The 69,375-nt window shown below is 49.6% G+C and overlaps 1 protein-coding gene and 19 non-coding genes across 21 annotated transcripts; all 20 read left to right on the top strand.

Moving 5' to 3' along the window:
* Positions 1-10,371: 10,371 nt before the first annotated feature.
* Positions 10,372-10,453, top strand: Trnar-gcg (transfer RNA arginine (anticodon GCG)). Its single transcript has one exon. It is a non-coding gene; the product is annotated as a tRNA-Arg (tRNA).
* A 388-nt stretch (positions 10,454-10,841) lies between these two features.
* Trnas-gcu (transfer RNA serine (anticodon GCU)) lies at positions 10,842-10,923 on the top strand. The gene has a single exon. It is a non-coding gene; the product is annotated as a tRNA-Ser (tRNA).
* Positions 10,924-11,312: 389 nt separating this feature from the next.
* Positions 11,313-11,394, top strand: Trnas-gcu (transfer RNA serine (anticodon GCU)). The gene has a single exon. It is a non-coding gene; the product is annotated as a tRNA-Ser (tRNA).
* A 389-nt stretch (positions 11,395-11,783) lies between these two features.
* On the top strand, positions 11,784-11,865 carry Trnas-gcu (transfer RNA serine (anticodon GCU)). Its single transcript has one exon. It is a non-coding gene; the product is annotated as a tRNA-Ser (tRNA).
* A 389-nt stretch (positions 11,866-12,254) lies between these two features.
* Trnas-gcu (transfer RNA serine (anticodon GCU)) lies at positions 12,255-12,336 on the top strand. The gene has a single exon. It is a non-coding gene; the product is annotated as a tRNA-Ser (tRNA).
* Positions 12,337-12,705: 369 nt separating this feature from the next.
* On the top strand, positions 12,706-12,787 carry Trnas-gcu (transfer RNA serine (anticodon GCU)). The gene has a single exon. It is a non-coding gene; the product is annotated as a tRNA-Ser (tRNA).
* A 390-nt stretch (positions 12,788-13,177) lies between these two features.
* Trnas-gcu (transfer RNA serine (anticodon GCU)) lies at positions 13,178-13,259 on the top strand. Its single transcript has one exon. It is a non-coding gene; the product is annotated as a tRNA-Ser (tRNA).
* Positions 13,260-18,622: 5,363 nt separating this feature from the next.
* Trnas-gcu (transfer RNA serine (anticodon GCU)) lies at positions 18,623-18,704 on the top strand. Its single transcript has one exon. It is a non-coding gene; the product is annotated as a tRNA-Ser (tRNA).
* Positions 18,705-19,094: 390 nt separating this feature from the next.
* On the top strand, positions 19,095-19,176 carry Trnas-gcu (transfer RNA serine (anticodon GCU)). Its single transcript has one exon. It is a non-coding gene; the product is annotated as a tRNA-Ser (tRNA).
* Positions 19,177-19,565: 389 nt separating this feature from the next.
* Trnas-gcu (transfer RNA serine (anticodon GCU)) lies at positions 19,566-19,647 on the top strand. The gene has a single exon. It is a non-coding gene; the product is annotated as a tRNA-Ser (tRNA).
* Positions 19,648-20,548: 901 nt separating this feature from the next.
* Trnas-gcu (transfer RNA serine (anticodon GCU)) lies at positions 20,549-20,630 on the top strand. Its single transcript has one exon. It is a non-coding gene; the product is annotated as a tRNA-Ser (tRNA).
* A 390-nt stretch (positions 20,631-21,020) lies between these two features.
* Positions 21,021-21,102, top strand: Trnas-gcu (transfer RNA serine (anticodon GCU)). The gene has a single exon. It is a non-coding gene; the product is annotated as a tRNA-Ser (tRNA).
* Positions 21,103-22,001: 899 nt separating this feature from the next.
* On the top strand, positions 22,002-22,083 carry Trnas-gcu (transfer RNA serine (anticodon GCU)). The gene has a single exon. It is a non-coding gene; the product is annotated as a tRNA-Ser (tRNA).
* A 389-nt stretch (positions 22,084-22,472) lies between these two features.
* Positions 22,473-22,554, top strand: Trnas-gcu (transfer RNA serine (anticodon GCU)). The gene has a single exon. It is a non-coding gene; the product is annotated as a tRNA-Ser (tRNA).
* A 1,501-nt stretch (positions 22,555-24,055) lies between these two features.
* Trnas-gcu (transfer RNA serine (anticodon GCU)) lies at positions 24,056-24,137 on the top strand. Its single transcript has one exon. It is a non-coding gene; the product is annotated as a tRNA-Ser (tRNA).
* An 898-nt stretch (positions 24,138-25,035) lies between these two features.
* Positions 25,036-25,117, top strand: Trnas-gcu (transfer RNA serine (anticodon GCU)). Its single transcript has one exon. It is a non-coding gene; the product is annotated as a tRNA-Ser (tRNA).
* Positions 25,118-25,506: 389 nt separating this feature from the next.
* On the top strand, positions 25,507-25,588 carry Trnas-gcu (transfer RNA serine (anticodon GCU)). Its single transcript has one exon. It is a non-coding gene; the product is annotated as a tRNA-Ser (tRNA).
* Positions 25,589-26,450: 862 nt separating this feature from the next.
* Trnas-gcu (transfer RNA serine (anticodon GCU)) lies at positions 26,451-26,532 on the top strand. Its single transcript has one exon. It is a non-coding gene; the product is annotated as a tRNA-Ser (tRNA).
* Positions 26,533-26,921: 389 nt separating this feature from the next.
* On the top strand, positions 26,922-27,003 carry Trnas-gcu (transfer RNA serine (anticodon GCU)). The gene has a single exon. It is a non-coding gene; the product is annotated as a tRNA-Ser (tRNA).
* A 14,354-nt stretch (positions 27,004-41,357) lies between these two features.
* LOC144136950 (uncharacterized) lies at positions 41,358-54,084 on the top strand. 2 transcript variants are annotated; one of them, XR_013315673.1, is made up of 4 exons: positions 41,358-41,973; positions 45,633-46,120; positions 46,785-46,985; positions 48,355-54,084. XR_013315673.1 is itself a non-coding variant. In XM_077669436.1 (3 exons), the coding sequence occupies exons 1-2, from the start codon at positions 45,811-45,813 to the stop codon at positions 46,982-46,984; spliced, it is 510 nt and encodes a 169-aa protein (XP_077525562.1). In that variant the 5' UTR covers positions 45,797-45,810; the 3' UTR covers position 46,985; positions 48,355-54,084. The 2 variants fall into 2 exon arrangements, 1 of the variants encoding a protein (XP_077525562.1); XM_077669436.1 differs by lacking the exon at positions 41,358-41,973 and having other exon boundaries at positions 45,797-46,120.
* Positions 54,085-69,375: the final 15,291 nt, after the last annotated feature.

Consider the following 69,375-nt stretch of genomic DNA (forward strand, 5'->3'; position numbering starts at 1 on the left):
GAGTAAGATGAAGATTACGGAGCCTTGCGGTGCGCCTTTGACAGGGGTGTGGAAGGTAGAGGATTGGAAAGGGCCGAGCCGGGGGGTGGCAGGGCGGTTCCGCAGGAACGCGGAGACGAATTGGCAGGGGCGGTGGCCGCAACCGGTGCGGTTGAGGTTATCGAGGATGGCTTGGTGCGTAACGTTGTCGAAGGCCCCTTTGGCATCGAGGGTGAGGAGTATTTTGGGTGTGTCACGGCTGAGGTGGTCGAGGAGCTGTTCTTTGATTTGAATAAGGACGTCTTGAGTGCAGAGGTGTTGGCGGAAACCGAACATGGTAAGGGGGTACAGGTTATGGTCTTCGAGGTAGGCGGAGAGGCACTAGTGAACTAGGTGTTTATAGGCCTTGCCGAGGCAGGAGGTGAGGACGATGGGTGGGAGGGTGGTGGCGGAGATGGGTTTGTTGGGCTTGAGGATAACGGTTATGTCTGAGTGGCGTCACTGCGAGGGGTACGTGCCGGCTTCCCAGTGGTTGTAGTAAATGCGGATGTCTTCAAGGGTATCGCCCGGGAGGTTGCGGGCAGTTCGATAGGTAATGTGGTCTCTGCCCTGGGTGGTGTTGCGGGTGGGGCGGGCGAGGATGGTGTGGAGTCCGGTCATGGTGAAGGGGAGGTACATGTCGGCGTTGGGGGGTCCGGTGCGGGGAGATGGGGGACCGGATCACCAAAGAGATGCAGTCTGATGGTGCCGAGAAGCTCGCGAGGGTGTTGCGAATGGTTGCGGATGAGTTGATTGATGCGGTGCGTTGACGGACGTTGAATGGAGTAGTTGCCAAGGAGGGAGCGGGGGAGGTGCCAAGTCTTGAGGGTGTGGAGGGCACCTTGTAGGCGGGTGCAGAAATCCCACCAGTTTTGGTTGTGAAGCTGGCTGGAGTACGTTTGGATCTGTTGGTTCAGGCGGGCTATAGATTCCTGAGGGGGTGATTGTGGTGCTGGCGTTTCCATCTTTTAGAAAGGCTCCGACGGGGATCCCACATGTGGAGGAGGTGTGGATCGGCCGCCGGCGTGGCGTCTGTCAGGGCTATCGATTGGGCGTGTGCGAAAACCCGCTGTTCTAGAGCCTGCAGCATGTGTCCAGTCGTCCAGAAGCAGGGTGGAAAGCCGAGCTAGTTTAAAATGGTTCATGACTGGAACTGCGCGCACACACACACAAAAACAGGAACTGTGCAAAAAAAAAAAAAAAAACGCGACATGGTCCTGTTTTTTTTTGTGCGCAGCTCCAGTCATCCAGGTTGGGGCCAATGGGTGGTAGGGGTAGGATACTTGCGAAAGTTCGTGAGGCGTGCGGTGCCTCTGCGGAGGGGTTTTCGAACGAAGGGTATGCGGAGAGGGATGAGGTAGCGATCGCTGCCGAGGTTTTCGTGAAGGCGGTGCCACTGGGCTGTGGGGCAGTGTCTGGTCAAAGTAAGATCGGGTATGGTGTCACGGCTAACGCTATTTCCGGTTCTAGTCGGGACAGCTTGGTCGTTTTAGAGGATGAGGTGATGATTTTGGATGGCCCGGAACAGGGCGGTACCCTTCTTCAAGGTGTAGCGGTAGCCCCAAGTGAAGTGGTGGGTGTTGAAATGACCAAGGATCAGGAGGGGGTGGTATCCAGCTATCTGCACCGCTTCTTGAAAGAGGGGTTCTATGGTCTTGAGGTGGTCGTTTGGGGGGCTATAGATGTTGAGGATGTATGCGCTGTTGCGACGTTGTCATCCCACCGCTGACAACCCGTTTCTGCGTACGGGAAGGCCGACCCGAGCCGAGCTCCGTCGCCTCCGACATACGTGTGGTAGCGTGGTTTGAAGCGAGCGGCCAGCGAACGTTGCAGCCGGAAGAAGTCCAGAAGCTGTAGGCAAAACGTATCTCGTTTACTTCATAGCGAGAAATGAGCCGAAGCCAAAGAACAATGCCCCGACGGGCGAGGTTACAGTACAGGACTCGAGCAGAGTGACAGCATTGATTCACTGCTCAAACAGGAATGAACTACAGCGCTTGGAGGGGTCTTATTTATACCCAAAGCGGTAACGGTCGAAACAAGCATTCCCTCTAGATTGTGCACACGTCACGAACGGCACAGACACACACACCACTCTTTCCAGAGTTCGTGAGCAGTCGGTAGTAGCGGCGCACGCTGAGCCCGAGAGAGAGGAGAGAGGAGGTCTCCGCGGCGGCTTCTCCGACCTTCGGACACGTTGAAGCCTGCCTCGTCTGCAAGCGCCGAAGTTTTGAAACACGCCAATAGCGAGGCGCCAATGACCCAGACATGTAGAGACGTGCAAGCGTGAGTCACCGACAAAGGGGGCCTGCTTGAAAAGCGCACGTAGTGGAGGCTTCGCCGCACAGCCCAGGAGTGTTGAGCGGGCTCATTCGTGACAGCGCTCGGACGTTTGATTTTGACGAAGGTGTGGGGGATGGTTTGGCTGAGGCGGTGCGGTTGTGCAGGGTGGGAGTTATGAACGAGGATGGCCGTGCGGGATTGGGGATCCTGCGTGAAGGCGTTGTATTGTGACAGGCGGGGGGTGGAAGTGTTGGTTTCCTGCAGGGCGATGGCATCAGGGTGGGGGGTCGCTTTGGGTGAAGAGGAAGAGCTGGGGACGCTTACTGTTGAACGAGCGGATGTTTCAATGATAGACAGTTACGGTGTCAATCGGGGTGGTAGGTGTGATGCGGGGGGTGTTTGGGTTTCTGGGGGTGACTAGGAAAGGGAGAGGCTGTCCGGGATGCGTGGGAGGGCGAGTTCGAATTTGGCTTGGCGTTCTGTGACAAGCTGGAAGCTTTTAACGGGGGCATATATTTGGGTTTGTGCGTCTAAAACATTGGCTACGGCATCTTCGATTTGGAAGGCCATGCGTGCACTTTCTCGGTGACACGTTGGATGATGCGGTCCTCGGAGAAGGGGAGGGGTGGGCTAGGAAGGAAGTAGTCGCATGAGGGCGTCAACTTGTTTTTTAAGTTCGTCAAGTTGTTGCTGGAACTGTTGGAATTTTTCAAGGGTGGTGGTGAGTGGGTCGGGGGATGAGGAGGGGGAGATGGGTTAGGGAGTGGCGGTGTAGGAGCAGTGGGTGGAGCGAGTGATTTAGCTGACCAGCTCACCTGTGTTAGGTGGGGGGGGGGGGGCAGGTAGGGTGCTAGGTGGGCGATGCCTGTGGTGGCGAGAGCGGCGGGAAATTGCGGGCATCGGTGCTTAGCCGGCTGGAGCGCTTGGTCAAGTCAAGTGGGCGCTTCTTGGATGGTGAAGGAGTAGGTCGGTAGCGCTTGAGGCAGTCGCGGTGGGCCGTTGGGCGGGGTCGGTCGCACAGCTTGATGCGAGGAGCGCAGGCGCGTTGCGATGTGGGATCGGGAGTGCCATGGCTTATTGGGATGCGAGCAGACGTTTTTGCGGTGCCCGATATTGCCGCAACATGGGCAGGTTTGGAGGGCGTGATGGTAAGGTCGACAGCGGATCATTTCACACTCCAACTTGATATAGTAAGGAATGCTGGTTCCGGCGACGGTGAGGAGTGTTGATAGCGTTTTGCCCATAATGCGGGCGTGGATGAGGTAGGGGCGGTTGGTAGCTGTGTATTGTAGAAGTTGCTCTTGAGTGAGGCCTTCAGAGATTCTATGAATCACGCCACGTCCAGTGCCTGCTGGAGGTTTCATGCAGGTGTTGACGGCGTAGGTGGTCCGGCGGAGGGTTACTTCGGTTATTCTGGAGAGCCCGCCTGAGTCTCCTCGGGCTCTTAATCTTTCGCTCCATTTTTTGAGCCCTGTTCTAGCTTGCTTGAAGAGGGCAAGTTCACTTCGCTTCAGATTTCGCCGATGGGCGAATAACAACAAACGTGTGCGCGTAGACATTTCGGTGCGAGAATCGAAGATACCCGTCTGGTCAAATGAACCTCTAGCCCCAGCAATACGGCCCGCCTCATTAGCCCAGGTTTTACTTCAGAAAGGAAAACACCAAAATTAAAGAAAAATCGCTGATAAACAAGAGCCACGCTTTTCTCTTTTCTGTGAGCAAACTTATATTGATTATTCATGTGTGTTGGCCGCTTCAAAGGTTGGAGAAAAGTAAGAAAAATACACAGGAGCAAACTTCGGCAACTGGGGTCCTGCAACGATGAAATTTCGTTTTTTGGGGAGATGGGAGATTTTAACTGCGTGCAAAGTGCCAGCGACAGGGCGGGGAGCCGTGGCCTGTCTTACGAGAGAGGGACTTAATTGATGTGGCACGGGACCCCGACTGGGGCGCGGCACGCGGTGGCGTGCACTTCTCAGACACAGCTGGATCGCTTCTACGTGAACAGCGATGTTCAACAGCGGGTAGTCAGCTGCAACATCATTACTCTCGCCTTTTCCCACCAGGGGCTGGTGTCCTGCTCCACCGAGCTCGTTCACAAACAAAGACCAGCAGCCGCTAGATAATGAATTCCGATTGCCTCCAAAATCTCGCATTTGCCGAAAGGGTAAGGAAGGCCTTGGAAAGCCCATAAGCCAACACAGTTGCGAGGCCGCATGGGAAAACTTTAAAACAAAGCTTAATGAAGTGACCACGGAGAGTGGTAGGCAGGAGGTGGCCGAGTATTCGTCCCAAGATCGAATACACTCGGTACCTGGAGCGGTGGGACGAACCGCTCCTAGTGTGGATGACGCTTTCGCGCCGTCTGCTCGTTCATGTTGCGCGCGGCGCAAGGCGCGTGCTGCACACGATAAAAAAACGAATATCAGCACTTGTTTGGTACTAAGCAGTGGCATAGTTACATCTGCATGCGGATTTCGTCTAGAAACGCAATAATCAGCGGCTGTTGCGGAGTACTACGCCAGTTTATCGCCGTGGTCACCGCTCGAGCGTGAAACGTGCTATACTCGGTTACAACTCAAGAACGGCACCACCTCATGTAGTGTATCACTCCGCCAAAGCGCCGGACCCATGACGTCAGTGCGCGCGCGTTTTGAAAGGGGTTTGCTATGAATGCATGATATCGTCTGCCTTGTCTCACGCAGCTTGTTTGTCGTCAGTGGAGTCTTTTATAAGCATATAAAGTCCAAAAAATCACGGGAACGGCTCACGCCATGTTCAAAATATTCCCAGTAACGCCCTACTTGCGCCGCGCGGAGAAACATCCGGCTACGGTGATAAGGCACAGAGGCAACTTCCGGTGCCGTTCTTAAGTTGTCACCGAGTATAGTAACGTTGCTATAAACAGTTTCGACGCATTGCACTTTTCGTATTGATGAGTGCAGTCGTCTGCCGTTTTGGGAACGTCAAAGTGTGCTTTTTAAAGGTGGCGTGCTGGTTATTTAAAGGATAAAAGTTACTACACGAAACGGGTAAGAAATGACAAGACCCGTGCGTACCCGTGCATTTGCCACACCCTTATGGGGATTTACACCCTTGTAAATCCCTAAAGAAGGCAAGCGTTGCAGGGGGCGGCAGGAAGTTTGCGGAGATAAATTGGTCGCAGCTAGCACAGGGCCGGGGTAATTGGAGATTAATGGGACAGGTCTTTGCCCTGCAGTGGGCGTAGAGAGGCTGGTGATGATGATGATGATGTAAAATTGCGCTGTGTCCTTTTAGAAATAAGAAACAAACAATAACAATTACACTGCACACGACCCGTGCATTATCACCCATACATTAACGGGGACGTATTTTACACGCGCAAGCGCCTGTGTGATAGAATTTTTCACGTACCTTTTCGAAAATAAATGTCATTGTTGGACAGTCTTTGCTTATACTGTGCTGCTAATTTTATGTATTATTTAAAATACGTTTCTGTGGATACGCAAGAGTATTTCAGTGGGATTTCTCAGTAAAATGAAGCAGTTGTGAGTTTGCGTCTGTCCTGTGGCATTTCGTGTGTCAGTTTTATATAGCCCATTTTAAAATCCCGACATGAATCACCTCGCCCAAAAACGGGTTTTACTCAGCATAACCAAATGCCTAATGTGGTCAGGTCTTAACCTATTAAGGTGGACCTAAGGTTAAGGAAGTAAAAATCGTGTAATTTAATGCACGTTGTTGCTCACATGTGTGGAGAGAGTGTGCCACGCTGGATTTTTTTTTTATTTTCCCCTGAAGGCTGCTTTTAAATACTATTTTGAAAAAGGCGAGCCACAATTCCTGGACAATCCGGGACCCAAAGGGGAATAAATCAGTTTTCAAAATACTGGCATTTGCTTGTTGAAGTACTGCCTTTTCACTGCTACGGAACACGACGCCTAACGTACTTCTATTTCCGAGTAATACATATTGCCAATGTTTGGTTTTTCCTGTTACTCATGGTTTCTCTTCTGGTTGCGTTTAGATTTTTAACAGAACCCCCCCTCTCCCCCCCCCCCCAAAAAAAAAAAAAACGAGAAGCACAAAACTTTTATCGGATCCTTTTTTGACCAATCATCAAGAATTAAATGCCAAGACAAAAGCGAGGTTCAGTTTACAAGCCATACTGGGGAAAGATAGAGCTTGCACCAAGCCACGGCGTACAAGTTCATTGTCATTATTTCGTCCGTTCTGAGATTTCCGATGGGTCGCCGCTTTTCCGGCGTAGTTATGAAACCTTATTGCCGCTTTCATGCAATACATTGAACGTTGAGGAACCGAACTACAGCATACCACTCTTTTCTGCACCTTTCATGCTCACTTGCGACGCGAAAAAGGCACGAAGCGCGCCTGCAGTGTGCATTCCCCGCTAGCGCTCAGCGGAGCATCCACACATCTCGCGGCGAATAGGGCAAGCGAGCACTGCCTCATGGAGATCCTTCGTGGCCTCAATGAGGCGGGCGAGGAACGTCCGGGAGAGTTCCGGAACTACATCTGCCTACTAAAGAAGAGCTTCGGAGAGAACTGGAGCGGCGATAGAGGGGCGACCTAGTCCGCAGCCGCGGTCGAGTACGAGGCACAGCCGTCTAAAATCTTCCGTGCCTTTTAGCGAGAACGCGTCGTCCGCAAAAACATCAACGAGGTCAACCACAGCGGTGGCATCGCGCAAGGGCAGAAGGAAGTGGCGGCGGCCTCTTGCGACTACTTCAAAGAACTTTTCCGGTCCATGAACCGACGCCAGAATGCACCCCCCCCCCCTTCTCTGAGGTTCACTTTTCTTCTTTTCCCACGGTACCCGACGACAGGAAAGACCAAACTAACTCGCCTATAACCGCCTGGGAGGTAGATCGCGAAAAAAAAAAAAAAAAAAAAACTCCCAAGTCTCCTCCGCAGCGGGATCATCGCTGAATTCTACCAGGTGTTTCGCAAAGAGATTTGGCTCCATTTTAGCGACCGTTTTCGAAAAAAAATCAGGTACGAAGAGCGGTACGCTCGTTCCTCGCGGGAAAGTCATCTCGTTCTAATCCCCAAAAAGACCAATTCCAAAACTCTACTGGCAGTAACAGACTTCCGCCCAGCCACACTCATATCTACCGACTACAATATTCTCGCTAAAATCCTAGCTCGACGCCTCGAGATGGCCCTCCGAGGTGTGATTGGTGATCATCCAACCTGCGGCTTCAAAGGTCGCTCAATAAACACAAATTTAGATTGGATGAGGACCGTCTCTGAGGCCGCAAAGATGGACGCGATGCCTATTGTGGCACTCCAACTATCGTGTATTTCAAAAGCTGAATGCAGCACTGTAGAGGCTGCACACTGAACACGCCTAACACACCATGAAGGGGGCCTTTAAAGGACATTTCCGTCTCCCTTCTCGGCAGGTGGAACCGCAAGGGCCAGCGCCAACTGTCGCTTTCCTTCACGGCGAGTTAGGCGCCCTCAGTGAGCGGACTGTTGACAACAATTCAGCCTCCACAGGGCTGCACGCAGCTTCTGAAATGAGCTATAGGCCCCAGAAAAGCTTTCAATCTGGTCGATAGCACCTTTCTCTTCACCCTACTTCGGCAGTGTGGGATTAGGGAAACAATGGCGTAATGGATGGAAAAGAGTTACGCCGACATCACAACAAGAGTGATGCTGGGGGCAGCAGTCGGGCCACCCATGTATGAGCAGGTCGGTCCGCCAGGGATCTCATATGTCTCCTGTCTCGTTCGCGCTCTATCTGGAACCGCAATGTCGGATGATCGCCACTTCCAACTCGATAAGGGGAGTCGCGCTCGGGAACGGAGAACGCCGCGTTCTAGCGTATGCGGACGACATCACCGTCGTCTGCACATCACAGTCCCAGGTGAGCGGGGTCGCGGAGCTGGCACCTCGCTTCTTCCGTTTCTCCGGAACGGAACTAAACCTCACCAAGTCAGAGGGCTGTTAGCTGGGTAAGTGGGAATCCAAGCCCACCCCCCCCAAGTTTTTGCGGCGTACGCTGGATGGATGCAATATACCCCTCTTTGAGTGTAAACAGCGCCCTAGAGGTAGCCAGTGCAGCCAGATGGCGACCTAGGCTATCGGCCGCGGAGGCCAAGCTGCAACCCTCGAGAACGCGTCACATCGCCTTGGTCGCTAGAGCTCACGTTTGCAACGCTGTAGTTTACCCTGTTGCTCTATAATCGGCGCGAGTTACCTCCATCGACACGAAAACAGTGAAAAAGTCTCACCGACAATGGTCGGTCTTCATACGGCGGTCCTCGTACGACCCCATGAGGCGCACAAATATCTTTTTTGGGTCTAGATGGCGGCGACCCGTTTCTTGTTCGCCTAGAGATCAAGCTTACAGCCCAGCGATTTATATACTTCAGAGAACAGCCAGACCCTTTTTTCCGTGGAGCACTCCAGTACATCGGCTCTGCCCACATAGCAAAGTGGCTGTTCACAACTTTACAACTGCACTACGGCGTTCGAGTCCCCCTTTCTATAGGGAAATCGCTAGCGCTGCCGCCCTACTACAACAGCAGTTCTCGTGGGTCTACCTTCTTACGGTTAAGGCATTACCACGACCTTCTTGCAAAGCTCCTCACCACAACCCTCTACCGACAAGCACCAGTCGAGGCGGCTCAGCGGGGCGTACTGAAACGGATCACGTGTCTTCGTTCCTGCCGATTCCGACTGGGTGAAAAAACTTTTTTCCTCCAGTTCCGCGCTGGGGTGCTACCGGTGGGATCACGGAAGGAGGTACGTGGCTTCTTTCTGCCGGGCGGTACGGGTTGCTCCTTGTGTGGGAGCCTGGAGCCGGCGGAGCCCGTGTTCCTAGAATGCAACACCGGGCGTTACTTCTGGGACGAGGTGCCGTGTTTTCTCGGTGTCCGCTGGGTCACTGACTGGTCGAGCCTCCGCTACGTAGACGTCCCGACTGAGAACTGGGTGCTCTGCTAATGTGTGCTACAGTAGGCCTACACTTATTATGGCAAGCGCGAGTGGATGCGGTGGAGTGTTCTCCCACCCCAAAGCCAGCGTGGAATCACTTCGTCCAGAAGTGACGGAGTGGACTGTGAGTGCCCTCGGGGCACCCGACCCGGACACTCATCTGTGCCAGGCCCTCGCGCTCTGCTGCCGTGCTGCGGTAGCCTTCAAAACAAAGGAAGCAGAACGCTGGCTGGGAAGCCAGTGACCGGCCAGGTTACAACGTCAAACTGCCCTCTATATTGTCTGAGTATGATTTCCCTTAACTAGGCAGACACACCATTCCGGAATGTGTCGGAAACATCCCATTTTTAGGGTCATGTGTTAGTGCGTACCCTAATGGCTAATTTCACCATTGAGATTTCTTCCTCACCCCTCTGCCTTTCTTTGGACGCAAACTGAAGCAGCAGAAATAAAGAATAAGGAACTAAGATAAAGAAAAGATGCTGCAGCAAGCGGCATCCTCACCTGGGCCTGTCTACATGGAATGTACAGTCTTGTGTCCTTTCTCTGTTTACTGTATATACTGTATATCCTGTAAATGTATATCCTCTTACTGTATATACTGTATATCCTCTATACTGTGTATACTGTATATCTCTGTATACTGTATATCCTTTGTCTGTTTTATGCAAATAAACACGTTTTTGGCGATAAAAAAACTTGTTCACTTGAGCATGTATTCGTCGATTGTTGGGATGCTGCATCTGTTCCTGAGGGAAAACACTTCTTCAGGGTCCAACGGACCATGAAAAAGTAGAGAGGATGGAATGCATTGCGACCTAATCGTTCTTGTTGGATTGAGCTGTATTTGGAAGACAAGAATGGCCGCGAGCTAGGTACTCAGACATCGATGCGCGAAGTGCGAGACCGTATTTCAGAGAGGCAATAAGTGCACACGTTGAAAATCAAAAATTTCTGTCGAATCCTCCCGAATGTCTTGTAGACATGGAATCCTTGGTGCGCCTAAGGGACTTTTAAACGTACGGCGTCAGCCAAAGTCAGGTTGACGGCTTTTATGAATGTGTGACTGTTTCTTTCCCATGACCTCAGTCTTTTGTGGGTGCCAAAGCAGGCAATGAAAAAGGCGAGATGGCCGAGAGGTTAAGGCGATGGACTGCGAATCCATTGGGCTCTGCCCGCGTGGGTTCGAATCCCATCCTCGTCGTGGGTGTTTTGCGTCTTTTTATTTTGACCCGTTTATAGAATAAACCTTCTGCGGGCTGATCACGGAGGCAAGTAGTCGGCATTCACTTTCTATTACGCCACTGCCGAAAGAAATAGAAGCACCTGTTTGTAGGCATTTCGGCGCCGGTTGATGATCCCCTGGTGATCAAAACTATGCCACAGCTCTCCACTATGGCTCATTTAAACTCCGGCGCGTAAAAGTTCCGAAATTGAAAGAAAAAAGCATGGATGGCGAAGAGCCGGCCTTTCCTCTGAATCTTTAACCTACATCGAATTATTCTGTGGTTCGGCGCTGCAACGGGTGGAAGTAAATACGAAGGCGCAAACTTATGTGACTGGTGACCGCAACGAAAACACCTGTCGTCCCGGACGAGGTGGCCGAGAGGTTAAGGCGATGGACTGCTAATCCATTGGGCTCTGCCCGCGTGGGTTCGAATCCCATCCTCGTCGTGGGTGTTTTGCGTCTTTTTATTTTGACCCATTTATAGAATAAACCTTCAGCGGGCTGATCACGAAGGCAAGTAGTCGGCATTCGATTTCTATTACGTCACTGCCGAAAGAAATAGAAGCACCTGGTTGTAGGTATTTCAGCGCCGGTTGATGATCCCCTGGTGGTCAAAACTATGCCGCAGCTCTCCACTATGGCTCATTTAAACTCCGGAGCGTAAAAGTTCCGAAATTGAAAAAAGAAAATCATGGATGGCGAAGAGCCGGCCTTTCCTCCGAATCTTTAACCTACATCGAATTATTGTGTGGTTCGGCGCTGCAACGGAAGGAAGTAAATACGAAGGAGCAAACTTATGTGACTGGTGACCGCAACGAAAACACCTGTCGTCCCGGACGAGGTGGCCGAGAGGTAAAGGCGATGGACTGCTAAACCATTGGGCTCTGCCCGCGTGGGTTCGAATCCCATCCTCGTCGTGGGTGTTTTGCGTCTTTTTATTTTGACCCATTTATAGAATAAACCTTCTGCGGGCTGATCACGGAGGCAAGTAGTCGGCATTCGATTTCTATTACGCCACTGCCGAAAGAAATAGAAGCACCTGTTTGTAGGCATTTCGGCGTCGGTTGATGATACCCTGGTGGTCAAAACTATGCCGCAGCTCTCCACTATGGCTCATTTAAACTCCGGCGCGTAAAAGTTCCGAAATTGAAAGAAAAAAAGCATGGATGGCGAAGAGCCGGCCTTTCCTCTGAATCTTTAACCTACATCGAATTATTGTCTGGTTCGGCGCTGCAATGGGTGGAAGTAAATACGAAGGAGCAAACTTATGTGACTGGTGACCGCAACGAAAACACCTGTCGTCCCGGACGAGGTGGCCGAGAGGTTAAGGCGATGGACTGCTAATCCATTGGGCTCTGCCCGCGTGGGTTCGAATCCCATCCTCGTCGCGGGTGTTTTGCGACTTTTTATTTTGACCCATTTATAGAATAAACCTTCTGCGGGCTGATCACGGAGGCAAGTAGTCGGCATTCAATTTCTATTACGTCACTGCCGAAAGAAATAGAAGCACCTGTTTGTAGGCATTTCGGCGCCGGTTGATGATCCCCTGGTGGTCAAAACTATGCCGCAGCTCTCCACTATGGCTCATTTAAACTCCGGCGCGTAAACGTTCCGAAATTGAAAGAAGAAAATCATGGATGGCGAAGAGCCGGCCATTCCTCCGAATCTTTAACCTACATCGAATTATTGTGTGGTTCGGCGCTGCAACGGGTGGAAGTAAATACAAAGGAGCAAACTTATGTGACTGGTGACCGCAACGAAAACACCTGCCGTCCCGGACGAGGTGGCCGAGAGGTTAAGGCGATGGACTGCTAATCCATTGGGCTCTGCCCGCGTGGGTTCGAATCCCATCCTCGTCGTGGGTGCTTTGCGTCTTTTTATTTTGACCCATTTATAGAATAAACCTTCTGCGGGCTGATCACGGAGGCAAGTAGTCGGCATTCAATTTCTATTACGTCACTGCCAAAAAAAATAGAAGCACCTGTTTGTAGGCATTTCGGCGCCGGTTGATGATCCCCTGGTGGTCAAAACTATGCCGCAGCTCTCCACTATGGCTCATTTAAACTCCGGCGCGTAAAAGTTCCGAAATTGAAAGAAGAAAATCAATTCCTCCGAATCTTTAACCTACATCGAATTATTGTGTGGTTCGGCGCTGCAACGGAAGGAAGTAAATACGAAGGAGCAAACTTATGTGACTGGTGACCGCAAAGAAAACACCTGTCGTCCCGGACGAGGTGGCCGAGAGGTTAAGGCGATGGACTGCTAATCCATTGGGCTCTGCCCGCGTGGGTTCGAATCCCATCCTCGTCGTGGGTGTTTTGCGTCTTTTTATTTTGACCCATTTATAGAATAAACCTTCTGCGGGCTGATCACGAAGGCAAGTAGTCGGCGTTCAATTTCTATTACGTCACTGCCGAAAGAAATAGAAGCACCTGGTTGTAGGCATTTCAGCGCCGGTTGATGATCCCCTGGTGGTCAAAACTATGCCGCAGCTCTCCACTATGGCTCATTTAAACTCCGGAGCGTAAAAGTTCGGAAATTGAAAGAAAAAAAATCATGGATGGCGAAGAGCCGGCCTTTCCTCCGAATCTTTAAACTACATCGAATTATTGTGTGGTTCGGCGCTGCAACGGAAGGAAGTAAATACGAAGGAGCAAACTTACGTGACTGGTGACCGCAACGAAGACACCTGTCGTCCCGGACGAGGTGGCCGAGAGGTTAAGGCGATGGACTGCTAATCCATTGGGCTCTGCCCGCGTGGGTTCGAATCCCATCCTCGTCGTGGGTGTTTTGCGTCTTTTTATTTTGACCCGTTTATAGAATAAACCTTCTGCGGGCTGATCACGGAGGCAAGTAGTCGGCATTCACTTTCTATTACGCCACTGCCGAAAGAAATAGAAGCACCTGTTTGTAGGCATTTCGGCGCCGGTTGATGATCCCCTGGTGATCAAAACTATGCCACAGCTCTCCACTATGGCTCATTTAAAGTTCGGCGCGTAAAAGTTCCGAAATTGAAAGAAAAAAAGCATGGATGGCGAAGAGCCGGCCTTTCCTCTGAATCTTTAACCTACATCGAATTATTCTGTGGTTCGGCGCTGCAACGGGTGGAAGTAAATACGAAGGCGCAAACTTATGTGACTGGTGACCGCAACGAAAACACCTGTCGTCCCGGACGAGGTGGCCGGGATTCTACTTCCGGCTTCCGAGCGGAGCGGTCGCAGAATGTCTGGCTCCAGCAATGGGGCGTTCTCAGCGAGCCTTTCGGGCCGCGGCAACAGGTTTGAAGATGACTCTCAGGAATATGCTATCGTTTTGCCACCACTGCCAACAGGACCAGTTGTTTTAAACACAGTTTTTTTTCATGCCGATATGAGGGGACGGCCTTATCACGTCGAACATTTCCGAGACGCGCTAGTGGAAAGACGCCTGCTTGGCGAAGTGCTCGCGCTCGGCCCGTATCAGATGAACCACATCTGGGCCGCAACTTTCAAGACTCCGGACGCCTCACAAAAAATGCTCACCGAGACAGAAATTGTTGTGAAAGGACGAAAGTGTGTTGTTATCAACCCGTGCAACCGTGACGTCCGCGTGAAGCTTCACTGGTTGCTTCACCACGTACGAGACGACGACATCAGAGTGGCTTTCTCCCCGTACGGCAGCATCATCGAGGTGAGCAGGGAAAAGTGGCGCGCGGAGGGTTGTGGCAGCCAGTGCAGCATGACACGTGTAGGCGTGCTCAGGCTCAAGGCTGGTGTGTCGCCCGAGGACATCCCTCATGAACTACGTATCGCCGGTGCCAAGGCGCTTGTGGTGGTGCCAGGCAGGGCCCCGCTCTGCCTTCGGTGCCAACGCACAGGCCACATCAGGCGTGAGTGCCGCGTTCCGCGGTGCACCTCATGCCGCCGCTTTGGGCACGAAATGGCTGAATGTGTGAAAACCTATGCGACTGCTGCCTCCCGGACGTACAATGAAAACAAGCGTGAGCTCGTGATGGACGAGGCCGAAGCGGAGGAAATGTCTGGTGAGGAAACCAAGGATACGCCCCCTGAGCCAACGCCCACTAAGCAAGTCAAGGACCATCACACTGCTCCCAAAGAAGATCCAAGCACCGAAAATAATCAGCTTGAAGCTGCACATGCATCGCAAGCTGACGACGTTGGAAAAGGACAGCGCGATGCCACCACGACAGGAGCGGTTTCAACTACTGAGCAGCCAGAGCCCATGGACAACCAGGAATCCGGCGCCAGCAACACCACGGCCAAGCGTCAGCGAGAGGGAAACAATGGCGACGGCGTGAGCACGGAGGTCACGGTTCCCGATGAACCGCCACCGAAGTCGGCGCCAGGACGACGCTCATCATTTAAGCCGAAACCAACGATACCACCAGACCGAAGGACCGCTTCGACACCGTGGGCGACGAAGCCACCATAACTGAAAATGCTGTGCGCACCCGGACAATCGGCACGACACACGCGGGATGCCACGCACCGGGATCGTGGTGTCGAGGTATGTGAAGCAGCCGCCTCCAATAAGCGAACAATACTTTCGGAAAGACAATACGTAGCTCTGAGTGCGCTGTCACATGCTTCGACTGAAAGGTGAGCACTGTCTGTGAGGTCCACTTGCACCATTTTTTCCCATGGCGCCAAATGTAAAGGCTAACCTTCGCGTAGGCACGTTGAACGTGCGCGGATTGTCGGCGAAAAGGCGGCAGCATCAAGTCAAACGCCTCCTCATAGAGAACAGCCTAGACATTCTTGCAGTGCAAGAAACTAAAATTGAAAGCGAAGAGCAAACGGATCGCATGGTGCTTGTTTACGGTGCATTGTTCAATGTTTGCGTTTCCCATGCGGTAGGCACGTCTGGTGGATGCGCATTGTTTCTCAGTAAGGCTATCGGCATTGATGTTGAGCATGTTGTCGCATGTAGTGAAGGCCGCATGATTGTGTGTGATTTTCGCTTTAGCGGTTCAAACTGGCGGGTTGTATGTGTGTATGCCCCTACCCGGTCGAATGACAGACAGAAATTTTTTGAGAAAATTGAGCCCTACCTTAACTGCGAGAGAAATGTTTTTCTGCTAGGCGATTTCAATTGCGTCTGTAACCCACCCGATAGAGTTGCAAATTTGCCCATCCGCGATACGAGCGCTTTGTACCTCAATTCGGTGGTGCAAGAACTAAACTTTGAAGATGTGGGCTGCCTACTATCGGGCGGGAAACCCACCGAGTATACACATTTTCAAGGACATAGCCATTCCAGGCTTGACAGGATATACGTATCCGCGGGTCTGGTGCCTTTATGCTGCGATTATGAGGTCAAACACATAAGTTTCAGCGATCACAGCTTAGTGACGTTAGACCTGGGATATGGCAAAAGAAAACATAAATTCAACTGGTCTTTGTGGAAGTTTAATGCAAAGCTTCTCCAAGACGACGCTTTCGTCGACAAAGTAAGTCAAAAACTGAAAGCGCTGTTGGACGCAGAGCAAACGGACTTCACACCAAAGTGGGAAAACTTTAAACATGAAGTTAAAATGGACGCTATTGAAAGGTCTTCCACACTACGGCATGAGGAGAGGAAAAAAGAAAAAGAACTACAGCTACAACTCGAATTTCTTTTAAGCGTCGAAACAACACAGCCGGGGAAGTTCACAGAAGCTATTAGAGAGGTGAAGGCGCAACTTGAACTGATAGATGCAGATAGATACAGAGGGGCTGCAATACGCGCCCGGGCAGAAAAATTATGGTTAGGAGAAGCGCCAACAAAGCGCTCGCTAGGCGAAGAAAAAAGATACGCAAGGCAGAATGAAATCACGGCAATAGACTACAGCGGACAAGTTACGCAAGACAGCGATACGATCTGCCAAGCGTTCGTACAGCACTATCACGAACTGCTAGGGAAGGGGGGGGCCTTGAAGACGGGTTTAAAAGCTGCTTCTTATCGACGATGCCTAAGTTAGACAACAAAGTAACAGAATACCTGGAAGGGCCAATAAGTGTATCCGAAATTGAGAAGGCCATTGACGAACTGAGTACGGGAAAATCCCCTGGACCGGATGGCTTAGGGGCCAGTTTCTACAAAGCGTTTAAGGGTGAACTGGGACTGATCCTTTACGCCGTGTTAAAGGAATCATATCAGAAAAAAATGTTGCCAAAATCGTTTAGACACTCGCATGTCGTTCTAATTCCAAAGAGCAACGACCCGATTAAGTTATTGTCAGTTAAGGGCTTTCGCCCTATTAGTCTCACCAACGTCGATTATAAAATTTTTATGAAGGTTTTAGCGAGTAGGTTGCAAGCAGTAATAACATATATTGTGGGGCCACACCAAACGTGTGGAATAAAAGGGCGCTCTATTCAGACCAACATTCATGTGGCCAGGAGCATCCTAGAGTGCGTGGACTCGCTGGGTGGGCACGTCGCTGTTCTCCAGCTTGACTTAGAAAAGGCGTTCGATCGCGTTTCACACAAAATTCTTTTTGATATTCTGGAGCACGTGAATGTCGGTTCCGTCATTTTAGAAGGCGTCAGAATGAGCTACTCGGACTGCTCAGCCAGTCTTATTATAAACAAGAAAATAACCAGTAGCTTCCAAATCCTGTCATCCGTTAAACAAGGATGCCCTCTGGCACCTTTACTCTTTGCCCTCTACCTTGAGCCTTTTTGTTTGAAGGTAATTTGCAATGACAGCGTGCGCGGTTTTAGACTTCATGAAAGTGAGGTCAAAATTCTCGCCTATGCTGACGACGTGGCCCTTATGTGTGCTGACAAAGAAAGCGTTCTCGAAGCAGTGAATGATGCGGTCATGTTTTGCAAACAGACCGGTAGTGAGATCAACTGGGATAAAACCACAGGGTTTTGGCACGGTGCGTGGGACAGCACTCCAGCCTCTTTTGCAAATGCACAGTGGACCACTATACCCTCACGATACCTGGGAGTGCCGCTTGACCAGTATCGTGACACGAACGAATACTGGGCAGCAGAGACAGAACGGGTGAGGGGGAAAACAGGTAAATGGGGCGGTCGGGATTTATCAATGTTTGGCCGTGCAAATGTGTGCAATTTGTTTCTGGTGGCCAAAATTTGGTATGTACTGCAAGTGCTATACATGACAAGGCTTCATGTGCAAAAGTTGCATAGAGTCTTTGCCGTATTCGTCTGGGGCTCCACGTGGGAGCGCACAAGTCGCACAAACCTATTCCGTTCCGTGAGAAGTGGCGGCTTGGGTTTGGTACACTTATTCTTAAGACAAGTTGTTTCACGTTTTGTTTTTCTACGCGACCAAAGAGATGTCTTTTTGCGCAGTGTAATTCAACTCAGGCTGCGTGATGTTTTGCCAGACTTTGTCGTGTCGTCTTATGTTGTGGAGGGATCGACTGCACGGGGCTATTTAAGAGAAGTTGTTCTGGCATACCAGTTCTTAAAGGCGCGGTTTTCAATAGAATACCTCAGTACTGTACACCGAAGACGACTGTACAAAGATTTGATTGACGTGACACTGCCGGTGCCTTTGTACCCGTCCCTACATTGCGCAGGCCCAGGACAAGACGTTCTAAAAAGAGTTAAAAAAATGCCAGTCCGGTCCTCAACGAAGTCCTTTTTCTTTCAACTGCACAGCGGTACTTTGCCAGTGAAACCTTGGCTTCAAGAGAAAGGGCTTTATGTTCCCTGGGGCATCGACTGCATTATCTGTCGTAAACCGGAGACAATCGAGCACATATTTCTTGACTGCAGCGATGCCGTATTTCACTGGGACATCCTGCAAAGAACTTTAAAAAAAGATCTACCAATAAGCCCTTATGGCATACGGTTTTTGCCAACCGAAAACGACGAAGGTGTGCCTTATGACATGTTCCTTGTCCTCAGCCTGCACAGTATATGGAAAACGCGTATGGCAGTGCGTCACGCTGATGTCAACGCACGCCCGGCGAGGGAATACTTCAAGGAAAGCGTCGCTTTTGTAAGAGATGTTTTCGAGGCCCAGAGTGAACCACCAGCGTGGATGAACGTATTGAACGAACTGGTATCCCTCAAGCAGTTTTAACCCACACGCACTTGCCAGAGGTCGGCAAGTGCTTTTAAGCTTGTGTTGTGCAAAAGTTGTATTGCATGTTGTGTACCAAGCCGGTAATAAAGAAAAAAAAAAGACGAGGTGGCCGAGAGGTTAAGGCGATGGACTGCTAATCCATTGGGCTCTGCCCGCGTGGGTTCGAATCCCATCCTCGTCGTGGGTGTTTTGCGTCTTTTTATTTTGACCCATTTATAGAATAAACCTTCAGCGGGCTGATCACGAAGGCAAGTAGTCGGCATTCAATTTCTATTACGTCACTGCCGAAAGAAATAGAAGCACCTGGTTGTAGGCATTTCAGCGCCGGTTGATGATCCCCTGGTGGTCAAAACTATGCCGCAGCTCTCCACTATGGCTCATTTAAACTCCGGAGCGTAAAAGTTCCGAAATTGAAAGAAAAAAAATCATGGATGGCGAAGAGCCGGCCTTTCCTCCGAATCTTTAACCTACATCGAATTATTGTGTGGTTCGGCGCTGCAACGGAAGGAAGTAAATACGAAGGAGCAAACTTATGTGACTGGTGACCGCAACGAAAACACCTGTCGTCCCGGACGAGGTGGCCGAGAGGTAAAGGCGATGGACTGCTAAACCATTGGGCTCTGCCCGCGTGGGTTCGAATCCCATCCTCGTCGTGGGTGTTTTGCGTCTTTTTATTTTGACCCATTTATAGAATAAACCTTCTGCGGGCTGATCACGGAGGCAAGTAGTCGGCATTCAATTTCTATTACGCCACTGCCGAAAGAAATAGAAGCACCTGTTTGTAGGCATTTCGGCGCCGGTTGATGATCCCCTGGTGGTCAAAACTATGGCGCAGCTCTCCACTATGGCTCATTTAAACTCCGGCGCGTAAACGTTCCGAAATTGAAAGAAGAAAATCATGGATGGCGAAGAGCCGGCCATTCCTCCGAATCTTTAACCTACATCGAATTATTGTGTGGTTCGGCGCTGCAACGGGTGGAAGTAAATACAAAGGAGCAAACTTATGTGACTGGTGACCGCAACGAAAACACCTGTCGTCCCGGACGAGGTGGCCGAGAGGTTAAGGCGATGGACTGCTAATCCATTGGGCTCTGCCCGCGTGGGTTCGAATCCCATCCTCGTCGTGGGTGTTTTGCGTCTTTTTATTTTGACCCATTTATAGAATAAACCTTCTGCGGGCTGATCACGGAGGCAAGTAGTCGGCATTCGATTTCTATTACGCCACTGCCGAAAGAAATAGAAGCACCTGTTTGTAGGCATTTCGGCGCCGCGGTTGATGATCCCCTGGTGGTCAAAACTATGCCGCAGCTCTCCACTATGGCTCATTTAAACTCCGGCCCGTAAACGTTCCGAAATTGAAAGAAGAAAATCATGGATGGCGAAGAGCCGGCCATTCCTTCGAATCTTTAAAGGAGCCATGAAGAGAAAATGCAACTTCGTTTAATTTGACAGAACTAGGATTCAGTAGCTCACTCAGCTCCATTAGAGCCACAAAAGATGTTTGTTGACGAAAAAAAAGCAAAAAGTATTTAAAAACTTTCAAATTTTGCGCCACAGTGACGTGTTATGAGCAAGAATGACGTCATGCGGGCCAACAATAAAACATAATTTTCAGTGCGTTAACTGCACGTTAGCATTCAAGTGATGCAGTCAAATGGAACTAGAGGCTACATTACAGACGTCCAGTCATGTGTCGTCGCGACAGGTCAGTTAGGCGGCCGCTAATCGCACAAACAAGGTTCCGTGACGTCATAGAAAAGTTGCGGGAAATTGGCTAGGGGGTCGCCACGGCTTCACACGTTTTCTTTAATATCTCCGTTATTTGTTCGAAGATTGCGATGATATTGGTATCATTGTTATCGAGAGTAAGCAGTCTTTCTAATAAACCCAACTTGTATTTTGTCTTCATGGCTCCTTTAACCTACATCGAATTATTGTGTGGTTCGGCGCTGCAACGGGTGGAAGTAAATACAAAGGAGCAAACTTATGTGACTGGTGACCGCAACGAAAACACCTGTCGTCCCGGACGAGGTGGCCGAGAGGTTAAGGTGATGGACTGCTAATCCATTGGGATCTGCCCGCGTGGGTTCGAATCCCATCCTCGTCGTGGGTGTTTTGCGTCTTTTTATTTTGACCCATTTATATAATAAACCTTCTGCGGGCTGATCACGAAGGCAAGTAGTCGGCATTCAATTTCTATTACGTCACTGCCGAAAGAAATAGAAGCACCTGGTTGTAGGCATTTCAGCGCCGGTTGATGATCCCCTGGTGGTCAAAACTATGCCGCAGCTCTCCACTATGGCTCATTTAAACTCCGGAGCGTAAAAGTTCCGAAATTGAAAGAAAAAAAATCATGGATGGCGAAGAGCCGGCCTTTCCTCCGAATCTTTAAACTACATCGAATTATTGTGTGGTTCGGCGCTGCAACGGAAGGAAGTAAATACGAAGGAGCAAACTTATGTGACTGGTGACCGCAACGAAGACACCTGTCGTCCCGGACGAGGTGGCCGAGAGGTTAAGGCGATGGACTGCTAATCCATTGGGCTCTGCCCGCGTGGGTTCGAATCCCATCCTCGTCGTGGGTGTTTTGCGTCTTTTTATTTTGACCCATTTATAGAATAAACCTTCTGCGGGCTGATCACGAAGGCAAGTAGTCGGCATTCGATTTCTATTACGCCACTGCCGAAAGAAATAGAAGCACCTGTTTGTAGGCATTTCAGCGCCGGTTGATGATCCCCTGGTGGTCAAAACTATGCCGCAGCTCTCCACTATGGCTCATTTAAACTCCGGCGCGTAAAAGTTCCGAAATTGAAAGAAGAAAATCATGGATGGCGAAGAGCCGGCCATTCCTCCGAATCTTTAAAGGAGCCATGAAGAGAAAATGCAACTTCGTTTAATTTGACAGAACTAGGATTCAGTAGCTCACTCAGCTCCATTAGAGCCACAAAAGATGTTTGTTGACGAAAAAAAAGCAAAAAGTATTTAAAAACTTTCAAATTTTGCGCCACAGTGACGTGTTATGAGCAAGAATGACGTCATACGGGCCAACAATAAAACATAATTTTCAGTGCGTGAACTGCACGTTAGCATTCAAATGATGCAGTCAAATGGAACTAGAGGCTACATTACAGACGTCCAGTCATGTGTCGTCGCGACAGGTCAGTTAGGCGGCCGCTAATCGCACAAACAAGGTTCCGTGACGTCATAGAAAAGTTGCGGGAAATTGGCTAGGGGGTCGCCACGGCTTCACACGTTTTCTTTAATATCTCCGTTATTTGTTCGAAGATTGCGATGATATTGGTATCATTGTTATCGAGAGTAAGCAGTCTTTCTAATAAACCCAACTTGTATTTTGTCTTCATGGCTCCTTTAACCTACATCGAATTATTGTGTGGTTCGGCGCTGCAACGGGTGGAAGTAAATACAAAGGAGCAAACTTATGTGACTGGTGACCGCAACGAAAACACCTGTCGTCCCGGACGAGGTGGCCGAGAGGTTAAGGCGATGGACTGCTAATCCATTGGGCTCTGCCCGCGTGGGTTCGAATCCCATCCTCGTCGTGGGTGTTTTGCGTCTTTTTATTTTGACCCGTTTATAGAATAAACCTTCTGCGGGCTGATCACGGAGGCAAGTAGTCGGCATTCACTTTCTATTACGCCACTGCCGAAAGAAATAGAAGCACCTGTTTGTAGGCATTTCGGCGCCGGTTGATGATCCCCTGGTGATCAAAACTATGCCACAGCTCTCCACTATGGCTCATTTAAACTCCGGCGCGTAAAAGTTCCGAAATTGAAAGAAAAAAAGCATGGATGGCGAAGAGCCGGCCTTTCCTCTGAATCTTTAACCTACATCGAATTATTCTGTGGTTCCGCGCTGCAACGGGTGGAAGTAAATACGAAGGCGCAAACTTATGTGACTGGTGACCGCAACGAAAACACCTGTCGTCCCGGACGAGGTGGCCGAGAGGTTAAGGCGATGGACTGCTAATCCATTGGGCTCTGCCCGCGTGGGTTCGAATCCCATCCTCGTCGTGGGTGTTTTGCGTCTTTTTATTTTGACCCATTTATAGAATAAACCTTCAGCGGGCTGATCACGAAGGCAAGTAGTCGGCATTCGATTTCTATTACGCCACTGCCGAAAGAAATGGAAGCACCTGTTTGTAGGCATTTCGGCGCCGGTTGATGATCCCCTGGTGGTCAAAACTATGCCGCAGCTCTCCACTATGGCTCATTTAAAGGAGCCATGAAGAGAAAACACAAGTTTGGTTCATTCAAAAGATTGTCTCGTTAGAATCATACTGACACCACTTTTAACGTAAACTTCGCTCAAATAAGCTACATAATTAGGAAAAACGGGAATGGTCATGCGACCCACCAGCTCATTTCCCGCAACAGAACCTGTGATGTCACATGGGCTAAGCTCTGCGATTGGCGGAGGCTGGCAGAAGCAGACGCAAATTAGGTAGAACTTACAAACTAGACGAACGAGCGATTTGCGCTTAAATTTAGGGCACATTCTTTACAAAGCAATAAGAATGATGGGACAAACAGTGGAAGTTACGAAAGCACATGTAAACATAGAAGTACTGATGCGTTCTGCTGTTCGTTCTGCGCACAGCATGCTTGGTTTCGCTGCACAGCACTACGGGGCTTGGGGTTGTCTCAGACGACACTGGCCGATTGACGCAAGCAACGGTGTCTTACGTGACCCCATTTGTCGAGCGAGCACTGTTTCAGGGAACGAATATTTTCTCCCAGAACAAAAACAAGACAGGTTTAAATGCGGGCAAAAACAAACCAAACGCTTGCCACGGTATGGTGGCGCCATCTAGGTTACGGAACGTAAAGAAACGCGGGAACAAACCAACACCGCTGTACAGGGTGGAGACAACCTTTGAACGGTCCCGTGCCGCCGCAATTGGGCCAACGGGCTCAACGCGTTATTCTTTTCGTTTCCCACGAGACCTAGCAACGCGAAACAGACAATATGATTCAAACTTCTTCAGTAAACCGCGTTGCGGCGATAATTTTAGCGTGGTTTTGACACAATGACTCGCTTCGGCGGCGAGCGAGCAACCGAAAATGGCGGCGCCAGCGTATACGTGTCTCTACCCTACGACGAATGCGTGAATGAAGGTAGTCTAGGCTGCAGAGCGGTCGGTTTCAGTGATGTCACTTGGGACCACGAAAACGCACGATTGAGCGGGAAAATCAAAATTTTAACCTAAATTGTTTAATTTCTCAGTGAATAAAGCACCGTTTGTATCCGGACAAGCGCTGGAGGCACTATAAAACACGAAATCTTTCGAATAAAACCAACTTGCATTTTCTCTTCATGGCTCCTTTAAACTCCAGCCCGTAAACGTTCCGAAATTGAAAGAAGAAAGTCATGGATGGCGAAGAGCCGGCCATTCCTCCGAATTTTTAACCTACATCGAATTATTGTGTGGTTCGGCGCTGCAACGGGTGGAAGTAAATACAAAGGAGCAAACTTATGTGACTGGTGACCGCAACGAAAACACCTGTCGTCCCGGACGAGGTGGCCGAGAGGTTAAGGCGATGGACTGCTAATCCATTGGGCTCTGCCCGCGTGGGTTCGAATCCCATCCTCGTCGTGGGTGTTTTGCGTCTTTTTATTTTGACCCATTTATAGAATAAACCTTCTGCGGGCTGATCACGAAGGCAAGTAGTCGGCATTCAATTTCTATTACGTCACTGCCGAAAGAAATAGAAGCACCTGGTTGTAGGCATTTCAGCGCCGGTTGATGATCCCCTGGTGGTCAAAACTATGCCGCAGCTCTCCACTATGGCTCATTTAAACTCCGGCGCGTAAAAGTTCCGAAATTGAAAGAAGAAAATCATGGATGGCGAAGAGCCGGCCATTCCTCCGAATCTTTAAAGGAGCCATGAAGAGAAAATGCAACTTCGTTTAATTTGACAGAACTAGGATTCAGTAGCTCACTCAGCTCCATTAGAGCCACAAAAGATGTTTGTTGACGAAAAAAAAGCAAAAAGTATTAAAAACTTTCAAATTTTGCGCCACAGTGACGTGTTATGAGCAAGAATGACGTCATACGGGCCAACAATAAAACATAATTTTCAGTGCGTTAACTGCACGTTAGCATTCAAGTGATGCAGTCAAATGGAACTAGAGGCTACATTACAGACGTCCAGTCATGTGTCGTCGCGACAGGTCAGTTAGGCGGCCGCTAATCGCACAAACAAGGTTCCGTGACGTCATAGAAAAGTTGCGGGAAATTGGCTAGGGGGTCGCCACGGCTTCACACGTTTTCTTTAATATCTCCGTTATTTGTTCGAAGATTGCGATGATATTGGTATCATTGTTATCGAGAGTAAGCAGTCTTTCTAATAAACCCAACTTGTATTTTGTCTTCATGGCTCCTTTAACCTACATCGAATTATTGTGTGGTTCGGCGCTGCAACGGGTGGAAGTAAATACAAAGGAGCAAACTTATGTGACTGGTGACCGCAACGAAAACACCTGTCGTCCCGGACGAGGTGGCCGAGAGGTTAAGGCGATGGACTGCTAATCCATTGGGCTCTGCCCGCGTGGGTTCGAATCCCATCCTCGTCGTGGGTGTTTTGCGTCTTTTTATTTTGACCCATTTATATAATAAACCTTCTGCGGGCTGATCACGAAGGCAAGTAGTCGGCATTCAATTTCTATTACGTCACTGCCGAAAGAAATAGAAGCACCTGTTTGTAGGCATTTCGGCGCCGGTTGATGATCCCCTGGTGGTCAAAACTATGCCGCAGCTCTCCACTATGGCTCATTTAAACTCCGGCGCGTAAAAGTTCCGAAATTGAAAGAAGAAAATCATGGATGGCGAAGAGCCGGCCATTCCTCCGAATCTTTAACCTACATCGAATTATTGTGTGGTTCGGCGCTGCAACGGAAGGAAGTAAATACGAAGGAGCAAACTTATGTGACTGGTGACCGCAACGAAAACACCTGTCGTCCCGGACGAGGTGGCCGAGAGGTTAAGGCGATGGACTGCTAATCCATTGGGCTCTGCCCGCGTGGGTTCGAATCCCATTCTCGTCGTGGGTGTTTTGCGTCTTTTTATTTTGACCCATTTATAGAATAAACCTTCTGCGGGCTGATCACGAAGGCAAGTAGTCGGCATTCAATTTCTATTACGTCACTGCCGAAAGAAATAGAAGCACCTGTTTGTAGGCATTTCGGCGCCGGTTGATGATCCCCTGGTGGTCAAAACTATGCCGCAGCTCTCCACTATGGCTCATTTAAACTCCGGCGCGTAAAAGTTCCGAAATTGAAAGAAAAAAAAGCATGGATGGCGAAGAGCCGGCCTTTCCTCTGAATCTTTAACCTACATCGAATTATTGTGTGGTTCGGCGCTGCAACGGGTGGAAGTAAATACGAAGGAGCAAACTTATGTGACTGGTGACCGCAACGAAAACACCTGTCGTCCCGGACGAGGTGGCCGAGAGGTTAAGGCGATGGACTGCTAATCCATTTGGCTCTGCCCGCGACAGTTCGAATCCCATCTTCGTCGTGGGTGTTTTGCGTCTTTTTATTTTGACCCATTTATAGAATAAACCTTCTGCGGGCTGATCACGAAGGCAAGTAGTCGGCATTCACTTTCTATTACGCCGCTGCCGAAAGAAATAGAAGCACCTGTTTGTAGGCATTTCGGCGCCGGTTGATGATCCCCTGGTGGTCAAAACTATGCCACAGCTCTCCACTATGGCTCATTTAAACTCCGGAGCGTAAAAGTTCCGAAATTGAAAGAAAAAAAATCATGGATGGCGAAGAGCCGGCCTTTCCTCCGAATCTTTAACATACATCGAATTATTGTGTGGTTCGGCGCTGCAACGGAAGGAAGTAAATACGAAGGAGCAAACTTATGTGACTGGTGACCGCAACGAAAATACCTGTCATCCCGGACGAGGTGGCCGAGAGGTTAAGGCGATGGACTGCTAATCCATTTGGCTCTGCCCGCGTGGGTTCGAATCCCATCCTCGTCGTGGGTGTTTTGCGTCTTTTTATTTTGACCCATTTATAGAATAAACCTTCTGCGGGCTGATCACGAAGGCAAGTAGTCGGCATTCAATTTCTATTACGTCACTGCCGAAAGAAATAGAAGCACCTGGTTGTAGGCATTTCGGCGCCGGTTGATGATCCCCTGGTGGTTAAAACTATGCCGCAGCTCTCCACTATGGCTCATTTAAACTCCGGCGCGTAAAAGTTCCGAAATTGAAAGAAAAAAAGCATAGATGGCGAAGAGCCGGCCTTTCCTCCGAATCTTTAACCTACATCGAATTATTGTGTGGTTCGGTGCTGCAACGGAAGGAAGTAAATACGACGGAGCAAACGTATGTGGCTGGTGACCGCAACGAGAACACCTGTCGTCCCGGACGAGGTGGCCGAGAGGTTAAGGCGATGGACTGCTAATCCATTGGGCTCTGCCCGCGTGGGTTCGAATTGCATCCTCGTCGTGGGTGTTTTGCGTCTTTTTATTTTGACCCATTTATAGAATAAACCTTCGGCAGGCTGATCACGAGGGCAAGTAGTGCGCATTCGATTTCTATTACGCCACTGGCGAAAGAAATAGAAGCACCTGTTTGTAGGCATTTCGGCGCTGGTTGATGATCACCTGGTGGTAAAACTATGCCGCAGCTCTCCACTATGGCTCATTTAAACTCCGTCGTGTAAAACTACCGAAATAGAAAGAAACAGCGCCCACTCATGCCAGCTCACTTTACAGCTTACGAGTGATGGCTCCGTTCCAGGAATTTCTGTCGGAGATGTTTCACCGCGTCAGACTGCGCTTCGGTTGCAAGGCACAGCGCTTGGTTTGCTAACATTTTACACCGGACGTGGTAGTAAGCCATTCAAGACAGCCACGTCACCGTGTACACATTTTAGAGTGAAATGAGGTATGCTGATGGCATTTGTGGCTGCTGATACCAGCCAGCACAGAACGCGGCCAGAACGTTTTTTTTTCTCTGTTTTATGAGTGTTATCTGATCAAGACATTTGTCGATTGATTGCGGCCAAACGTTTTTTTTTCTCGGTTTTATGAGTGTTATCTGATCAAGACATTTGTCGATTGATTTTTAAAGCACTTTAATATGCTCTGACAGAAACTTTTTTCCCTTATGGTTTCTGCTGGAACTGGGCAGAAATATATCCTTTAAACTCACGCAAAGGTCTGTCAGTTTTTTTCATCGAGAGGATTTTAAAGGGTTTCATCGAAGTTTTTTTGCCCTATCCCATAACCTTGACCTATCCCATAAACTTGTGAATTAGAGGACCCGTACTTTCTATAAAATTGCGGAAATTGGATTTTTATATGGTAACTGTCACGTTTGTGCACCCTAACGCTAATGTGTGTTAGACATGAGATATCTGCCCGCAAATATTTCTTGGTTGCCACACACTTTCTAAATTACAGTGTCTAAATCTAAGAAAATACGCGTCTTTCACTGGCTGTGTATTTTTCGGGGTGATGCTGCTTGGTCAATGTCGTGGCTTGAGACAGGGTGCGATACACACTGCTGAAGGAAGATAAGAGATAGCAATGCTCAGCCCTACTTTTTTGCGAAACGGGGACCAGAAAAAAGAAAAAAAAATACTGTTTGCTGGACCACCTTCCTCTTTTCACCCAGTTTTAGGCAAAATAAAGTTATTATCATTATCATCACTACTTGCTAAAGAGCTTCGCTCTTAAAAAAGGGGGTCGAAGGAACAGAGCTAAGAGAGGTGGTCCCAGCGTTAGGGCGCCATAAACGTTCGAGTTCAGTGACTGACCTGGCTATGTGACAAGCCAAGCAAAGGAAGGAATGCCTAAGATGGAAAGAACGTTTCGGTTCTGGACTCACTCGGTGGTGTAAGGCAGCGAAAAAAGAACTCATGCTTACTGCTTCACTGCTGCAATCATGCCTGCACAAAAACATCCCCCTCGCGAGGGGCACGATCAAATGCAGAGCATTTCCGGGGGCGCACGACGTTAAGTAGTTTGCGTTACGTTAATGTTGCACTTGTTGCTGTTGGTTGTTGTATTGTAATTAAATGAGGAGACGTAATTACGTGGTCACGTGACATCATTTATTAGCATGTGGGTATGATTATTGTGGCGCAGTGGGAAGAGCACCATGTACCTCGCGTTCCGCCCACAGGTATTGAATGCGTTGTATCAGCAGCTTCTTGACGTAGTTTGAATGAATCAAGGATATAAGGCGCATATTTCCTTTCACCGATTAAACAATGCCTTACATTATGCGGCAAGCTATCGCCGTACCAAAATGGCCGAAAGACCCGGAAGAATCCAAAATTAATCCTCGTTTGTTTCGCAGTCAGTTGGGCAAAAGCAAAAAGCAAAAGACAATGCGGGTTTTTCTCCTTGCAATGGCCTGTTCAGCGGATCTATTTCCACGGCCTTGCAAGTAGCACTGTGCCCCTTGACATCACGTTGGGTGACCAATCAAGGACCGAGGTCAACCGTAACGTCAGCGCCAAAAATGGCGCTAGAGATTGCTAAATCGCTTCAATGCGACGCCATTAAATGTCCCATTACGTAAAAATCTGACGTCCGACGTTGGCCTGACCGAGGATGGCCAGAGAAACCGCCGACGGCGAAGAGAGAACAAAAGTAAGGAAAAGAAAATTGGGTGAATTTTGGGTTGGCTTTTGAAACGGGGACCTACGGTGTGCGAGCGGGCCCGCATCCCATAAACCCGGCTGATCGCTGGCTCTAGCTAATAAGGTGAGCCTACAGAAACGCGTCACGGAACTCGCAGTGACGCCTAAAGGAGCAGAGCACGATGCTTAGAGAGGTAGCAAAGCGTGTTTACGTTAAAATAGCGTTTATGTAACGCTAACGATGACGATAAAACGAAGACAAGACCGTTCGCATCATTTTGACGCGAATGGAAAAGCATCAGGACGATGGTAATGAGAGGCAACAATTGAAGCACTGGAGGCTTACAGGAGTAGTCTGTGCATGATAATTGCAAAAGTAGCGATCCACGTTTCAGCCAACGTTTTTAGATTAGGTCTAATCTAAAAACGTTGGTTTCAGCTAATAAATATATATGTTGAGCTTACTATGGGTGGGTGGCCAAGCCAAGTCATATATAGTAACAGTTAGAAGAAAACTACGTTATGGAAACATGATCATGACGATGGTAATGAGAGGACGAAATCGCACCATTTTACTGGAACCAGCTCGCAAGCGTCTAGGTTAGCGGCAGCTGTGTAACGTAGCATTCAACAGAAGTACGCCTCAGGAAGGGATACAAAGGGAATCACAAACATGCCGCAGGCCCAGCAAGGAGGCAACCACTAGATGCATTAAAGCCGCCACCAGCCGACATCACCGCAGCCGTTACAACGCGAAGATTACCCGCCAAACGTATGTCGCTCTGATCACGAAGACATTGTCAACAGGAGATGACATAATCACGACAGACCTGCCATTAGACATAGACGATTGCGTACGCAGGATATTATTTCCTGGGGGCGCGGGGGGGGTGGCAAAGGAGAACATGAAAGGAGGAAAAAGTGAAAAGAAAAACAAAACAGGCAAAACCGAAAGGCTTAAACAAGAAATTTATTCATATATAATGAATTTTGAGATGATGCCGTACTCCAGACAACTTTCCGAATGTTTTGTTCAATTTCTTGTCAGTTAAACTGTAAAGTGGCTCATCGTCGTGGTGAGAGAATTCATGGATAAAATTGGTGTGTAGTATACGACACAAAGATAGTCATCAGTAGTTATTATTGCATAACAGGCATGGTTACGGACGTCATCCGTTTCGCCCCCCTATGATCAAATATTTCGCTGCTGGAAGGGGGGGGGCGGAAATTAAGGTTTCTCTTTCCGTCACCGGTCGCATTTATTCTTGGTTCGGTGAGCTCAGGTGTCTTCCATGTATCGTGACGACGACCACTCTTTCAATGGCGCTTCGACTAGCTGCCTCACGTCGGCTCCTGCTTTAATGACAATTAGCGAGCGCCAATTAGCCATCAGCACGGTTTCGTTATTACCATCGAACGCAGTAAGGTATACGGACCACGCCGATACCGAATTTCGACCGGAGAACCGAGAATTTGGCAAGTTATCGCCGATTTTCTGATCCCGGCGTGGCCACCCGACTAAGCCTAACCTAGGCTTAGCACGAGTACGGCCCCGAGCCGCAGCGGCGACGGCCGCCCAGCCCAGCCTGTGAGCCCACGGATGGACCCTGCAGCCGTAACGATGGACATGGACACCGGTGCTAATACGACTACCGAATCAGCGACAACGGAGCAACAGCTACGAGTGGACCGAAGCTCTGGACGAACGGCCGTCGCCGTTACCGGAGTCGAGCTCTCGTCGTCGGACGACGCCGGAGGGTGGACGGTCATCGGCAAGCAAGTACGACAACGGCTATCAGCCAACAACGACATCAGCGGTGAGTCGCCCCCTCCATTGACTGTGAAGCCAGCGGTTCCGAATCGCGCAGCCTACACGAAGAGGATAGCGACCCGTCTCGTTAAAGCGGCACGCATGCCACGCACGTTGCCGAGGGAAGACATTAAGATCATGATGCGGCCACGTGGCGGCTTGAACGTCGCCCGGACTGAGGCGTCAATATTAATGTCGGCGGTTCTAGGCGCTGTGGGAATGCCCAAAACGCAAACGCAAGGCGATACGATCTGCACGAACGGGGCCCAAAATATCATAATCGTGAGTACCCCCGACGAGGAACGGGCACGGCGGTACGCCGGCGCTCGGAGCTTCCACGTAGGCGGTTAGAACTACGAGATCAGTGCGTATCGCTCGGCTCCCAACGGAATGGCGAAGGGCATCATACGAGGCATTGCCATCGACGACACGGCCGAAGAAATTGTCGCAAACATTGGGCCTCCTCGATTATCAGTCCCGGATCGTCCGCGGACTGCCCGAGACGCGATCCGGCGCTCGATTTTTCCGTGTATTCTTATGGGACTTCCGGTCTGAAGGCAGTCCTCGGACTCCCGCGGACCGTCCAGGACTGGTAAATCGAGGATCCCCATTGTGAACCCGGCCAATCCACTGGCGCTAGACGCACATCGCATTGGCAGCTCAACCACAATCATAGTCTTGTTCGCGGGCCAGAGAGTCCCGAACTACGTCAAATACGGGTCGATACTCGTCAAGTGCAGCCTATACAGGCAACATTACGAAGTGCGTCGGCAATGCGGCAAAGTGGGCCACCGCACCGACGTGTGCCCGTTCCCCAATACAAAAGTATGTTTCGCCTGCGGAACACCAAACCCGGGCGTAAACCACGACAAAGACTGTAAGCCTAAATGTAAACTGTGCGGCGTCCCACACCCCACGGGGGCGACGGGCTGCACGAACCGTTACAAGACCCCGTACGTCGTTACACGCCGCCGATGGGAGCGCCAGAACGAAGCGCAGGAACCGCCGCTTTTAGGCCTAGCGGAATACCCGCAGCTGCAACCAAAGACATCGGGCGGCAAAGGGCACAGCCCTTTCCGCCAACGCAGCGGCAGCCGCCGACGCAGCGGCAGCCGGCGCCGGAGCGTGAGCCGAGGTCCGAGCCGCAAAGGGCCCGCGTCGCGATCAAAGGAGCGCGTGGCGTGGGTAGACATTGTCAAGCCTCCTGCCGCCGCGATCGCCGTCGCCGCAGCTAACGCTGTTCCTCCCAAGCAAGCGCAAATGTCACAAGCAAGCAGTCGCCACAAAACAGTGAAGTGCACGCGCTGCGCGTCGAGAACGAACGCCTCAAGCAGCGCATAGCCGAGCAAGATGCAACCATTGCTGAGATCAATGAGAAGCTTACGCGCCTCATCGACCTGCAGCAATGACAGTCAGTGCCGTCAAGCCGATCGTCAAAGATTCGTCATCCATAGGCCTCCTGCGCTGGAGTTTTGGCGACATGCAGCGCCCCTAGCGGCCGACGCCTCTGGGTAGTACAAAAGCAGACGACCCTCGCCGCCCTCGATGTGTTTTCAATTGCAAGCCAGAGTGAAAGTTGGTTGTGGCGCTTTGTGGCGTGTTTAAATGACTGCATACTGTATGAAATACCCCTTAAAGTAGTTGCAGAGGCTAAGTAAAATAAAATCCGCTAAAAGAAGCCGATTTGTCGGCTTTCTTTTGAGCGAGCTGTCGCGGTGGTCGCGGCGTGGGACAGTATCGCCAGGTCGGGTGGTTTAACTGTTTGACGACAGTTACAGTTTTTTCTTCTTGCGTGCGGTCGACAAAGGAAAGTTCACGAGAAGCATAAACACGGAATGCTGCTCATCCTATATCCTGAGGTAACTGCCAAAGGTTTCTTCAGCGGGAGCATGCAAGCGAACGCAAGAATTGCGCAGCCGACTCATCTGACACTGCTGGCCTGGCACGAGTGGAAATTTTGTTTCGTATTTTCGCAGCGAACTAAATGATTCTTGCGTAACGTTTTACGCCGCACGATTTACGAACGTCAGAGTACATATATACTAGCGAGTAGGTGGGGCAATAGCGCCAAAAAAACAAATTAAGCGCTATTAAAGGACGCAAAACATGCACCAAATCACACACCCGCTGCCTGCAGATATGTGTACTTAACATCACATAACACAGCATAACATAACACAGCCGCATACACGGCGCGGGGCCCCGAATATTTACATACGATCATCACTGACTGTGTTGGTTTTCTAGTGCACGGGTCGTCGAGCCGACACGTCAGTTTTGACTTCAAATGGAGTTAGACAGCGAGACAAGAACAGAGATGTTGGCGTCTTCCAGTTGAATTGCCCCCCCCCCCCGCCCAATCTTCACACCTCGCCAGATTATTGTCAAATATTATTAGAAATTCGCTGAATTTTTTCTCTTTGCATTCAAAGCCCCCTCCTCCTCCCCCCCCCCCTATTTGCCGTCCAGCCCTCGGCTGTGTAGGCTGCATGGAACTCGGCCGTTGCTGACCCTCATTCTAGGCTATTAAGTGCGAACTGGGAATGTATGCTGCAAGAGCGTAATTAAGTAAAGTGAGAGAAAACAAGGAAAGCGAGCGGCCTCTTAGTTCGCCCGACCACTTTGTTTTACGGCCGCTGATTTCGGAATCGCAAAACAGATTTCACGCTTCTGACGGTCGCGGCATTTTGTCACTGAGACACGCAACAAAACGGCAAGCTAACGCTCCACCATGTATTCGTAACGGTGACGCAAACGAGCGCTGTTTAATGAAAGTGCACGCATAGTGTGCAGGTACGCAAAAGAGCGGCGCACCGCAGCAGGCGAGCCTGCGGTCCGCCGGACTCGCTGGCTTTTCAAAGCGCTATCAACGCCAATTGCGTCACTCTTCTTTTTTGATCGGCAGTTTTTGAGAAGTCTTTGTCGCCTAGAGTATTAGTTTAAACTAGAAATTTCACTTAAAATTTCATTTCGTATGACCACCGATCGGTGAACCTGCGAGTAGCAGACGCCGTCACGGTCCCGGCACTTTCGTCGGCGCTGTAAACGTGTTTAGCGCTGCAAAGCTTTTCCCCCTCATGCCAAGTTTATCGCTGAAATAGATCGGACGCGTCGGGGATGAGCTGGTGACCACGTCGCAAAATAATCGGGAGCGTCGAGCTCATTTTGCTTCTGTCAGCACGGGATCCTATGGGACCCGCGCAGCTTTGTACTACCCGGAAGTGCTGCCCTGAAGCCGCTTGCGCAGCGCCCCCTGGGCAGCGCAGGAGGCCTATCGAAACCGAAGAAGGCACACGCAACCAAGCATGCACGGTCCGCAAGCCCTGCACCAAGCGCCGCGCCCCCGACTCGTCGGGTGAAAGTGGAACCGACCTCGAAGAACGATTCGACCGGTTTGAAGCAGCCACAAACAGACGCCTCGCAGCACTCGAAGCGACCCAGGCCAATATCAACACGCGTCTCACGGCACTTGAGCAGACGTGCCAGACAATGCAGGCAGACATCAAGTCACTGCAGGCAGCCGCCCAGTCACTACAAACAACCGTCCAGTCAATGCAGGAAACCCTACTACAGATCCAAGCCACCATCGCTACCCTCGGCGCTGGTCCCTACAATCCATCATCTTCTGTGTAACGCCCAGTATGGCCAGACAACCACTGAATTCTCCACGTGACCTACTGATCTGGCATTGGAACTGCAACGGCTTTCACTTCAAGCGAGCAGTCTTACAACAGCACATCCAACAAGCTCCACGACCACCCGATGTCATCCTTCTCCAGGAGACGCACAGCGAAGCACCTCCCACCCTCCCTGGCTATCGATCACATGCCAGCCCGCCTAGCGCTCGCGCGGCCGGGAAAGGCACCAGCCAGGGGGTATGTACCTTCGTGCGCAAGGGAATTACCTTCGTAGAACATGCGCTCCTGAGCAAGAGTGCCATCGAACACTGCGTCGTCGAACTCGTTACCGGCAAGAAGCGCAAAGAAAGCACGTACATCGTCAACATCTACAGCAATCCCAAGCACTACCAACAACGATTTCGCACACTCATGCACAAGACCCGACAGCTGGCCACGGACAATACGATACTGTTGTGTGGTGACTTTAACGCTTCGCACCAAGACTGGGGCTACACCGCGACCAACGCCAAAGGGCGAAACCTCTCGGACGAAGCCACAGACGCCGGATTTCACATACTCAACGACTTCGCCGCATTTACCCGCATCAGCACGTCGGTCCACCGAGACACGAACCCAGATCTCACGCTCTACAGACCCACTCGTAACGGCATGCACGCCCGGTAGCGAAACACGGGACAGAGCCTCGGCAGCGATAATTTCATCGTCGAGGTGCTCGTGCCACTACGGTCGGCAATGCAGGCCCCAAATACGCGCAAGCACAACATCACGGACTGGAACGCCTTCCGCACGTCCATGGAAAGCGTACCGACAGACATTGAAGACATCGAGCAGTGGACGCAGGCGATGCGGACGGCGACCGAAAAGGCCACCTAAGAGATCGAGACGGACGAATCCGTTGCTAACGTCGACAGTCGCCTGGCGCACCTGATCGAGGCGAGTCAATCCTTACGACGGCGCTGGAAGGGCCAGCGCCACAACACCAAGCTACGAAAGAAAATCGCCAAGATCAACCGCGAGATCGAGAAGCACTGCGCCGTTCTGTGTCGGCAGCAGTGACACGCGGTCTGCCAGGACGCGGACGGCCAGATGCATAAGAGCCGCACCTGGAATCTCCTACGCTACCTACTTGACGAGACTAAATCCAAGGGTACGCAACGCCACAATTTGGCACGAACCCTGCACCGAGCCACGAAAGAGCTCGGAGAAGCCGAAGTCCGAAAACACTTAGATGCACGTTACCTGCCTGCCACCCCACCCGAGGCGTTACCGGTATACGCGGGGGACGAGAACGCCCTCCTCGATCGGGACATTGAGGAGTGGGGGGTACGAGCGGTGTTACAAACTATCAACTGCAAGTCGGCGGCTGGTCCCGACAACGTCACAAACAAGATGCTGCGAAATTTGCCGGACTCGCGCGTTACAGTGCTCACTCGTTGCTTCAATGAGTTCTGGCGTTCGGGCAGGCTACCTAGACAATGGAAGGAAGCAAAGACGGTCCTGATCCCGAAACCGGGAAAACCCCCGCACGTCGACAATCTTCGTCCGATATCGCTCACGTCCTGCGTGGGCAAAGTGCTCGAACACGTGTTACTGAACAGATGGCAGCTATACCTAGAAACGGCAGAACTGTACCCCAACACCCTTGTGGGCTTCAGAGCAAAGCTAGGCACGCAAGACGCGATGGTACTGCTCAAACACGAGGTAGTCGACTCCCCGACCCTCGACAATCCAGCGGTGCTGGGGTTAGATCTACAAAGCGCCTTCGACAGGGTCCGTCACACGGTGATACTGACCCAGGTCTCGCGGCTAAACATGGGTGAAATATCATTTAATTACATCAAAGACTTCCTGTCAAACCGCACCACAACCATCCATGCCGGAGACACTCAACTATCACCTAAGACCTTAGGCAGTGTTGGGACCCCGCAAGGCGCGGTGATCTCCCCCATTTTGTTCAACTTAGTAATGATCGACGTGGCCAACCACCTCGCACGCATCCCGGACCTTGGTCATACCATCTATGCCGACGATATTACGCTCTGGGTAGAGAAGGGAAGCGACGGCCACATCGAAGAAACCCTGCAACGTGCCATCGAAGTAGTGGAGACCCGCCTAGAAGGCACGGGTCTGGTCTGTTCGCCGGCCAAATCAGAGTTGCTAATCCTACCGCACCGAGAACGCAAGCCATGCGCTTCCGCGGCTGACAACATAAGACTACACACAAGAGACGGTACCACCATCCCACGGGTCCAGACCCTGCGCGTCCTAGGCCTCTGCCTCGACGCCCATCGACGGAACGGTCTGACGATCCACAAGCTGGAGGCGAAGACCACGGCGGCCATTCGTCTCACACGCAAAATCTCCAACCGCCACGCCGGAATGAAAGAAGCAAACCTTCTGCGCCTGGTTCAATCGTTCGTCGTCAGTCACATTGTGTACGTCGCGGCCTTCCACAACTGGCAAGCCGCCGAGCGAAGGAAGATTGCGGTGCTCATCCACAAAGCATACAAGGCAGCCCTGGGGCTATATACTTGTACTCGCACAGACAAGGGTACACAACAGTACACTCAGTACACTCAGAACAGTACACTCCTAGAACTAGGGGTATACAACACCCTAGAGGAGATTGCCGAAGCACAGCAAACAGCACTACTCGAGAGGCTGACAACCACCCGGACAGGCCGTTACATCCTACAGCGCCTAGGCTTGCGCCCACAGCAGCAACCAAGGCAGCTCCAGTCTGACCACGAAGCTTCCCTGCCTGGGCACGCTCGAGAGGCTGTACGTGCACCCACTGCCCAAGCATATGCACCCGGAACACAACAAAGAAAGGCGGCTCGCTCGGGCCAGGGCCCTCACATCTACGTACGCCGCAGACACTGGCGCTTCCTACGTGGACGTGGCGGCCTATCCGGGAAGACCCAATACCTACGTTGCCGTGGCGATGGCGGCCACGGACGCTGCAGTAAAGTCAGCTAGCAGCTTCAAGGCGCAGAATGTGAAGCAAGCCGAAGAGATGGCTATAGCCTTGGCCATCGTGGACCCGCAAACAACCACGGTACTAAGTGACTCCAAGTCGGCAATGCTGGCATACGCAACCAACCAATTGAACCCAAACACTGTGAAAGTGCTGTGCAGTGCGCGTACCAACGGGCTGCCGGTGGCACTCCGATGGTTCCCCGCCCACGTGGGTCCCTTGGGCCTCCGCGGCGGACTGACGAACCGGAACGAGGAGGCCGACTCCGCCGCGCGCGAGTTCACCAGACGCGCGGCGTCCACGAGTCTGGCCTCCTCCCCGGACGCGTGAAATAAATTGCCCGGACGCTCAGACGCGAAAGGGAGAAAAGGAGGAGTGCGAGTGGGAAAGGCGAAGGGCGCTTGGCTTTTCCGCCGTTGTGCACACTCCCCGCGCTCTGGGACCGCCCTGCCGGCGTTGAATATCGCCGGAGAAGTGTGCGCTCTGCGCTAGCCTCTGCTCGGGCACTTTCGTGAAGCGACAAGTGTATCAATCGGCGTGTTTTATTTCGCTCTCTGCGACGGCCGCGCTTTGGATTTAACGCTTAATCCTTCGTATCCTAGCGAAGTTACGAGTGCTTCAACCGTGCCTGTGTTGGATATTTCGCGTTCTCTTACGTGAAGCGGCAACTGTTTGGATACGCAGTGTGCGCTCTACTGTATCCTCTCCTCATGCTCTTACGTGAAGTGCTTCAACCGTGCCTCTGTGCGTGATTTCGCGTTCTCGGGTGTTGGCCGGCGCTGTAGATTTCGAAGTGCCTCAACCGTTCGCCAGTCGCCGCGTAGTTGGAGCGGCTGTTCCTCAAACGTAGATCTACCGTTCACCCTACATGTGATCGGCTCAACCTTTGGCCCGGAAATTGCATTTTGTGCCCCGATGTTTTTCTGTGATAGCGCAAACGACCATGTTGCTTTCGTTCTTTTTTTTTCCTCCACTAGCGTTCCGTGCTGACGAAACGGCAGTTGTAACTCGCTAAAGTTTCGGCAGGCGCAATGATAACTGCCCTGAGTCCTTCAATGATTTACTACTGCTCGGACGATTTCCTCAGTCAGACAGGATACTTTGGTGTGCGCTTCCGTTGCTAAATGTGTTGTTCCAGGGTTCAAATCTCTTGTGACCCCCCACCCCCCTTTTTCTTTGTCGCTGGCGACCGCTTAGAAAAGTGTCTGGTGTGCAAATTCAGTGTACAGCTGACCAGTTGCAAAGCGTGGGTGTTATTAAGCTTGTCACAGAGCCTTTGAAGTGATGACTATTGCATTCCTAATGACCAGTTTCCCAAAAGACGCTTCCAGAAGGAGCATATTTAAGCAGTTCTGCTCTCACTGTGTGAATTGCAAAACAGGTGAAAACAATGTGCTATGGTGGCTGTATTTGGCATGTGTTGCTGCGGACCAGCTTATTTATTTATTTATTTATGACATACTGCAGGCCCCACACAGGACCCAAGCAGGAATCACTCAAATATAAACAAACCGACAACACAGGGTAAAATACAGTAACTTGTAAAAACATACTGTCTCAATTTTCTATATGTTCAATCCCATCAATGCTGCAGACAACAGATACAGGCAGATTATTCCAGTTGGATATGGTGTGTGGGAAGAAGGAAAATTTGAAGACGTTTGTCTGGCGCTGCAGCATTGAGGCATATATTGACACGGCTAAGACAGCAAAGATATTTAGATATGTCGATGATTACATGATTGTTACTAGGTCGGTGAAGCCAGAAGAAGTAAACCTTTTAGTCAAGACAGTTAAGAAAACATTTCTGGAGTGCTCTGACGGCTTGGAATTCACTCATGAATTACCAAATGATGGGTCCTTGCAGTTCCTCGATGTGTGTTTTAATTTCTGTGGAACACGCGTGTGTTGGACATATCAGCCACGGTCAAAAAAGGCAATTTTGGATTATCGTTCAGCGCATTCGAAGATAGTGAAAAGGGGTATTGGTGTTAGCTGTCTTCGCGGTGCCCTCGAGAAGTCTTGTCAGCACCAAGTCGCCGATAGTGTTCAGCACCAAGTTGCACGTTTGAAAGATGCCGGCTTCCCTCGGGAAGTAATAGCAGCAGTGGTTGAAAGCCTATTGCGTGAGGTCAAGTCAGGGGCACGGCGTCAAGGGCGAGATGAACCTCGCAAAGAAAGGAGGCCTGTGGTCGTCCCTTACGTGCACAATTTCTCCAACCGCCTTAAAAAGGTGGCGGGGAAATGTGGTGCCGACGTTGTGTTCTCCGCCCCAGAAAAACTAGCACGAATGTGCTCTGCTGTGAATGGCGAGAAGAAGGGTAACCGAAGAAGAGGCATGCCACGCTGTTTGTTGGTTGCAAACAAGGTGTTGTATACGAAGTGCCTCTATCTGGTGGAAAATGCTATATTGGGCAAACTGGTAGGTGCATAAATGACAGGCTCTGGGAGCACCGTACAGCTGTTCAAGCGCTCGCTGCGGGGGGCCATTTAGCTGACCATTGCCGCCGCTGCCGGTGCGTTCCACACTGTGTTCCAATTTACGAGAAGACAGTAACATTGTGCTGTTTTAAGGACCAAGCCAGCCGTGAATTGTTTGAAGCGTGGTGCATCATGAAAGCCGGTGAAAAGTGTGTAAGCACGGCATCTATTAGTTCATCAAAAAAAGAAATAGATTATCTGGATGCGAACTTGCCACGTGCGTAACAAAATGCACCACTTGACCTTGTCTTTTTTCTTTGTGCTTTGAGCATGTTCACGCATGCGCCCTTCCGGTATATCTTTTGATGTGTGTAGTAAAAATTTCAGTTGATGTCTAGCGCTAGTCCTGTGTGGTCTCTACTTTTGTCCCGTCTTTACCGCGCTACTTGACCATGTTTCCCCAGAAATGCCTGCAGGCACAACTCACCTAGGAAAAGCTGCTGAATATGCATGCGCCATTGATCAAAGCATTTGAAAGCCGTCCTGCTTCGTGTTGATTGGGCTAATTTTCCTGTTTCCACTGGCTGCTTTATCTGTATGTCACTAGCTAGGTACAGTACTACAGTCTCTAGTGCACCCACATGCATGTATTTTTGTGGCTGTGTTTCTAGGCGAGGCAAAACATTCCCACGAAATCGACATTGCAAGAAAGCCTGGGATGAGGCATCATATTTTATGTTTACTGGCTGATGTTTGTGTCTTTTAAAATGCTCATAACCAGGAAAAGTTCTCGCACACACTCATTTTAAACTTGCATAACCCTGCATCAGTGTTTGCTTCAGAAGAACACTTCGACTAGTTCCACCAGTCTTGTCTTGCCATTCGCAATCAGTGATGCCACAAGTTGTCTGCAGAACAATGTACAGGGCAGCCGTGCCTGTTTTCACGACGCTTTGCGAATTTTCATGCACTAATAAAGTACTGCTGCTGCAAGTCGCATATTATTTGTATTCACAACACTGCAATTACCGATGCTGGCCAACTTGCTTTTGCACTTTAGTGTCTCTTTAGGCGTCTATAGTGTACCGTAAAACCATTAGGTCCCTCCTGGGCAGATGTACTGAACTATGCTCCTGTGCTATGTCGCTTGTGCATCCCAGTAGATTTACTTCCCCATTCTCTTTTTAAGCATAGCAGCAATTTTTTAGGTGCAAAAAGTGTCGAAACATGAAAAAGTTCAGTGTAGTTTTTTGTGCTTAAAATGAGAGCTACTGTATTTACTCTCATAATGAACCCTCCCCCCACTTTTCTTGTTGAGAATTTACTTTTTTGTCACTGAATAAAAAATGCAGGGGAATATGTCTTATTTTAAGCATGGTTGCTGATGCTGTAGGCGATCACAGTAACGTGATATCGTGCTACAGTACGCGCAGAAATGCTAAAAATGCATTCCAAGAAAAAGAAATCTCATCCGTAGCCGGAGACGTGAGCGCGAATGCCGCGGCTTACAATTTAAAAATTGCGCGTTTGCGGTGCGCCACCTGTTGAATGCAAAACAAACCTTGCGCCATAAAAACGTTGCGGTGTGCGAAGTTCGAACAAAGCACCAAACGTACTCCGCACTCCTTCCCTGCTATTTGATGTTTAGGCTGGTTCTGCCGGCGTGCGAACAAAGCAGTAAACGTACTCCGCACTCCTCTGATCTTGTTTAGGGCTCGTTCACGGCACCAGCAGCATCAGTGGCGTAGAGTTTGCTGCAATTTTACGGTTTTTTTCTAGTTCGACGACGAAGTAGCAGTTAATTTCTTCAGCCGTTGTGACATGCGCGGGCGCGACCAACCTTTCGAGTTAGACTGCAAAGCCAGCGTCGATAACGTGGACGTGCTTCGTGCGAGGATGCGTACGCATGGCTGACTACTACGGCGAGGCAACCGTGCGTCGTGGATCGTCGACTGGGAGCCCCCAACCCAACGAGGTAGGATAGATGCTCTTCGGCAGTGTCTTTATTTATTGTGGCAAGGTCCTCGGAGGCGTTGCCAAATCAACCCCCTACCCGACCCGGTAAAATCAAGACAGACTGATCAGTTGCAGTTACGAAGCTACACCAGCGAGTTTTTTTTTTTTTTTTTTTGCTACGCATTTATTACAGTAGCAGTGGCTTAAAAATCTGGTTACTACTGATCACACTTGCTTCCGTCACGCTGAACAACGCACGGGTCAATCATCGATGCCGCCGTCTTTCACGCTCAATTTCAAAGGGAAGAACAGCTGAACTTCGTCGTTGTATGTTCTCTTGGCCGAGGTGAAAGAACATACAGGGTGTTGCAACGATAACTGGAACACTTTAAAAATTTTTCCTGAGCGATCCGCCGCTCTGTTCGCGCTCAAACTTCACACAAAGGTCGCATTTTGTGGTCTATTTTGTTTGACGCCGGGAACAACGACGGTACTTACCTGCTTATTCTGAAAATAAATAAAAACGATTTTCGCTTATGGGAAAATGGCGGCTGATTTGGACGTTTGAGCAAGCGCAAGTTGATCTTGGAACGACGGCGCCACCTGGGATATGCAGGGCGAAACCCATGTTTCGGATTCACGGTAGGAAGGCGCCAAATGGTGTAGCAGACGATCAGAAAATCTTTTTGGTCCCCAGTTCACGATGATCACAAATACGTGCGTAACAGCTGCTGCCAATCATAATAAAATATTCCCACGGTTCATCGTTGCCAATAAACGTTGGGTTTGTTTCCTCACCTACTGTTACATTTTCTGATCGTCTGCTAGCATTACCAGATTATCCGGTCCTGTGAAATCCGCCTCACGATTCTTGCGTTGTCCTTGTTTGTTCGTTCTCGTTTTATTTGTGAAGTTTTGTGTGCCTGTTTGTGTGTGCCTGTCTGTCTGTCATCGCGAAGCGGTGAGATGCGAGTTTTTTCTGGCGAAGAAAAGGCAGCTGCAGTATGTTTCTTGGCAACGACGAAAGCGTACCACCGAGTACGCACCCTCTTCAAGAAAAAATTCGGCAAGCGACCCCCGAGCTACCCCTCTCTGCTTCGGTGGAGGGCCGCACTTGAAGCTAACGGATACTTGCACCGTAAAGTGCGGAAAGAAAAAGGGTGCCGGCATTCGGTTCTTGCCGAGGCCATTGTCGGAGCGTTTGAAGCCAACCCGCGCTTATCATGCAGGCCTGCTGGGCTAATGTTCGGGACGTCGGCGTCAACAGTCAGTCGTGCCTTGAAGACAAAAGGCTTCAGGCCTTACAAGCTACAAGTCCACCAGAGACTGACGGACGAAGACAAGGGGCGTCGGTTGAGCTTTTGCCGCATCGAGCTCAATCGAATCGCGACAGACCCTGGCCACCTGTCGTTCCTCGTATTTAGCGACGAGGCAGCTTTTCATTTGGACGGGCGTGTGAACCGCCAATGTACGCGTTTTTGGGCGAAAACAAATCCCAATTTTGTGACCACACGAGCAGTAAATTCCCCCGGCGTCACCGTCTGGTGCAGAATCTGGCGGGAGGGCGTGATAGGACCGTTTTTTTTCGACGGCACTGTCACAGCCGATTCATACCTGAACCTCCTCAAAGAAGACTTTTTGCCCGAACTGGTGCAATACCACATGCACAAAGAAGTCTGCGTCCTGCAGCAAGATGGAGCGCCCGCCCACTTCGCCGCAAAAGTCCGCCGCTGGCTTGACGCCAACTTTCCCGACCGCTGGATGGGGCGAGGTTCGGCGTCGATGCCCTGGCCTGCGCGCTTTCCCGACCTCACACCCTGCGACTTTTTTGTGTGGGGTTATGTTAAATCCCTAGTGTACCGCAGCGGCCCAGTGGCAAATGTCTCGACCCTCGCAAGACGCATCCAGGACGCCTTCATCGCCATCGACGACGAGATGAGGGCAGCAATCTTTGACGCCTACGTTCACAGGCTGCAAAAGTGCATCGACGCTGACGGCGGTCACTTCGAGAAATGAGGACTCGAGCACTTCGTTTTTTCTCTTCTTGTTTACTTTGACGACTACGTGAACCGTTGAAATGAGAACATTGTTTTTTTTACTCGGACGACGGCCTGAATTGCCGGAAAAAAGGTCCTTGTTAGGGCCACCAAATGCTGCGTAGCGAAAGCATCTGAACTTGTTCGCCCCCCAATGTCCTCTCTCGAATTCTTAACGCAGCAAACTTTAAAGAAAAACCGGCGTAACTGAAAAATTAATATTGACACACTACACATTTTTCATGCGATGTAACAGTAGGTGAGGAAACAAACCCAACGTTTATTGGCAACGATGAACCGTGGGAATATTTTATTATGATTGGCAGCAGCTGTTACGCACGTATTTGTGATCATCGTGAACTGGGGACCAAAAAGATTTTCTGATCGTCTGCTACACCATTTGGCGCCTTCCTACCGTGAATCCGAAACATGGGTTTCGCCCTGCATATCCCAGGTGGCGTCGTCGTTCCAAGATCAACGCTTGCTCAAACGTCCAAATCAGCCGCCATTTTCCCATAGGCGAAAATCGTTTTTATTTATTTTCAGAATAAGCAGGTAAGTACCGTCGTTGTTCCCGGTGTCAAACAAAATAGACCACAAAATGCGACCTTTGTGTGAAGTTTGAGCGCGAACAGAGCGGCGGATCGCTCAGGAAAAATTTTTAAAGTGTTCCAGTTATCGTTGCAACACCCTGTATAGCTTAAATTACATTACATTGAGTTGGGCTGGAATTTTTTGACCACGATTTGAAGCACCCGTGCAAAAACAATCCGCATTTCACTTCATGTTCAAATTAATTTATTTCTCCTTACGTAAGATTAAACAATATCAGAATAATGTGTGATGTAATTCTAATTCACAAACAAATAACGCTTCATAGTATGGTCCGAGCAAAAAGAGTCATGCATGTGTGTCATGCTTTTAGCATTTTCACAGATGAATGATTTTTAGCCAATTATCTCCTGCCCCCTTCGGTCTATAAAGGGGCATCCCTTGCTGAGGAGAAAAAAAGACCAACTGAAAATGCTTTAAAAGAGGCTTTAAAGGTGTCGTGTTATTACGTGTTCAGTAGATTTAGACGTAACCGAAATGTAGGAAGCATATAACTGTCCTATTTTGGAGAGAGTTGTGTTATATGCAAGAGCATAACATGCAACTGTTCCGCTTCGATTTCGTGAGCGATTGAGTAAGTTTTTTTTTTTTTTTTGCTTGGTACCAACACAAATTTTCCTGAAACGCCATTTTTCATACATGGGACAATTAAGTGAAAGGCGAATGCTAAACCTGTACAATTTCTTATTCCGCGAAGTAGATCAGAACATGACTTGGAGGCACATCTTTAATACAGTCTGCGCATCACCTTGAAACTTCAGCATTTCTTAGTTGTCTGATTGTGAAACTTGTCAGATGAAGTGGGTAATTGAAGTTAAAAAAAACATTTGCAGGTTACAGATCGCATATCTGGTTCTCAATAATATTCTCATGACTAAAATAATTCGTAATATTACCGTTTAACAGGTTTCTGTTTCATAAAATTGTAATTTAAGTAAAAAAAAAAATATATTGCAGGTTAGTCATTGTATATCAAGCTTTAAATAATATTTTGAGAATTGAGATAATTTGTGATATTCTCTTTTTACAGGTTTGTGTTCCACAAGGAGTGAAGGTGTCAGCACAGAAGCTTGAACGAAACTGCCGGAAAGCATTCTACTACTGCTACGCATTTGTAGATGTCAAAATTAAGAAAGTCACAAAAGCAACTCAGCAGAACGACCCATTCCTCAACTGGCCAGTCTCGCTGACTGCTGTCATCAATATGCATGAGGTGCTCAACCACGGGCTCGACTGCGCCGATGGGCTTCGCCTTTCTAAAACCCACATCGGACACCAGTGCCGCATTCTTCCGCTACTTTCAAGATGATACGACCCCAGCAGCCGCACTAGCTCCTCATAAAACGAAGCTGGTAAGGCAGGAGGACGGTGAGGGCCTGCTCGCTAGCAGCGCTGTAAATCCCCCAGCCAGCACCGTCTACCACTGGTTCTGCGGGTGGCGGAGAGGGCAGTATACCGACGAAGGAGTGATCCCCCTCACCAAGCTGGACAGAAGAGCACCAAATCACGTGGAACATTGTAAGTGGCTATGTACCCCAGCACATTCCATATATTGCTACTTTTATGTGACCTGTGCCAACTTTTATGCTAACATAGTATCTCTCTCAGTTTAATTATCAGCTGCAAGCAAGCTATTATGCAGTGTAGACGGAAAGGCATCGCAAAAACTCTGTTCTGCAGTGTTGAATTTTCTAGTTCGGGAGAAAGGCAGCGATGAGCACATGCACAGCCACGGCGCACTTAACTAGACTTGTCTGATGCACCTGTCCTAATGAAGACGGCACAGCCTGACTGTGAAAGCCTGTGCTTGTAAAACTACTTTTAAATTGTGGCCATTAGGCCCAGACGTTCATATGTCTCAGTACATACCTTCGCTCTACTATTTTTGTTCCACTTACAAGGAATAAATGGGCGTGTGGTATTTGCCACAACAGTGCAGCTCGTAATACATCTTTATACGTGGCACAGCTAACAGCAGCCTGGCGTGGGAGCAATGCGCAATTTGAATAAAATTCAATGTGAAGTGAATTTTCACTATTCACATTTGACAATAATTCATTTGCAGTAATCTTTTGCCATTCACATTCGAATATATGTAATTCGCAGTTGGTTTCTACTATTCGTATTTGAGAATATTCGATCTGATTCACAGTCAGTTTTCACTATTCCTAACTGTTCACAGCATCTCTGGAGGGGGCATTCAGGAAGCTTGACTGGGAAAGCAAACACAGGACAACTCCCAAGAAGCCAGCACCAGCACACCCACAGAGCAAGGCCAACCGGTGGCAGCAGAGCCTGAACAGCAGCAGCTGCCTATGGATACCGAGCCACAGCTGGAGGCCCAGGGCTCAACTGGAAGCAGTCACCAACGTGAGGTGTTGAGGTGTGGCTTGTGCTCGTGCATTTATTTTAGCAAAGCCTAATAATTGTGACCCTTACTCCAGTTACTGGACACCTAGGTAGCAACTAGACACCTGAACAAGATCTGTTTCTCAGCAACACACTCCACTTTTGGAAAGAGCTACCTATTTTATAACCACGTGCATGCATTTTTTCAGGGGTCTGTTGTAGTAAAATTTATTTTTACGAAGGTACAATTGCAGGAGCTAAGTAGAAGAAGGCTACAGGATGCCAAAAAAGACACTCCAAAAATTAAGGCAATCCAACATGACTGCGTAGCATCATAGCAGAAGCAAGACGAACAAGTTTTTCCAATGCATGTAAAGGGGAGCAAGAATGAAGTAGTATTCATATGTCACAGCTAGTGTGAAATTTTGTATGCTGGCTATCGTATGTCTTCCGAGGCCCTTTCTGACATAGGGAGGGTGCTAAGAGGAGGAGGAATAAACTTTCATTAAACAGCACTGTGCTGGTGTTAGGGGCCCCCACCAGGTGGGACAGTCTTCAGCCCAGCTTAAAAGAAGAAGTGTTAAACAGACTCTGCCAGGATCCAATCTCATACCATTAGATACATAGTCAGTTGCACAGTGCAAGTTTTTGAGATGTAAAATTTTACATTCTGGTCTTAATGTTTTTTCTGTGTGTTTCGCTGAATAGTCCTTGTATGCCACTAAGGCCCTGTGAATAAAAAGGTGCCTTGCGAAAGCGCTAGGGCAGGGGCTCTCAAGTAAGGCTTTGAGGAACCCTGGGATTTTGAAGAGGCGTTGCTTGGGTTCTGTGAGACTAAAGTGGCTATGGTGTTGTGCTGCTGAGCCCAAGGACATGGGTTCAATACCGGCTGCGGTAGCAATTTTCCTGATAGAAGTGAAAAGCGAAAGCGTCTGTGTGTCGAGATTTCGGCGCACGTTAACTCTTCCTAGCTGTTCCTAGGTGACCAAAATTAAACCCCAGCTGTCTCCACTACAGCGCGCCTCATAAGCAAGGTGTAGTTTCGGTACTTTAAACCTCGCAGTCAATCAATCAATCAGTCATTATTATGTAACTGAACATGGCACTAAACAAAGCTTTTTATTGTGTTTTATTTTAGTTCAATGAATGCATTAATGTTTGTGAAACTAATCTGTAAATACCTGCGTAGTATTCTCTGGTCCAAACTGGTTATCTAAGCTTGGCAGGGGAAGGTGAGTTCTGTGAACATTTTTCTGCCCTAATGGGTTTCCCGGTAGGCCCATAGTTGAATACCTACGGAACACCCTTATTACTTCAGCAGTGCAAAGAAGACAATAGTAAAGATAGGAGATGCAACAAATTTTGAGTAAATCTGTGGTATATCCTGAACAAATTTTTCGTAGGACACTGCGGAGCTGCAGAAGATCTACGAGGAGTGGTGGCGCCAGCCTTCCCTAGCTGCTGGCGACCCATATTATGCCACTGCCCTTCAGCAGCTGCTGCGGCAGATGCACAAAATCAGAAAGGAGCCCCAGGAAGGAGCCTGCCCATGAAGGCAGGCTTCACCAGCGCCCGGAGGTGCGGCTGTACCGTCAAGGTCCAGCCCACAAGCATTGCCAGGCGTCGCCCTGGGGTCAACCGGGGACCAGGTAGAGTGCCTGCTGGCCAAGAGCTCGGCTAGCAAGAAGGTCAAGCGGTCCTCACGCCCTAAACCTCAGCGTCAGAGATGGGGTGCCGCACGCCAAAGCTCTCGGACTACAGAAGGGACAGAAGGCACCTAATAGGGTGCCCCTTGTGTGGGCCTCTTCATTTAGGGTTATGTTTTCTCCGGAGGTGTGTGAATGGCACTACAAGTCGTAAATGAATAGTGAAAACTCACAGGAAATCAAATCCAATATTTTTAAATGCACATGTCTCGGCATTAAAGGCCAACTGCACTCAAATTTTTCTTTGTCCAAATAAGCAGTCTAAGCTCTTAAAATCACCTTGGCGAAATCCTGAGCTTCGCAAGCACACTGCACACTAGGTACCATCGTTCAAAGTAGCTCCATGCAGACGACGTTTGCACCTGGCGGAGAGTTGCCGAAACAAGTACCGAGCAGCCTGTGACGGAGGTTGGGGAACCTGTCCCGTGAAGCTCGCATTTCTCCGGCGACTTGCAGGGCGCTCCGCCAGGTGCAGGGATATGCTCGCCCGGGGTTTCTCTGCTACACCAGCGCGCTGTACCGCCGTCGCCATCACATGTTTAAACTAACCGCATAGGCAGGCGTATCCGCCATTTTTTTTTTCAGTGTAAAAAAAAAAAAAAGAAAGAAAGATGAGAAGCCTACAAACTATTCACGCGCTTGCGAATGTCTTGGTGTTAGCGAACCTCTTTTTACTTAAAAATAAAATTTTTACTCAAAGATAAAAATAGCGCGAAATGAGCACATGCCTTACATTTGTCATTCCTATTGCATTTACCACAGAAAAAAAAAAGATATTTTATAACTTTTTGGCCGCTTGCATCCCGCGTCCAATATGGGCCATATTTGGGCTGGCCCAACGCCACCTCCATCCTTTAGACCTTTTCAAAAGTTTGACGACCTAAATAGAGTTGTTGTGCACGCGGCTATAAACGCTTGTGTGACTTTTGCCTCACTCGCTAAGTGGGCCAAAATCAGCCTTTCTCTAAGTAACAAATACATCAGCACAAATATCGGCCGTCGTCTTCGTCAAGTGCGAAAACTAACGAAACTTCTCCTCTCCTAAATAATAGACTAGATTTTTAAAAGTTCAATTCCCAAGTGAAGTATTTACTTTGAGCGTTAGATTTAGTTTATTTGAAAGTAAAATGTTTTCAGCAGCACCTGTCTCTGGTTAAAGTAGAAAACAGTGGCAGATAGGAAATGTTTTCGTGCTTTAGTGCATCATTTAGCTGTGGAAGCTGGCTTATCGTTTTAGATCCGTTTTATAATTCGTTTCCCGATGGGCAGCAAGGCAAAAAATACTGGGTTGATATTCACGAAGCTGTTTGCACATAATGTATGGTAAAAATAGTGATCGATCGCAGCCCGCGTGCGGTTTGTTCCCTTCAAAGAGAGAGACGTGATAGCTGAAGCGTCGGCTATAACAAAAGCTCCTTTTCGAAATCGTACGGGCAAGTAGCGTTGTAAATCAGGGTCCGCTTTTTTAGTAAAATATGCTGTTGGGCTAGTTGGTTCATTGCTTAAGGAAAATCGAGCGCTACAAACGAGGACAGAAAAAACGAAGAACGATGAGACAGATGCGCTACTAACAACTGATTTATTCCAAGGAAAGACAGCGGTATAAGTAGCTTGTCTACAAACGCACAAACATACACAAAGGATAATAGATCTGAAAAAGATACTATAAAAACAAAATAGCCACAGCTGAAGACAACAATCACACCTTTTTATCGCATGTTGTCTAGGATCCGGTACTCCTTCGAAAACAGGGATAGCGATGCTTCACTGATACAGCCTGCGCTGTTTTTTTTTTGGATAAAATACGCTTCGCGCAGTTCTTGCGCCACGGTGTCACGACTCTTTCCGATAATGATTGTCTCTGTCAGTATCGGAAGGCATCCTTTGCCACACTCGCGGCAGTAATGAGGCAAATGCGACCCGGTGCCATTCTTCATGGAAAGATCATGTTCCCTAAGGCGGTCATTTACGCATCGGCTGGTTTGTCTGATGTACACCTTACCGCAGAAGCAGTCATCGAAGTATCTCGGGAACACCTTGGGTATCGGCTAAAATAATTCCAATGCCTTGTTTTAAATTGCTTCCATTGTAATATTTGCAGTCGTGACTGAAATAGATGCTCCCATAGCGGTACCGAAAACTTGCCTGTAGAATTCGCTTTTGTGCGAGAAGCAAGTGTTAGACAGGCAAAACCGTAGCAAGGTGCAGAGCTCAGTGACATCGAACGGCGTGCGATACACTAATGTCATGTCCTTGTGGAGGAACTGCCTGGAAGTGGAGCCCTTGCTCGTGTCTTCAGAAAACGTGGTGTGCAGATCGCGCATGTGCAAGCAAGCAAGCTCAAGGGTGACTTGCTTAACATAAAGGATCCTCCCTCGGCAACGTTTCCCTGGTGTGGTCTACAAAATCCCATGCGCCGACTGCGAATCGGTATACATTGGCGAAAGCGGAAATTTCTGCCGGCGTCTTAAACAGCACAAAAATGACGTCACCAAGGGCCACACCGTGACGAATGCACTTGCAGAGCATGCCAAGAAGATGGGCCACAAGATAGAGTGGGACCACGCGCGCATCATAGCCACGGAGTGGAGTGGATAAACTTTATTAAGACGAGCTTCAGGTGCCCGCCAGGTGGGGGGCCTCCTGTAGTCCGGGAAGCCCTGGTCCGCGCTGGCTGCCCTAGCCCTCTCCACCAGGATACGCTGGACTGAGAGGTCGGAGCTGGCCAGCTGGTCCGCCCACTGCTCGTACGTTGGGTGAGGATTTGGGGTAAGAGATGGGGTTTTCTGACACTCCCATACCATGTGGTACAGGGTGCCTGGTTGGTGACAGAAATTACACGTTGAGTAGTAGAGGGTGGGGTACATGGCATGGAGGAAAGGCAGTCGCCTGTGCTCTGGATAAATGGGGATGTGGTGGCGGGAAGCGTCGTTGTTCGTGGCGGTAATGGGCGAGGATGTCCGCGTATGAATTCAGAGTAGCGGGCTTGGGAGAGCGAAGGAGCTGCGTGACTTCGCCTTCTTGAGAAACGGCCCGGTGTGTATGAACGCGGGCAGCGGCGTGTGCTGCCTCGTTCCCCTCGAAGGACTCATGTCCGGGGGTCCAGATGATGTGCATTTCCGGGAGCTGGTGCACACTTTGCAGAATTTTTAAGGCCGTGGGTGTTATTCGACCTAGCAGGAAGTTGCGGCAGGCGGATTATAGTGAAGTAGTCTTTTCCAGTGGTGGCGGCTAGAGCGATGGCAAGTCCTTCTGCTGCCTCAATAGATGTCGTGTGTACTGCAGCGGCCGTCAGTTCTGCACTGTTGGCTCCGGTGACACTCACGGCATGTTCCGGTTGTTGGTGGTATGGAGAGGCATCCGTGTAACGAGTACAGGGAGAGTTGGGGAAGCGTTTTCTAAGGGCTCGTATCCGGGCTTCTCGGCGTGCCTTGTTATAGATGGGGTGCATATTTCTGGGAATGGGTGCGATTGTGATGTACTGTCGGATGGTTAGAGGGATGCGTTGCCTCTGTTCACATTTTGGGGGAGGCCTGTAGCCGAGCCGGGTAAGTGTAGCCCTGCCGGTTGGTGTGAGCTTAAGTCGCGTGAATTGGGAGATGCGATGAGCTTCTTCCAGTTCCTCCCATGTATTATGGATGCCGAGCTGTAGAAGTTTTCTTGTTGCTATTTTTGGAGGCAGTCCAAGGGCGGCCTCGTAGGCCTGGCGTATGGCGATGTTTAGCTTTTCTTTCTCTGCGGGTTTCAGGGCCAAATACGGTGGCGTAACCTGGCTAATAAGGAGGGCGTGAATGATGCGCAGGGTGTCAGCTTCTTGTAGCCCAAGCCGCTGATGGGAGATCCTGCGGATGAGGTGAATGAGCTGGTCAAGAGTCCGTTGCAAGGGAAGGATAGTCTGAGCGCCTGAGCCATCTTTTGGTATGGTGAGGCCTAATATGCGTAGGAGTGGGACATTGGGGACGCGTTGCTCATTAATGGTAAGTTCTGGATCTGGTATGGGATCTGGACGCTTCTTATATGTCCTTTTGCACAGGGTTAGAAGGGCAGATTTTTCGGGGGCACAATCGAGTCCTCGGGCTTTCAGGTATTGTTGGGTGACCTGAATGGCTGCTTGAAGTGCATCTTGCTGGTCGCCCGGAGATCCAGTGGGGACCCAGAGTGTTAGGTCGTCCGCGTATATTGCGTGGCGAAGATTCGGGATGGCTTTTAGTAGGGGTGGCAAGTCTTTCATTATGAGGTTGAATAGTATTTGGGATACTACCAACCCCTGCGGAGTGCCCTTTGGCAGGGTTTTAAATGCGTCGGATCGACGGTGCCCGATGCCCACTGTTGCTGTGTGCTGGGTTAGAAAGGAGACAAAGTATTGGAATGTGCGCTCGCCACAGTTTGAAGATGCGAGGCCTTGAAGGATGGCTTGGTGAGAAACGTTGTCGAATGCCCCCTTAATGTCAAGGGCCAAGATGGACCGCTTGCTGTGGCTATTAAAGTCGTCCAGCACTTCCTCCTTAAGCTGAAGTAGTATGTCTTGGGTTGACAGATGTGGGCGGAAGCCGTACATCGTGTCAGGGAAGTAGCCGTTGTCTTCAACGTGGGGCGAGAGCCGGTTGTAAACCAGGTGCTCAAACAATTTGCTGACACATGAGGTCAGAGAAATAGGCCTCAGATTCTTGGAGTTCAAGGGTTTGCCGGGCTTGGGGATGAAAGTGACGTCTGCGTGTTTCCACTGTGGGGGCAAGGAACCCGCCAGCCAGCACTCATTGATGTAGACTAGAAGATTTTCTAGGACGGCATGGTCGAGGTTTCGCAATAATTTGTTAGGGATTTTGTCTCGACCCGGAGTGGTGTTTCGGGTGAGGTTGTAAGCTGCCGCCTGGATTTCAGCAGTGGAGAACGGCTCATCCATTTTGGGATTCGGATCGCCTGTGTAGTCAGGTGCCTGGGTGGGTTGGACGTGAGGTGGGGGGCGCCAAGGCTTGCTTAATAAGTTCGTCCAACAAGTCTTCTTCTGTGCCCGGGTAATTGTGGATTAATCGGCGAAGCTGGTCTGCTGCGACCGCCTTATATTCACCGGGGCCCATTAGGGAACGGAGCAGGTACCATGTGCGGCAGGTTCCCAGCGTTCCTTGCAGCTTGTTGCAGAACTGCGTCCAGTTGTGCTGGCTCAGCTCACGGGCGTACACTTCAGCTTCTGCCGTAATTTCCGCAATGCGGATCTTCAGCTTGCGGTTCGTCTTGTTCTTTTTCCACCGCCTGATTAGCCCTCTACGGGCGTCCCAGAGGTGGAGGAGATGGGCATCGATGGCTGGGTTATCCTGCGTAAGGGAAAGTTCCTTGGCGTGTTTTCTTGCCTCTTGAATGAGCTTGGTAGTCCATTCCTCGAGACTGTTATCCGATCAGCGGGGGTGGTTTCTCGGAAGTTCTTCCAATTTGTTATGCACGCAGTGCCAATTTTTTGGCTGCTCGCTCTTTGATGGGAGATTTGTGACTGAATTATGTAGTGGTCGCCGGGAAAGAATTTCGCAACGAGGCTCAATCTTGAATCGCTAATAATTCAGACAACAAGCAACACAATCAACAGATCATCTGGCACTCTAAACCATGTCTACTCCCGTACATTACGTCATGCGCTGAACGCTACTTAGGAGCCTGCTGCTAAGCCATCAATCCATTATGAACAAGGGATCCATACGGATCCCGAAACGTCAATTTTGTTGCAACATTTATACAAATGCCTTTACCTGACCAGATGGCATTCCGTCGAACTCTCGACAAAGATAGAGATTGGCTTATAGGTTTATAGATGACGCAGCTACACTCTCACACTTACCGACAGTGCTACTTGGGAATGCCACATCAAAGGGAACATTAAGGAGTCTCTCGCAGCAGAGCGCACATGCAGCAAGCTACTCTGTGAAGCACAGCTCAATGGGTAGGCCACGCATCACACATAAAACAGCAACTGTATGTCACAGCTTTGCTTGTTAATCATCTGTACAGACTGTGTAGGTGAATTTTTTTGCCAATGCACTTAGTGAGAGATGTTGCTGTGCTTTGTTTGTGTGGGTGCTGCTACAATTGCTGAAGTTGTTAATGTGAATGTACTGAGTGATAGGAGTATGCATATGACTGAAGTTGTGTTTTTATGGTTCGCATAATGCCACCTTTTTAAGGCTAGGACGTAGGCTCCTGCTTGTGATTCTTGCTTTTGATGTTTTGTACTTGCATATCTTTGTGGTGCAAACAAATAAACTTTGTTTCAAGTCAAGCACTTGTCGTGTCCTTCTTTCAGGCCTGTGGGCAGCAGAAATGCCACAAGGTGTAATATGCGCAGAATGTAGCTCGCTCATTTCAAGCACGAAGAACTACACTGAACTTTTTCATGTTTCGACACTTTTTGCACCTCAAAGGTTGCTGCTATGCTTAAAAAGAGAGAAAGAGGAAGTAAATATATTGGGATGCAAAAGCGACATAGCACAGGAGCATAGTTCAGCACATCTGCCCAGGAGGGACCTAATGGATTTACGGTACAATACAGACGCCTAAAGAGACACTAAAGTGCAAAAGCAAGTTGGCCAGCATCAGTAATTACAGTGTTGTGAATACAAATAATATGCCACTTGCAGCAGCAGTACTTTATTAGTGCATGAAAATTCCCAAAGTGGCGTGAAAACAGGCACGGCTGCCCCATATATTGTTCTGCACGACAACTTGTGACATTACTAATTGCGGATGTCAAGACATGACTGGTGGAACTAGTCGAAGCGTTCTTCTGAAGCAAACACTGATGCAGGGATATGAATGTGAGCAAGAACTTCTCCTGGTCTTGTGCTTCTTAAAAGACAAAAACCTCATCTAGCAAACATAAAATATGATGCCTCATCCCACACTTTGTTGCAGTGTCGATTTCATCAGAATGTTTTGCCTTGCCTACAAGCACAGCCACAAAAATGCATGCATGTGGGTGCACTAGAGACTGTAGTACTGTACCTAGCTAGTGACTTAGCGCATACAGGTAAAGCAGCTAGTGACAGCAGGGGATTATGAGCACAATCAGCAGGAAACAAGACGGCTGTGAAATGCTTTGATCAATGGCGCAGGCATGTTCGTGTAGCAGCTTTTCCTAGGTGGTGCCACTGCGGGCGTTCCTAGGGAAGCTTTGCCGATGTCATAATGCCCTGCCAGCAGAGAGATGGGGCTGGGTGGCCTATTTTGCTGTACGCCGCCACACCAAGGTAGCATTAGGTAGAATGTAACAGAATGACAGAACGTAACTTTGAAAAGTGAAGGGCAATCAGAAAAGTTTTTAAGAAGGCGGTAACAACTGAATAGTCGGGCTTGGCTTGCTCTGGGCGCTTTGTGACGTGCCCTGATATGTTTCCAAAAAGCGAAAGAGAAAAAGCCAGTTCGATGAATAAAAGAAAAGGCTTTGAAAAATTGTGGTTTTTCTGGCAGACCAACTTTTACAGCCAGTTCAGCACTGTTAGCTGGCCTGCAGCAACACATGCATGTACACTTCACTCTTAAAAGAGTGTCTCGTGCGCAAATTCAGCGTACAGCAGACCGATTGCAAAGCGTGGGTGTTAGCAAGTTTGTCACATAGCCTTTGATGTGATGACTATTGCATTATAATGACCAGTTTCCCAAATATGCTTCCAGAAGTGAGCATTTTTAAGCAATTCTGCTCTCACCATGTGAACTGCACGACAGGTGAAAACAATGGCTACCGTGGCTGTAGCCAAAGAAAACGGGGGGGCGAAATTTCGATTAAGCACCGGACAACACATTTAGCAACGGAAGCGCACACCAAAGGCCACAATGAAGACATGAGGAAACGTACAGCGCTGAAGTTTACAAGACGACCACAGAATAAAGGGACAAACGAAACGCTTGGTGTGATTCGTTTGCTCCTTTATTCTGTGGTCGTCTTTTAAACTTCAGCGCTCTGCTTTTCCTCATGTCTTCATACCAGCTAGCCCAACACCCAAGCTTTACTGAATAATACAATTAAAGGTCATCCTGCCTGATGGAGGCAACGCATGTGAGCAATAGTAAATCACTGAAGGACAATGGCCAGTTATCATTCCGCCTGACGAAACTTTAGGGAGTTCCAATTGCCGTCTCGTCAGCACGGAACGCTAGAAAAAATATATATCTGAAGCAACACGGTTGTCTGCACTATCGCAGAAACAATCAGGGCAATTTTCGGGCCAAAGGTTAAGCCGATTCCATGTAGGGATGTAGGATAAACGGTGCAGATCCACGTTTGACAAACAGCCGTTCCAACCACGCGGCGATTTGCGAACGACCGAGGGCGTGAAATAGAGCAATAGTAAATCACTGAAGGACTCTGGCCAGTTATCATTCCGCCTGACGAAACTTTAGGGAGTTCCAATTGCCGTCTCGTCAGCACGGAACGCTAGAAAAAAAATAGATGCAATTTTCGGGCCAAAGGTTAAGCTGATTCCATGTAGGGTAAACAGTGCAGATCCACGTTTGACAAACAGCCGTTCCAACCACGCGGCGATTTGCGAACGGCTGAGGAGGCACTTCGAAATCCACAGCGGCGGGCAACACCTGACAATTAAAGGTTGACTTTATAACTTTTAAAGCGGCGGTCGATCACCACAGGGTGAATGGTGTAGATCTAGATACACGCTCGAGAAACAACCGGTTCATATACACGGCGATTGGCGAACGGTTGAGGCACTTCGAAATCTACAGCAGCGGGCAACGCCTGAGAACGCGTAATCACGCACAGAGGCACGGTTGAAGCACTTCACGTAAGAGCATGAGGAGCGGATGCGGTAGCGCACACTGTGTATCCAAACCACGACCGGCTGTCGTGACCCAAACCACGACCGGCTTGATCCAAACACTTGCCGCTTCACGTAAGTGCATAAGCGGCGGGAAACACCTGTTGAGAACGCGAAATCCAACACAGGCACGGTTGAAGCACTCGTAACTTCGTTAGAATATGAATGATTAGGCGTTCAATCCACAGCGCGGCCGTCGCAGAAAGCGAAATACAACATGCCGATTGAAACACTTCACGTAACATGAGCACAGGCTAGCGCAGAGGGCACAGCTCCGGCGGCTCCGGCGGGTCCCAGAGCGCAGGGAGTGTGCACAACGGCGGAAAAGCCAAGCGCCCTTCGCCTTTCCCACTCGCACTCCTCCTTTTCTCTCTTTCGCGTCTGAGCGTCCGGGCAATTTATTTCACGCTCCCCGGACCCGTCCGGCGACGTAGAGATGCCCGACCCCCTCACCACATACGGGGACATCTTGGAGTGGTACCGGCATACCCGAAGACGACGTCCACCACCTCACCCAAATCTAAATAGGGAAGAAGCAGTTCTCTACAGACAATTACAGACCGAATCGCTCCTTACCCCAGTGCTTGCAAAACATCTGTGCCCCGGTGTATACGAAAGTGAAATGTGCCGTGTATGTGATAGTGCGCGTGCGACACTCAGCCATATACTCTGGAACTGCAGGACACAGCCTGCCGAGGCAGCGCAAGGAACTCTGCCCTCTCATATCACAGAAGCCATGAACGCTAAAGACTACAGTGCACAAATCCAGGCCGTCCAGCAGGCGAAGGCTGCCCTGGCACGCCAGCGGCCCGAAAACGCAACCCCACCTGGGAAGCGTGAGTAGGCCCGGGCACCAGGCAGGTCTCCGCGACGTAGCGGCCACGTCCTAGCTGCCGGTGATTCCAATAAAGTTGTTCGTCCTCCTCCTCCTCCTCCTCCTCCTCCATGTATCGTTTGCTCACAGACTTTTTTTTATTAGACGCCGGCTGGCAAGCTGCAAGTCTTTGTAGCTTCTCTGCCGGCGTTGAGTGTTGTTTATTCAGTCGCAAAGTAGATATTGCAGCAAATAAACTCTAAATAGTTGCGTTGAAGTCGATTCCGCCTCGTCATTCCCGGCGACCACGAAAGGCAAGAACCTGGTTAACCCATATATTAAAAAAAATAACGGCATGTCAGAATTTTACTGAGCCTTTTTTTCGTTAGGGACGCCTGTGCAGTAGTGCCTTAACATACGTTGACAGCCGTTAACCGAAGTGGCGCCAATTTTTCAGCTGCTAACGATCGGATCCCAGGCATTTCACTGGGAATCAAAATTTAAAGGAAGCTGCACACGTATCCTCGCCGGTGGGTGGTGGAAGAGCGAAGTATGCCGCCTTGCTTCTAAAATATCTTCATTGACAGGCTACGGCTCCGAATGTCAGCCGATGATAATTACCTAAAACCCTTCACATCCATGCAGGGACGCCGGAAAGAAGGAGAAGAATTGGGACGAAACAAAAAAGTCGCGCAACCACTCAAGGTCGACTGCGATTGCTGCTTGTGCTTCGCTCAAAAATGCCATCTACCCGTTTCTGCAACGGTACAGACGTAGAACCTTTGTATACCCTCAGCGCCCCCTAGTGGTTCGCTTCGAACCGCACACATTTCTTCTTCACGCGCTGATAAGCTACCCCCACCGTTCGGCACTGCGGCGTTGGTGGCGTGGTCATTCTGATTTTGGCTGATAATCGGATCGGACGCACGATGCTCGTCTGTAGAAAAGGTGCGGAAACAGTTGACGCCACCGCCAGTTGCTTTCCTTTTACCTTGATTCCAGAGGACTATAGCATCCTTTTGCCTCCTCTGCATTCAGGTAAGGCGATGCGACGTGCAGTGGTGTTCCACTGCGATTTCTGGGTCCGCCCAAATCGCATCGATGATTTCCGGCAGCCGATGAAGGACTTGGAAATTTTACAAGAGGTGGCTGGCATCGGCGACTACCAGATGTCTCACATATAGCTTCTTAAATGGGGATGGATAGTAAAAGTAGGTGTCCAACTACGTATCCCGCTAACGTCGATGCTTTTCCAGCTATCGACTTGACATTTTGGTGGATATGCATTATAGATGCATGCGAACCATGCGCAAAATTGCACACAGAAACATAGAATAGTTTTTAAAATATAAGTTATGTTTTTTAGATTTTTTTCTCGGCTTAAGGAGCATTTTCAGAATTTTTTTTAGAGTCCAAGGGCTGAAACATTTTCTATCTGTGTAAATGCTTCTGGTTTTCGTGAGTTTCGTCTGAACCACAATAATAATGGTGGCCGTAACCATTGATTTTTTAAAATATATACATCGCACAAACACAAATTTTATTAATTTTTGGGAGAAAAACGTGTGAATAAAAAACGAAATTTTGGTGAAAACATGCTTATTCTGGTTCAGATTGTGTGTACTGCATTGATAAAGAATTCACACAAAAATGTTTTTTTAAGCTCAAATAGTTGAAGAGAAAATGCTCTTTTTCTCATGGAAAATGGTGTTTTGAGAAGTCGCACTTTAAAGTTCTCGTTTTTCACGAGGTCGCGGGTTCGATTCCCGGCCGCGGCGGCCACTTTTCTGATGGAGGCGAAAAGCAAAAACGCCCGTGTGTACGAGATTTCGGCGCACGATAAAGATCCCCAGGTGGTCAAAATTAATCCGGAGCCCTCCACTACAGCGCGCCTCATCGCCTGCGTTGCGTCGGCGCGTTAAACCCCACAATCAATCAATAAAGTTCTCGTTTCATTTTTTTTTCAAATTTTCGCTTCTTGCGCGGATTCTGAGAAAAGCTAGGCAATGCTACTAGCACAATGGACTTCAGGCTTAAAAGATCGCTACGCTGTGAATAAAAAGAAACCAATTACATGCGCGCAAAGACAATAATAGGCGACCGAGCTGGCGTAAAGAAACGTTTCGCAATGCATGCGCTGTGCTATTTCAAGTATGCAGCGCCATTGCGGCTTACAGTGAACTACAGAAAAATTCAAATATACATTTATTTGTAAGTATTTACAGAAATAAACGTTATCCCACATTTTTAAATAAAAAAATAACTATGTAAATACCGCTGTGCAACACACGAAACTAGCAGTGAGTAGGCGGGGCCACTTGGGGCGCGTTTGGCGCTATATTTAAATGACTTCTGGTGAGCATCTCAGCATGCCACTTCTTGGGGACGTTCTCGAAGAGTGTTGAATATTTTTGGACAATAATAAGAAAATCCAATTTTAGACGGTTTTGCAATCCATCCCCCTTAATATGAAGGCAGACGAGGAAAAGAAGGAGGTACTTGAATCCAGCGTACTCAGCTTAAAAAACCTACCATGCCTCGTCATTTACCTTTCAAGGCAACAACTTCGCCTGAAGCTGCACTGGGTCGCATGGAACGTCAGCGACCAGGACGTGCACCAAGCGTTTAGTGAGTACAGCGACGTGAAGGAAGTGATCAGTGGTCGGTGGAGGATGCAGATTTGGAAAACGCCGCCACGACAACCCGCACGGTGCGCCTCGTGCTACGGCACGGGGTAGCACTTCAGCACCTCCCGCATAAACTGAACCTCGACAGCGGCACAGCGCTTGTCGTGGTGCCTGGTCAGGCTCCAATGTGCTACCGATGCCGGAACACGGGGCACGCAAATCGCGACTTCTAGTCCCCAAGTGTGCTCAGTGTCGAGCTTTCGGCCACAAAGATGGCGACTACCTTCGCTCCGAAGCCAGTGTCATGGGCCGAGGAGCCGATGTGGAAAGCGCCGAGCTCGCCGTGGACGAAGATGTGGCGGCAGGAGCGGCAGGAGCTGCAGTGGCCGCAGGAATGAACACGGAACAAGACACAGTCGAAGAGACCGGCACCCGGGAGCAAAAACTACTGAACCGGAGCGAGATGCTTCGGCTGCGCCAAAACACGAGCCCACAACTGCAGATGCTACACAACTTCCGGTTTCTCCCATCGATACGCAGATGGATATCCATCCAGCGCCCCATAAGCGGCGTTTTGAGGACGTGCCACTGGAGCAACGGCTGCGTCATGTGGAGCGCCAGTGGAGTTAGGTTTTCGTTGGGAAGAACCGCCATCCATTACCGCCGCGATTGCCGCCGTTACGAGGCCACAATCGTCAACCTCAAAAATAACTGTGCGCTGGACACTCATTCGACGCAAGTCCACTGGTGTACGCATTATCCTTCCCCTTTCGTGGCAATCAACCGTTGTGACTGGAATGTCTGAGAGTTGCAGGCTCAATGATTGAGGGCGAAGCGCCAAAACAAGACAAAAAGCAGCTTACCAACTCATGAAAGAGCCCGAAATGGATGTTGTATGAATAAAATAGGTCAACGTTGATCGCGAGGAGCAGACCGCGACAGCATGGCGTGTTCCTTCGCTGCACAGTATATGACGCCTGCGGTGGGCACACCTTTGGAAATTCAACTAATATGCAACCTGCATGTAGGCGTTGCGCTGCTGAGCGCGAGGTCCCGGGTTCGATTCCCGGCTGCGGCGGCCGCTTTTCTGATGGAGGCGAAAAGCGAAAACGCACGTGTGTACGAGATTTCGGCACACGTTAAAGATCCCCAGGTGGTCGAAATTAACCTGGAGGCCTTCACTACGGCGCGCCTCATCGCCTGCGTTGCGTCGGCACGTTAAACCATACAATCAATCAATATGTAACCTGCATGTGTTTACGCAAGAGTTTGGCTGAGCTGCAAGTGTGGTCTTAATACTTGATGTCCGCGATTTTTTTATTCATCGTTGCTAACATATTATTTTGTGCATAATCTGCTCATCCAGTTGACGAAAGCCATGGATTCTGAAAATATTCGGTAATACGCAAAATGTGAAATTGGACTAATTAAGATCGCCAACTTAACTGCACGTGCACGACACCAGTCGTCAAAGGGGCCCTAAATAGGCATCCGAAAGTCTCCATTTCAATCGCGCAATGGCCAGAGTACCCCTTCACGACAACGTATACCAAATATTACACCTCTGCGTAAAGGAGGGGCCGCGCAAAAAAGCGAAAAAGATCCCTTCGTTTAGGGATGTTCAGAGTCCTTCAATGCATTGAAGGACTCTGGTGTGGGGTACCTTATAGGACCGCACAATGTCCGTCCGCTTCCGTGCGCATAGCATTTACAATCGCAAAAATCACTCAGGCACCAGCAGGATTCGAGCCTGCGTCTGATAGACCAGACAGAGCTAGTTTCAGTCGTCTTACTTACCCATTGGGTTACGACCGTGAGTTAGTATCCGAGAGTTAAATCGCTTACTCCCTCGCCTGTAACGGTGCGGAGTACCTTAGGACTTCCCATTGTCCGTCCGCGTCCATCCGTGCGCACACCACCATCCAGCGAAAATCAAGCGAAAATCGATTTGAGCCGCGAGTTTCAGTTTAATTGAGGGATTAATCAAGGTACAACTCGCGGCTCATATCGAATGACGGTCGGGGCGCAAGTCGGATGTCACTCGGGGCGCAACTTGGATGTCATTTCTAATCCCCGTACTCCGCACTCTCGCCATCATCCACGGAGTGGAGATGCTGCCATTTTTCTCCTGTCGTTCGCGCCTCTCTCAGAGCCGTTTTGCCGCCGGAATAAATTTAATCAGCGTTCTCGGTTCGAGGCTCTCGACACTACTGCTGTCCGCGTGCTTTGTGCTGTCCGTGTGCTTGGTGCAAAGCTCCTGCTTTGTGCAGCTGACGTTGAATCCAACCAGGGCTAAAGATCGAATAACTTTGTTAAAGAACTGCCATGAAGAAACGATGACTAATTTGAACGCAATCAAACAGCAAATCAGCAGCATTGAGGCCCGTTTGACTGATATCGAAAAAACTGTGAACAATGTGTCGGAATTAAAAAATAAAAGAACTTCTGACGTAGTGGCTGATTCCGTGCAGGAAGTTAAGGCGAACGTTTGTAAAACAAATGAAGGTCTTGCGGATGTCGTTGATGAAATGAAAAACCATATGAGGCGTAACAACCTTATCATTAAATGCCTTCCTGACGAAGAAAATGAAGGATACGCAGAATCGAAGCGTGTTGTGAAAGATGTTTTTTCAACTCACCTTGAAATCGAAGCTGAAGACATTGAGAGATCTCATAGACAAGGGAAACCCCGACCTGACTTTCGCCATCCCATTATTGTTAAATGTCCTAACTTTAAATCAAAACTCTAAGCCCTGAGTAACACCTCAAAATGGAAAAATCTTGAAGCGCCCGAAGTCTGGCTAGAAGACGATTTTTCACCCAAAGTACAGCTAGCCCGGAAAAAGCTGCGCGATTACGCGAAGTCGAAAAGAAAGAACACCGAGAAATACACCGTGCGCTTTAACAAAGTGCACATGCACAACTCCACTTTTTGTTATGATGCTGCAAACGACTGCGTTCTCAAGGTGGCCTCAACGAAAGCGCCCTCCCCACAATAAACCTCTAAAGGGCCACTTCACAAAACTAAGTTAAAGGAGCACTGACACCAATTTTTGGCGTTAATATTATTGCACAGTTCGCTTCCTTCCCTCAACAGAATACCCTGGCTGAAATATGAGCGGCCTGCGACGCGAAGAACATAGTTCAATTGGATCGCATTTATCGCGCCGACGGAGCAGCGCGCGGAGCGGCACTCAGCAAATGGACATCAGCGGGACATCACTTCAGGAGAGGAAAAAGAAGTGACGCGCAGGGATCGTCAAAAACTCGTGACGTCACTTCACGCGCGCGACCCCACGAGCGGCGAGCGGGCGCAACACCCTCTCAAGCGGGCACCGGTGACGTCCGCACAAAGCGGTGACGTCAAACCGGGAGGCTGTCATATGCGCCGTTCGGGAGGAAAGCGCGGGAATTTGAAACAAACGATTTTCAAGCCGTTCAATGTAATTAACTATCGCGAACTGAAGTATTTGAAGTGCTGTTTCAGGTTCGCCAGACCATTAAGCATCGATAAAAGTCATAAAAGTGTAACATAAAATTTTCGTGTCAGTGCTCCTTTAAGGAAACCGGTATCCTTGCTCGTTGCAAATTTTTGTAGCATCTATAACAAAATTGACGCCCTAAACACTATTTTGTTCACGTGCTCGGCTGATATAATTGTAGGCACCGAAACATGGCTATCTGAAGATGTTCCAAACACTGACTTAACACTTCCCTCGCCGTTTGCGCTCTTTCGCAAAGATAGAGCGGATTGCCGAGGTGGAAGAGTTATAATCGGCGTGAAATCTAGTTATCACCCATGACTTATTTCCATTTCTTCCCCTCTTGAAATCGTTTGGGCTTCTTCCTATTTTGAACATGTTCACTGCGACATCGGTGCCTGCTACCGGCCACCTGATAGCCGGCAGGATTTCGTAGAAATTCCTAACGATTTAATCGATACCATTCTCCTCAAGTTCCCGAGTTGTCTATTAATTCTTGCCGGTCGCTAATTATCCTCGAATTGACTGAGCCTCCCTAACCGTTCGTGCTCAACGTAATCACCATGAGCAACTACGCGTACTTCATTATCATAATCTCAACCAACTCGTACACGAACCGACGCGTGGCGGCCACATACATACTTGTACTCACAATTAACCCACAGCTTGCTAAAACAAACATACTGGACGAAATAACGGACCGTAACGCCGTATATTGCTTGTTGCCGCTACCACGTGCCGACAAATCTAATGTTAAGAAACATATCGTTAACTACAGCCGAACCGACACTGAAAAACTAAACGGTTTGTTGCAGAGCTTCTCTGAAGACTTTGAACTCAACTTTGCAAATCGTTCAGTGCAGCATAACTGGTGTTTGTTCTGCGATAAACTAAACGAAGTGGAGGAACTGTGTGTACCTAAACTATCAATAAGCGAAAGAGTAAATGATCCTTGGTTTACTTGAGAAGTAAAAAGAAGCTTAAACAAGAAGAAAAGAGCATAACAGAAAGCGACTAAAACGAGCGACCCCCACGACTGGCCTAAATACAAGAGTACATCCAGCGTGTGCGCGGAGGCAATTCGCAAGGCCAAAAATGAATTCTACAATTGCACGCTCCCAAACCTTTTAAAAACGGACCGTAAAATTTTTGGAATGTTATTAATCCAAAGAAGAACAACTCTGCCCCACTCCTCATAAGTGAAGATGGCAAGACCTTGCCCGTTGCAGAATGTGCTGAAAAACTGGACACCTACTTCTCCCAAGTTTTCACTGTTGAGCGACGAGTAGATAGCTCTCTAGATTTGCCGTCACTTCCCTTTCAACACCCCATTTCCGCTCTCGTAATCACTACGCATGGCGTAGCCTGCGCAATAGATCGTTTGGCACTCAAGACTAGCCCCAGATCAGACGGAATTAGCGCGAAACTTCTAAAACTAAGTCACTTTTCGTCATATATTTTTTCTTTGATTTTTCAACAATCACTTGATTCAGGCTTCATACCGGAAGATTGGAAATCAGCGCATGAGACCCCAATTTTTAAATCGGGTGACAATACAATACCCAATAACTACAGGGCAATTTCACTAACATCAATCTGTTGTAAATTACTCGAACACATGTTACTCACGCATATAATGAACCACCTTAACCTGAACAACCTGCTCTTAATAAAACAACCAACATGGCTTTCGTAAAGATCTATCTTGCCAAACACAGTTCTTCGAATTGGTAACCCACCTTCATTCCGCTCTAAACGTGTCCCGTCCTGTTGATGCAATTTTCATTGACTTCTCAAAAGCCTTCGATCGCGTGCCACATAAACGTCTGTTACTAAAAATTCGCCACCTACAGCTTAACCAAAACACAACACGATGGATAGAAGAATTCTTAACCAATCGTTTCCGGACAGTCAAATTAAACAATCATATTTCTAACCAAACACGCCTTTCATCTGGATCCCTCAGGAGTAGTGTTAGGTCCTCTTTTATTCCTGATTTACATCAATGACAGCATGCCCAGGCAAGGCCCATCGAGGGAAATGCCCTCACAGGACGCCCTCCCTCGACCGACTAGGACAGTATAAGGACATTGACAGGGGACAAATCTTACTGATCACCAAGGTTGTACCTACCTGTACATAGTTTTTTACGTCATTTATTTGTGCGTCATTTATTTGTAATCCACGTCATTTATTTCACGTCATTTATTTGTAATCTTAACGCGCTGCGCGCTAGGATGGGAGCCCTGTAGCGACACCATCGCCATCGTAATCATCAGCGCCACAATCATCATCAGCGGTGCCTGGCCAGCGTCAGCAGTGACACGCGGCACAGAGATCGAACACGACTGCGCTCCAGGGGTGGTCCTATGCCATCGCCGCTCTGCAGATCCGGCCGGGCCTACGCTCTCCAAATAAATGTAGGAAGCCGCATCAGCCGCACCAGCCGATTCCGCTTTCTACAGTTCCTACGGTTTGTGATATAACGCCCTCGAGAAGTCAGGTGCGGTGTTGAATTCAGTCGGACGGGAGACGCGAGTTCGTCGGCGTTGGCGTTGGGAGCCACAACGTGCGTTTCGTGCAAGTTATGGTGCAAGTGCACGGGATCAGGTCATTGTGTCAACATCGTGGTGGACTTAATGATTGCACGGTCACGGAGCACAGTCGCTCACCGGAGCCCTTGCATGGTGTAGAACAAAAAGGTGAGGCGGGGTGTGACTGGTGGGCATCCATGACGTCGTCGGCTGCAAGCCCCGTCCGCGTGGATGTGGCTGCCGTGCTGGAGACGAGGTCCACGGGGCGGACACTAGTGGCAGGAGACGACACCGATGGTGCTGAGGGTACAATGCGCTGTGGCGAAGCGTGCGTGGGCTGTATGGGTACCGCCTCAGCTGCTGGCCGAAAGCGGTTGTCGCTGAAGCCGTTGTGCGCGAGCACGGCAGCACGACGGTCTTCGCAGGGGGTTTCGCTGCGCGGTTGTGTGGCGAGGACGCAGCGGAGCTTGAGCGGAAGCATCTCCCAGAGGATGGAGTGCTTCAGAGGCTGTATGCTGACGTGGTTGAGCCAGAGAACAGCCTCAAATTTCAAGAAGCAACCTCTGAGGTAGCGTGGCTCGAACGCCGGTATTAGGAGCCCCCTACGTCGCCACGTCGGTGTGCCACTGGCCGGGTAACAGGCGCGGAACTCCCGGCTGACCACATGTAGGGAGCAGACTCGGTCGGTATGGCTGATGCGGCTTCCTACATTTATTTGAAGAGCGTAGGCCCAGCCAGAAGTGGGAGTGGCGGAGGATAGCTACCACCCAGCTGCACAGTCGTGTTCGATCTCTCGCGTGGCACTGCTGACGCTGCAGTGCCAGCCTCGCTGCTGATGATTGTGGCACGATGGCGGTGGTGTCGCTACAGGTTCAAGCCGGCGTTCCAACTGGGGACGTATCTTTTCTACCGAGAGGGATTCGCAGCTACTTGGCAAAGTGGAATTTGAGCGGAAACGGCGACGGGGGGTTTGAGTCGTTTTAGGGGGCAGCCCTTTGGCAGCCATTACCTGGGCTTCGCGGGAGCGGCGTCTTTTTATTTCCGCGTAAACGAGTGAGCGAGCGCAGTAGCGACGAAAGAAAGAAAACGGAGAGGAGCGTCTAGCAAAGGGCGAGGTGGAGTACGACACAAGCGGCTACGGCTTCATCTCTCTCACTGCCTTTCCCTCACACATGTCTCATGCGTCGCATAGAGCTTCATTCTAACATATGCCTGAGGGAAATCTCGTGCTGCAATCGCGGGCCGTCGTGGCCGCCGTCAGATTGGCCAAAGCACGTTCCTCTTGTAGTTGGCATGACTTACGGCATGGCTTCGTGTGGATCGCGATTTCTACCGGCAGTCAGCTGCTTTGTGTGTGTGCGCATGGTCTATGCACTATTTAGTTCATAGGACGAACGAACGGCATGCACAGCGGCCACAGCGGCATTGTCACCACTATCACGAATGAAACGGATGACATTATAGCCTTGTGAGCTCATTCCACGCTTGGAAGGGCAATGCGAGGTTACGAAATTGATTCCTTTGTGAGTTCTTCGCCCTATAAGTGGCCGAACACTGTCAGCAGTAATTTTCTGCGCTTATGCGACTCACGGATGCGATGTTTTTGATTGATTGTAGGGTTTAAACGCGCCGACGCAACGCAGGCGATGAGGCGCGCCGTAGTGGAGGGCTCCGGATTAATTTTGACCACCTAGGGATCTTTAACGTGCACCGAAATCTCGTACACACGGGCGTTTTTGCTTCTCGCCTCCATCAGAATGGCGGCCGCCGCAGCCGGGAATCGAAGCCGCGTCCTCGTCCTCGTCCTCGTGCCCGCCATGCACCCATACCGGGCCGACGCAACGCAGGCGATGAAGCGCGTCTTAGTGGAGGGCTCCGGATTAATTTTGACAACCTGGGGATCTTTAACGTGCGCCGAAATCTCGTACACACGGGTGTTTTTGCTTTTAGCCTCCATCAGAAAAGCAGACGCCGCAGCCGGGAATCGAAGCCCGCGTCCTGGTCCTCGTGCCCGCCATGCACCCCTACCGGGCCGACGCAACGCAGGTGATGAGGCGCGCTCTAGTGAAGGGCTCCGGATTAATTTTGACAACCTGGGGTCTTTAACGTGCGCCGAAATCTCGTACACACGGGCGTTTTTGCTTTTCGCCTCCATCAGAGAAGCGGGCGCCACGGCCGGGAATCGAACCCGCGACCTCATGCTCAGCAGCACAACGCCTTAGCCACAGCCATATTGACTTGCATTGCGTGATTGAAAGCAAAGTGTTCTCAGTCGGCAGCATTTGTATCATACCCTCCACAAACAAAAGACGTCGACATTATATGCAGATTTGTATATCAAAGGTGTATTGTGTGCGCAGTCTTTTACTTGGCGTACTGTTCTCAAGCACAATGAAACTGCGAGTTTGAACAGCCACCACTACCACTAGACACGAAAAGTTAAGGTAT

This window comes from Haemaphysalis longicornis, unplaced genomic scaffold (genome assembly GCF_048455015.1).
Source record: "Haemaphysalis longicornis isolate Haplotype H1 unplaced genomic scaffold, Haemaphysalis longicornis Haplotype H1 scaffold_1, whole genome shotgun sequence".
In the NCBI taxonomy this organism is placed as follows: Eukaryota; Metazoa; Arthropoda; class Arachnida; order Ixodida; family Ixodidae; genus Haemaphysalis; species Haemaphysalis longicornis.

Excerpts from the sequence above, each read along its gene's own strand:
- LOC144136950 (XM_077669436.1), top strand. The coding sequence starts at position 45,811 with ATGAGGTGCTCAACCACGGGCTCGACTGCGCCGATGGGCTTCGCCTTT. Across the intron at positions 46,121-46,784 it reads ACCAAATCACGTGGAACATT|CATCTCTGGAGGGGGCATTC; the intron begins GTAAGTGGCTAT and ends AACTGTTCACAG.